General features: G+C 35.1%; 2 protein-coding genes across 10 annotated transcripts; both read left to right on the top strand.

Annotated features, from left to right (window-relative positions):
* Window positions 1–53972: 53972 nt before the first annotated feature.
* LOC149552211 (pleiotropic drug resistance protein 1-like) lies at window positions 53973–55148 on the top strand. The gene is made up of 4 exons (XM_089787732.1): window positions 53973–54332; window positions 54421–54541; window positions 54659–54747; window positions 54845–55148. The coding sequence occupies exons 1-4, from the start codon at window positions 54061–54063 to the stop codon at window positions 54936–54938; spliced, it is 576 nt and encodes a 191-aa protein (XP_089643858.1). The 5' UTR covers window positions 53973–54060; the 3' UTR covers window positions 54939–55148.
* On the top strand, window positions 54932–70634 carry LOC149552210 (ABC transporter G family member 35-like). 9 transcript variants are annotated; one of them, XM_089787729.1, is made up of 16 exons: window positions 55293–55426; window positions 55511–55587; window positions 55676–55729; window positions 55829–55919; window positions 56013–56314; window positions 56762–57043; window positions 57142–57458; window positions 59509–59669; window positions 59786–59889; window positions 60047–60206; window positions 60303–60428; window positions 61009–61184; window positions 69048–69275; window positions 69467–69638; window positions 69737–69991; window positions 70127–70634. In XM_089787729.1, exons 1-13 carry the CDS (start codon window positions 55366–55368, stop codon window positions 69051–69053), a joined length of 1917 nt encoding a protein of 638 aa, XP_089643855.1. In that variant the 5' UTR covers window positions 55293–55365; the 3' UTR covers window positions 69054–69275; window positions 69467–69638; window positions 69737–69991; window positions 70127–70634. The 9 variants fall into 9 exon arrangements, with proteins under 9 accessions (XP_089643850.1, XP_089643849.1, XP_089643855.1 ...); XM_089787726.1 differs by having other exon boundaries at window positions 57133–57458; XM_089787730.1 differs by lacking the exons at window positions 69048–69275; window positions 69467–69638; window positions 69737–69991; window positions 70127–70634 and adding an exon at window positions 61296–62287.
* Window positions 70635–72089: the final 1455 nt, after the last annotated feature.

The following is a 72089-nucleotide window of genomic DNA, read 5'->3' as shown; positions in this document are numbered from 1 at the left end:
ATGAAAGCTCTGATACCACTTGTAATGATCTGATTTTCTCAGCAACCTCTTTCATTGTTCTTTGTTCTATTTTTCATCACATTCCCTTATAATATCCCCATACTTTTCTTCTATGTTATATATCTTATATTTTGAAGAGTTACATCCTTTTGATTTTATTTATTTATTATTTTATTATTAATATTATTTCATATAAAACTAATATGTCTTATTTAATATTAAGATAGTAATTAATAATATGATTTATATTATAACTTGTTTTAATATGTTAAATTTATTAATAGTTATTTAATATGTATAGATGAATATTAGTTAGATATTAATATTTAATAATAATTTTATGAGACTCAATAGAGTGTATGTATCTAAATATTATTATTTATACTAAATAGGATAAAAAGGATATATCTATACATGGTGCCTCTCTAATTTTATGGATAATATTAAACAATGGTGGACAGAGGGTAATTACGAAGGATCTAAGATGTTTTGAGTTGTCTCCAAACTTGAATACCTAAAAGATTTTTTTTAGTGATGGAACAAAAATCATTGAAGTTAAGGATATGAAAGAGGATCAAGACCCCAGTAAATGCACAAGGGCTAATTCAAAGGCGACAGAGGTTATGGATGACAAAGAAATTGATGCATTGAAGGCCTCTGCTATGAACATGAATATCCTTGCAAATTAGGCTGATGATTTATTGAAGAACTTATAGTTTTCCTAGTGTTGTCTTTATGTTTTCCTTTTGTTGTCTTTTCCTACTTGATGTATTAAGGTTACTTGTAATAGATTGTATTATTTTTTGGTGCAAATCCATAGTTCCTCATGGGCTTTCTTAGATTTTCTATTTGATACTTTGTAAAAGGTTTTGAGTCCTTTAAAACCTATTTTTACAAGTAATCAAAACAAGAATCTTAAATTACACTTTTAAAGAAAAGTTGGATAATGAAGTGGAATATGAAACTCTATGAAGAAGCAATAAAAGATGGAATGATTAATGATAGATATATCAAATAAAAAGAACTATTAACAAAACAAGAAACATTACTAGAAAAATAAGAAATCTTTTGGAAATGAAAATTCTGAGAGAACTGGTTAACAACAAGAGATTGTAACACTAAATTTTTTCATAACACCACCATCAATAATAGAAACATAAACATAATAACAAAAATTAAAAGCAGTGTAGAAGACATGATCAAAGAACCAAGACAATAGCAAGAATATTTATTAACTACTACACAAATATCCTCAATAATTATGAAAGTTATGATCTAACAACCCAAAATATCATGAAAAGAACCATACCAAAATTAATTACTAAAGAGGATAACAAATAGTTAAACAAACCATTTTCTTTTGAAGAAATTGAAGCAACCCCTTTTTAGTATGAACCCAAAGAAATCACCAAGTCTAGATGATTTCCAATCATTCTTCTTTTAAAAATATTGGGGGGTAAAATCACAAACCTGTGTCACCCTTTTACAAAGGAAAAGGTTAACAAAAGTATAACTATTCACCTTCAATGACATTAATCTTGTATTATTATTTAGAATTTGAAAATGAAGTAAACTAATGAAATGTGTAGAAATGGATGAATTTTACAATTATAATTTTTTATAATTATTTAGAAAAAAAATGATATAATTTCCTATTTTTTAAAGACAATTTTTTAGTTGCTAAAAAATGCTAGAAATTAGGGATCTAGTTCCCACCACAAAACTCCATGGAAATAAACTTATTTCCCTTTGATCTTAGATTATGTTATAGATAATATATGCAACTAGAACAATCAAAAATAAAAATTCTCTTTAGACCTATATTTTCTCTTTTATAATGATTCAAATTTCAACTTATTCAAATCGATAATTTTCATCTCCCACCACATTTTTCAAAATAAATCTATTCCAACCAAAATAAAAATTATAGATTCTTCAAGAGGACTCTCTCCTCTAGAATGTGATATAATTTTTAAATTTTTCTGATATGATTTTTGGTAAACAAATTTGTTCTTTTTGATTTTAACTCTTCAATGCCCTAATTTGTGAACAACATCTAATTACAACAGTTGGAAAGTTTCTTCTGAGAAAACTTACTTCCCTCTGAATTGTTAGGTACAACTCCCTATTGTGAAATTTGCAATGAATTTTGTTTACTCCTAAATCTAAATAGGGTATGTTCTTAACTAGAGAATAGGAGAGGTAAACTAAGCCAAACCTATAAGGGATTCAACTCAAGCAAGAAATGTTATTTCAAGGGTTAGTTGAGTCCATGAACTTGCACATCTTATGAACTCATAGCTAACATGCACTAAGACTAATTGATCTATCTAGAAACTAAATTGCAGAGGGAGATTGCATTGAATGAAAATATCTAAAGGATCTCTTTAAAGCCTATAACAACAACACTTATCATATTCAGCTTGTTGTCTTGAAACAAGGGAATAAAACTCAGTTTGTCATTTGTTTCAATCCAAAATAAAGAGAAAAACAAACAATTAACAACTATTCAAAATGGAACAAAAGATAGTTGATACAAAAATACCATTCAATTGACTCTGCAACATGAAGTACTTCACACCAAAAATTTGTTGACCTTTTCTTAATCTTTCATTATCATACTTATAGGATTATGAGATGATCATTACAATAGAAGTTCAATTGGTTCATCTCCTCAAAAATGAAAAATGGCAAGGAGCCAATTCGTCTATTACAATGATTACATAACAAAAATAAAAAAGGTAGAAATGAATCACTTCGCCTTCTTTCCCTTTTCTGCCTTTGCCCTATAGGCTTTGGTAGCAACAATGATTGGAATTAACTCTTCATGTTTATGAGCATGAACATTGGTGTATCTCAAGAGCCATTTAGAAGCTCTCAGGCCAGATCCTTGACGGTGCTCAACTAGTCTTGTAATTCTTCCATGGCCACATGTACACATCCACCAAGCTTCTAAAACTCAAAAATTCTGTTTTGGTGACTAGAAGTCATTCCTGTCAGATCATCTATGAAATTGGAGAAGTTGGTATGCATGATAGTTACTCCAATTATTTCCTTTCCTTGTTCACTAGACTGCAAGTCCATATACAAACCTCTTAATAGTTCATAATCTCTATCCTACTCCTTTTTTGCTTTGACTTCAATTTCTTTAAGTGCCTCTTCTGCCACCATAATCATTTTAGATTTGAACTGCATACTCTAAAACCACTCAACTAAGGGCTCATCTCCTTTGGGTAAAATCTTTACTTCAATAGCCTCCTTTACTTTCATATGGGTGATCATCTTCAACAAAGAAACACAATCATCACTCTTGACCTTTTCTACAGCCAAAGTGGCCCTACTTGATGATATGTTATCTTTCTCTATTTCCAATCTTAATATGGCATTACCAATCTTCTCTATGATGGAGAGTCCTTCTTCCTTGATCTTCTCACTCTACTCTCTGTCGATTCATCCAAAATGCTTATCTTCTTGGAGCTGGGAGATAAGTGCTTAGATGTCTATAGTGGTGGGATCTCTAGTAATGGGCATCCTAGAAATTCTTTCCAAAGGTGTGACTAATTTCCTTATGAAACTATGCAATTACTATATTTCTTCTTTCATTTGAACCTTTGACAAGTTAAGGCTTTCTAGTTTTCCTTTGATCACCTTGTTTGTGGACTTCTACAAGCTGACTTTGCTATCACGTCTAGCTTCCCTAAGATCTACTGAATGCATGGTGAAATCATTCATTGTCATATCCTCAATCTTTCCTTCTTTAGTTGATTTGGCTATCTCCATTGTTAAATGCCATGTTTCAGGATCTTGCCCAAGGATAGACAAGGTCTTTTTGTTTCTTAACCTTAGTCAATGTAGATCCAAAATAAACTGCAAGGGATAAGGTATCCTTACTAGGAGCACCTTCATCTCTCCTATTTGTCTTCCCATCTAGAGTATCTTCCAACCATGAATCTATCCTTATTACCTTTGAGGCCATCTCAAGAGACTCTATGCTAAACATTTTCCTTTTGATCAGAGTGATTCCCTTCATAGTCAAAGAGAAGGGATTCTTTTGAGCTTGTGAGATGAGCTTTAAGGAATCTTGGCCTTTCTCTACTTCTATAGTCTTCTTAGTCACTTCATCCAATTCAATGGACTTGTTATCACTACTTCCTCTATCTCCTCAATCCATGACTTGCACATGAAGGTTGCTTGGGAGGAGAAGTGTAGGGCTTGTAGATGGAATTGGACTATTAGGAGGTAAGGGAATTGGAGTAATAGCACTATCCTTTGACTCATCCACCTTCTTCTCAACTTTTGGCTAGGCACCAATCACTAGGGAGGAGCTGCCCTGACAAGTCATAGCCAAAGGGATAATTTTGTCTAGAGGTTGGCCACCTCCACCTACTAGTTGAGCAAGTCCTTGAGTTATGGCCAAGGTTACATGTGATGTGCCACCTTGTGAGGAAGAAGTAGGAGCAGCTGCTGGAGAAGCTTGAGTGGGGGTTCTTTTGCTTTGACTTCTCCCTACTATAGTCCACTTGACCCACTTCGTGGTCCTTTTAATAATTTGGCCCATCATGGCATTTAAATCATCCCCAACATCTTGATAAGGCTCTAAGCTAATGGGAGTATTTCTTAGCTTTTTTAAATATGTATTGCTATACATATTCTACCCATTATCTTCTACTCCTTCCATGTTGATATCAACCTTATACACTTTCACTTGATCTATTGTGAGTCTGGCAAAAGCATGATCACTACTTTTGAATTCATCTTTGCAATCGGCCTAGTAATCTTCAATAGTGGTGATATATTTGATAACACTTCCAATCTGCAATACATCTCTTGCATATCCATTTGAATCAAACATAGGCCTCAAAACTTCATAAATCTACAGTTTATATTTCATTTTGAACATCTTGTTCTTTGCATCAAAATGGGACTCACAACTGAAAGCTCTCACCTTCATAGGGAACTCGTAACCTTTCTTCTTTAGACTCCTACTCAGCATGTTCACTTCAATGGCTTGTCTCATAATCTCAATCAACAAGATCATATTGCTTGGATATCTTGGCAACTTCAAGGGGAATTTGTCAAAAGCTACAAGATGCAAATATGAAAATTATGAGAACTAGATAAAATAACTCCTAAATTGAATAATGGCTGCCATAGCTTCTAGGCTAAATCTCCTCTTTGGGCATCCTTGGAGCTCCCTACAAATTCTAATGGTAAATGCATCATTGAATCTTATATACTTTGCATAACTATTTTCCAATTTTAAGCATAGATAGAACTCATAAGACTTCACATCATCAGGGAAATTTTCTACCCTTGGGAGGCCTAGCCATAATTGTAGAGAAGATAACATGTAAATTAAAAAGGAAGACATATAGAAGGTGTTGTAGAATTTCACTACATTGAGAGCATTGGATAGAATCTTGCTTACCTCATGAGCCCAATCAATACATTTGGTGTTAGAATAGATAAATTGTACCAAAAATAAATATTTCTCAATGAAGTTTAAAGCTTCTACCTTACTTTTCAATTTGTGCAAGAGAACCAAGATGTCAAAAATCTCAAGCTTGACATTAGTACCAAAAAGAGTCTTAGGGACCTTACTCTTGGCACTCCATAATTTTTGAAAATATGATTGCATAATCTCCTTTCTCCAAACCATTTTCTTCATGGAAAACTCAGAGATGGCTCAACCAATTGTCAAATCTAAAAACTCTTCTCGCTCCATAACTCGAATACAATTTACCACAATTTTTCATTAATGGAGATCAATATCATTTCATCTAGCAATACAATCTATCTAGTGTCCGAGTTATAATGATTTATACATTCATATATCAACTTTGGATCTTGGACTACAACTGGAATACCCATTGCTTCAACTAGTCCACATCCTCAGAGCTTCTCAATAATGGGATGACTAGTCTCTAACCCCACCCTCTTCTAGAAATCTTGCATGTCATAGAAATGGAGAGAAGTGTCTATGAAATTTTTTAGTGAAGACTTGATTCCATTCAATCCATCAAAGCTCATAAATCTAGTTTCTATTCTATTTGAAAATGAACTTTGAATCCAAAAAATGAAAGGAATAACAAATGTGCATTTACTAGCTTTTTGCAAAAGTATTACAATTTTAATAGAATAATAGTTCAAGAAAGAGTAGTAGTTTTGTAATTGTTCATATTTCCATCTATTTAGGGACTTCAATTCACTCATTGATCTTCAGAATTTGCACCACACAAATGAATTAAAGGAGAGATTCATTGGAATAGTAAATGCATAGTTTTAATGGATATTAAGGTGTCCTTTCACTATTCCATTGGTCTAACGGTGACTTTCTATCTCTCATATTTACTTTCCCATTTTCCACTAAGTTTTGGGAAGTTATAAATAGAGTACTCAGTAAAAAAATATTCACCAAAGCGAATTCTACTTGATAGGTCTTTCCCACAATGGTTAGATTATTTCCATTATCATCTTGAGAGATTTCACCCATGAAATGTGGGTTTAATTCACTCACCGATGTGATTTTCTTTGAAATCCAAAAAATTGTCCTCATGGGTTGAAAACCCATTGAGGAGAAGACAATTTTCATTTCTCCACCTAGACTTGCCTTTTAACTTGACCTTTTGATCATGGTTTCCTTTAGGTTTGGAGATGTCCAAAAGTAGTGCGATAAGTCATTAGGGACCTACCTTTGCTTCTTTTCCTTCAAAATTAGCATTTTCGAGAAACTAACTTCATGGGTTGAAAACCCACCAAGGAGAAGTTAGTTTCTAGTTTCCTACCCATAATGATTATGAGAATTGTGACAAATCTTGAATGTTCCCTGAGGTAGATAATTGTAAGGGGAACATTAATTTTTCATAGGGTACCTTGTTATCTTCTTATTTTAGCCTGTATGCATCATTTGCTACTTTTCGTGGAAAATCACCCTCATGGGTTGGAAACCTATCGAGGAGAAGATGAAGTTTAGATTTCTGCTAGCTTCTATTCTCACAAAGAAAACAATAGATCCCAAGTAGATATAACTCTTGTAAATTATCTTTGTATATTTCCATGAATCCCCATTGGATTAGGTACTAAGCTTCCCATAAAAATTCACAACACAAAAGGAAAACCACCTAGCTATGAAATGTGGAGAAGGGGAAAATGAAAAATCTAATGAAGACTTTTTTCACCTAAAGGGACATTGACTTAGACTTGAACACACCTAGGACCTTACTACAACACAAAATTTCCACTTCACAAATTGGTTAGAGAATGAAAAGTGGGGCAAAATGATATAATATTGTTGTCTTTCTCAAAATCGACATCTTCTCAAGTGTTAAAATATGTACTTGTAGATTTTTTTTTAATTACAATATACTATATATAATTAAAACACTATGAAACCTATATGAGAATATTCTTGACTTTGAGCTCTATAAAATGGTTTTTATATGTTACTAAAAATATATCATAAAAAATAGTAAGAGTTATTGAAACATCAATTTTCTAAAATAATTTTATTTCTTTAATACTTAGATACTAATTACTATAAAACATGCATTTAATAGACATTTCCAATTGGAAAAGTGTAAGACCGTATATAACTTGGCTAGAATAAATTTATCAAGGTCATATGTTTGAACAAATTTGATTTTTTAGATAAAAATACTCAAATTCAGTTGTTCTGATAAGTCAACCTGAAAGGTGATATAGCATTGTACTTTCACCTTGGGACATCTTAGAAAGGACCTTTGCAAAGTCATTGAAGTTACAAGGAATTCAAGTTCCCTATTAACTAAAATCAAGAATTCTTTTCTAGCACTGATTCTAAAAAAAGTGAATCATGAGACACTTGTAGACTTTATACCAATAGCACTATGTAATACAATCTATAAGATATTATATAAGGCACTAGCTAATAGGCACAAAATGGTCTTGCCAAAATTTATACCAGAAGGACAAATAGGTTTTGTCCTAGGAAGATCAATCCTCAATGGAATCATAATCATTCAGGAATTAATACATTTTGCATAAATTAACAAGAAAGCATGTATGATGATGAAATTAGACATAAAGAAAGCCTATGATAAAGTAGACTGGAGATTTTTATGTAAAACACTAGAAACATTTGGTTTATCTGGTCCCATTAGTGGATCAACCTAATCTTCAATTGTATACCTACCCCTAAAATCTCTCTCCAAATAAATGACTCACCTGAAGGCTTTTTCAAAATCTCTAGAGGAATTAGACAAGGAGACCCAAAATCACCCTTTCTTTTTATCATTGTGGTAGAATCTTTTGGTAGAACAGTTAAAATGACTAAAGGAGAAGGAGATATAAAGGGAATTATGGAAATAGAGGGAACATCTAATATTACACTCCAACAATTTGTAGATGGAATTATCCTTCTAGGAGAAAGTATATTGGAAGAAGCTTAAAAAATCAAACAAATAATTAACACTTACACAAAAACCTCACGACAAATGGTAAATGTGGAAAAATCTGGGATCTTCTTTCTAAACACAAACCATAATATGGAAATAACTTGTAACTATATGGGATACAAGGAAGGCTTACTTTCTTGTAAATACTTAGGAATACAACTAGAGAAAAACATAAAAGAAAATAAATCTTAGAACCCTATAATTGAGAAGATAGAATTAAAAAATAGAAAATTGGAAACAAAAATGGCTAAACAAAATAGATCATGTGACAAAAATAAAACCCATCCTATCATCCATCACAACTTATCAAATGCCCTACTTACTGCTCCCCAAAGGAATTAGGTAATAAACTTAGAATTTTTTTCTAGAATGAAACAAAAGATAAAAATGAATTAGTTTTGATCAAATGGGAGAATATTTATAGGCCTAAAGAATTAAGAAGGTTAGGGATCAAGAATCTAAAATGGTAGAACAAAGAACTAGCAGCTAAACTAGTATGGAGAATGTATCACAAACATTAAAGTAAATGGGAAAAAATCTTATATCCAAAATACTTGAATAGCTCAGATCCCTTTTCTAGAACCAAAAGCCCACCCAAAGGTTCCGAAACATGGGATTTTATGATGTAATGAAAACCTATAATCATGAATAATTGACATGGGATGTAGGCAAGGGGGAAAATGCTTTATTCTAAGAAGACTCGTGGGATCGGCTACTACATAGGGATAGATATATAACCTCCCCATAAACATTAAAAAATACACAAATTAATAGTTGGGGTAAATATGTTAGCAATTATAAACAAACTTCAAATGATGAACAAGTTGTAAAATGGAAATGGAAAACTGTAGAAGACAAAAACTTGTCGAACCATAGAAAATCATTACTCAAATAATTTATTAAACAAAGGAAAGTGAATTATAAAGAAAGGAAGGACAAACTAATTAGGGAAGCCTATAAAAATGGATATTATAGTGTAAAGAAGGGGTACAAACTAATAATTTTTATCTTAAAAAGGTGGGAAAGAATAGACATCTCTCTAAACCTGTGTTGGAATCAAGCATGCCTTCTCAATGAAGGTATATTTATATGGGATGCAATATAAAAAAAGGATCATGGCTGCAGATAGGTTTACCAACTTAGGATTTGAGGGTCCCTCGAGGTAACCACTATGTAAAAATAGTTTTGAAACAACTAAAAATATATTATACTATTGTTACAAAAGTTTGCACCCTCGTCTAAAGCTTGACCTAAAGGAAACCTTGTGAAACATGGAAACAATCTCCAAGTTGTAGGACTTAAACAATGAGATTGAGTCTTTGGAGAAGGTTAGCTTACTTACTATTAGGATGCACCTAACTACTTCTTGAGAGGAAAAGGGAGAAGGAAATGCATGAAATCAAACTACCTATTATAATCTAAAGGGGTGATACACCAAATAGTATGTTCAGTCTTATCTTTGCTTAGAACTACATAATTCATCAATATAATCCCAAAATTCACAAATTCAATCTTTTCTTTAACTCAACAATCATATCTAGATTAGAAACCAATAGAATGCTATAAGGAAGGAGCTTAACTCTATATCATTCAAGGGAAAAATGGATACATCATACAACTTGAAGAATGAAAGTAATACATTAATAGAAGGCAAGAAGGTTTTTCACATGTATTAATGGAAGAAACAGGTACAACAAAGAAATGTACAATACAGTTGCTACAGAATCAAAGAGAAGACCAACCCTTGAAATAATTACAAAATTTGCATTTATAGCTTAGGAATAACTAAGAAGACTTCAACTGAAACCCTAAAACTCAACCACTGTCTTCATGTTGCAAAAAATAACAACTTTTGATCCTAGAAATATTTGATTGGATGCACATCCATATGCAGAAAATTTGATCTTTACATGCAAATCTAGCCCTAATGAGACAAAAATAGTGTCCATAACTACTCTAACTAGTAGATGGATTACCATAGCAATGGTAGAATGAAATCTATATTTATCATGTATGGAGGAAACTCAAAAGGTGGTTGCAAGTAATTAAAGGATTGATAAGTAGGAGATAATTTCCACAACAAGTCAAATTATGATATTGCTATCAGGATTTAACTGTGTGATTTTTGAGTCAAACTCATTGACCCATGTTTCATGAGTAGTGATTCAACATGAATTCATCTCTCATGAGAATAAATGGAACACTTCTATGAGCATCACCTAGATCCAATGAGTGCTAAGTGTTCCATTTATTCTCATGAGAGATGGATTCATGTTGAATCACTACTCATGAAACATGGCTCAATGAGTTTGACTCAAAAATCACACAGTTAAATCTTGCTAGCAATATCATAATCAAAGGATTGTTTTCCATTAATGAGTTTCTTAATAGTGTAAACAAAAATGCTATGTTAGTTGTGTCATCATTCAACAATCAACCTAATAGAGGGTGCTCCTCTTAAAACCATAAACTCATAACAGAAACAAAGAAACAATAGCTAATGCAAGAAAAAAAATGGACTTCTTATTTGGGCCACAAATGCAAAATTATAGAATTCTCAAGTACAATATGCTAGCCCACATGGGTGCCTTCATTAGAATAATCTACATGACAAGCTATGAACTATCACCCAGAGCTATCGTAAACAATGTTTAGGCCTTTCTTAAATAGGCAATTTTATACAACTTGGGAACGTTCTAGACATTGAAACTTAATACGTATGGCTAATAGACCCTAACAATACATATAGAGTTGACCAAATACATCTTTGACAATTATTTTAGATATTTTAGGTAGCCCAACTTTGAAAGGCCATAACTCACGAACCGTTGCTCTGATTGGCTATTATAAACACTTTTTAGAAATGCCAACTTCTGATCTACAGGCTCAAAATTGTGCTAGCACCCTTTTATTGATTTTTCAGACCTCATCCTGGCAATCTAAGGCATCTAACAGTGAGCTTGAAGATTTTTCTGCAAATTTTCCCTATGAAAATCTATAATAACTTCTCTAATACTTATGCTTGAGCAATGAGATTTTTATGGTAGGCTTACAATGCTAAAATGAACCTTCTTGTAGAAAATGAGAATATTCTGAGCTCATATGACAAACTTACTAAAAATAGCAAGTTCTCATAAGGGGTAACCACCCTATCTGCTAGTTTTTATTAAAATAGAAAAGACTAAATACAAATATTTTTGGGGTGATGCAAGATTTCTCTTACACCTAGGATGCTCTTGCATCAAACACTTGGGGTAATTTGAGAAGTGACTCTATCATGTCTCAGGTGTTAAGAGGAAAACCAAGATGGTTAACCTCCTCCTTCGCTAGCCATGATGAATCCTCTCCTGGCCTTGCTTTTCATTTGACCAAGTATTCCTCATAAGTTCTATTCCTTGTACTTTTGCCAACATGATTGTCTAGTATCTCCTCAATCTCCTTTGTAGTCATGCTCGTTGTTGGAATACTCCACTAGGCTTCTACAACTTCATCTCCATCACCTCCTTCATTGTACTCTTTCAAATCAAAAATATTAAATACTAGTGAAATATTCAATTTTTCAGGAAACACCACTTCATAAGCATTTCCAGAATCATGCCTTTTCACTATCTTGCATGGGCCAAACATCTTCATCTTTAGCTTATTATATGTACCCACTGGAAAACACTCCTTCCTCAAATGAACCATGACTTCATCTCCAATCTTAAATTCCTTATACCTCCTTTTCACATTTGAATTAACCTTATGTTGTGTATTCATCTTTATGATGCGCTTCCTCACCTCCTCATGGATGTTCTTCAAATGTTTAGCCAAATTTTCTGCTTCAGCACTACTTATCTCTCCTTTATCCAACTACCTTAATTCAAAAGCATTTTTGGGACTACTCCCATATACAATCTAGAAAGGTGATTTACTAGTACTCCTATTGATAGAATTATTATATGCAAATTCTACCTGTGGTAAAATTAGATCCCATCTTTTTGGCTTGTCTCCAACCAAACATCTCAGCAAGTTTCCCAAACTGTGATTCACAACTTTTGTCTATCTATCAATCTGTGGATGATGTAATGAACTAAACTTCAAATCAGTCTTCAACTTCTTCCACAATGTATGCTAGAAATACCCAAAAAAATTGGTATCTCAATCTAAAATGATACTCTTTGGTAGGCCATGTAGTCACACCACTTCTTTGAAAAATAATTCTACTACATAAAAAACATCACTAATCTTCTTATAACGAATAAAACGTGCCATCTTCGAAAACCTATCAACCACCACAAAAAAAAAATCATTTCCATGTTGAGTCCTTAGTAATCCAAGAACAAAATCCATGCTGACATCCTCCCATGGCTTTTCTGGTTCAAGTAATGGCTAATACAATCCTATATTCTGCTTCACTCCTTTCACCATCTAACATACTCTATAACTCTATACAAACTTCTTCACATCTTGCTGTAACTATGACTAGTAATAATTCTCAGCAACCAAAGCTATGATTTTATCCCTACCAAAATGTCCAGCCAATCCTCCACTATGCTTCTCCTTGATGAGATTCTCTCTCATAGAACTTCTAGGATTGCACAATCAGCTTCCTTTGAACAACATACTATCCTGGATCATGAAATCTAACCAACTTGTCCTATCAAGTGTAACAAGTTTTGCACAAGCCTTCCATGCTTCACCAAAATCAAGATCATTTGGATACAAAGTACTGAGTTTCTTGAACCCAACCACCTCTATCTACATTTCTGTCAGAAAAAGTTGTCTTCTACTAAGAGCATTTGCAACTTTGTTAGACTTCCCACTCATGTGTTTTAAATTAAATGTATAGCTCTACAAAAAATCAATCCACTTTATATGCCTTTGGTTCAATTTTTCTTGACTATTCAAATATTGTAAAGCTTGATGACTAGTATACAAAACATTGAACTCCTTAGGAACAAGATAATGTCTCACTTCTTTAATTCTTGAACTATGGCATACAATTTCTAATCATAAAAAAAATATTTTCTTTTTGCATCATTCAACTTCTCACTAAAATAAGCAAGAGTTCTACCTTCTTGGCTCAAAACAACCCCTATTATAGTACCATTAGCATCACAGTCTACTTGAAACACCTTGTTAAAATTAGGAAGTGCTAAAATAGGCTACTCAATAACCTTCTATTTCAATAGATTAAAACTTTTATCTACTCCTATAGTCCACTTAAACTCTTTCCTATCTCCTCTCATTGTTTCAGTCAAGGGTCCACAAATACTATTAAAACTTCTTATGAACTTTCTAAAAAATCTAGCCAATCCATGAAAAGATCTTACCTCCATCACACTCTTTGGAGTAGGCCATTCAAGGATAACCTTCACTTTCTCTAGATCCATTTTTAAATCTTCTATTGAGACAACAAATCCCAAGTACACCAACTCCTTCTTTATAAAACTGCACTTTTTCAAGTTTATTAGCAACATTTCTTCCATCAACTTATCAAACACCTTGTGCATATGGATCAAATGCTCCTCCAATGTCTTACTAAAGATCAATATATCATCTAGGTAAACAACGACAAATTTACCCAAAATTTTCTTCAGTACCTCATTCATGAGCCTCATGAAAGTGCTTGGTGAATTGGTTAGCCCAAAAGGCATGACTAACCACTCATATAGTCCTTCCCTTGTCTTGAAAGTAGCCTTCCACTCATCATCTTCTTAGATACAAATATGATGGTATCCACTCTTTAGATCTATCTTCATGAAATACTCAACTCCACCCAAATAGTCCATAACATCATCCATCCTTGGCAATGGAAATCTATACTTGATTGTGATCTTGTTGATAGCACAAGAGTTTGTGTACATCCTCCATTCTCTATTTTTCTTTGGTGCTAATACTATTGGTACAACACATGGACTTAGACTCTCCCAAATCAACCCTTTCTACAACAACTCATAAACTTGTCCATTCAACTCTTCACTTTCTACTAGTGTGATTTTGTGTGCTACTTTGTTCAAGAAACTAGCTCCTGAAACCAAATACATCTAGTGACTGTCTTCCTCATTGGGGGAAATACATCAGATACATTATCTAATACAATATCAAAAAATTCTCCCAACATATCTACAACTTCTATAGGTACCTACTCTACTTCTTCTTTACTATCTTTTGGAATAATAGCAAAAGACACATGCTCACACTTCATACCTTTGAGAAAATATTTTCCATCAACAAAACATATTCTGGCAACACTACATAGCTTTTTTTCTTTATCCTTCAATGGTTTCAACTTATGTTTCACTCTATCCTTGGTTAGAGTGTAGGTATTTGCTCACCTATCATGTACAATATGTCTGTCAAACTGACATGGCCTACCCAACAACATATGACATATGTGCATAGGTATGATATCACATAGTACCTCATCTTGGTAGCTTCCAATCTTGAACTTCACTAAGCACTGCTCATCAACCATAACCTTGTGGTCATCTTACACCCAAGCAATATGATCTAGACGTGGTTTTTTTTGTCTCTTCAGCTTCAACTTGGCGACCATCATTTTTTACTCCAGATTGTTAGTACTTCCACCATCAATGATCACATCACAACACTTATCTTCACATTTGCATCTTGTGCAAAAAAAAACTCCTTTGATCAAGTTCATTCTCACCACTTAGAAGGACTTTTCTATTAACTAGGACTTCTCCTCTTTCAACATCTTCAAAATAATAGGATCTAGCATCTTCATCAACATGTGTAACTCTAGCTAGGCATTCATTTCTTTGATCTATCCTTCCTTGGCACCGGGTTCATTCAAATGCTCTATGCCCTTCTTATCTATAGTGAAAACATTTCCCATGGAAGCCTCCTCTTTTGGATTCTTGTCCTCTATCTCTTCCTCTTTGATATCTATTGTTCTGATCATGGAAATGATTGGAATTGTTTCCCCTTTGGTTCTAATTTTGACTTCCAACCTCATCTTTGTTCTTCTGATCATCATTATAGCCTCCATAAGATTGTTCGCTAGATCTTCCACCCTGACCTCTTCCACTATTCTCATTGTCAAACTTATTTCTTTATTTCTTCTCAACTCTTAGGGTAAACCAATATGCCTCCTCAATACTGTTGATTCGAACCAGACTCAGCTCATCCTGAATGCTTGGCCTTAACCCATTAAGATAATGGGTGAATTTTTCCATATTATCTTTTGCATGGCCAGTTCTAATGAGAACTTGGTAGAACTCTTCTGTATACTCTTGAACAGATTTTTCCACTTGCTTCATTCCTTGCATCTTCTTCAATAGATCAAGCTCATATCCATAGGAATAAATTGTCACTTCATTTTAGCTATCATCCGATCCCATCTAGTGATTTTGTCCTTTTGAAATGTCCCTTTTCTGATTTTTGTATGATATTTCCAACCTTTAATCAAATCTTTAAGATCAAACAACTAATATCACAAAGATCCTCCAAATTTCTCAAGAAACCCCAAATCGGGTATGCCAAAAATGGTGCCAAAAGCTTCACAGCTTCACCTATTATTAATAAATCTGAAAATGGAAATTTTTACAGAAATTTTAGTAGCATAACAGCCTAAAAAATGAAATTTCTAGATCTATATAGCCTTTACACAGCAGCTCACAAATGTAGGACAAAAACTATGCTCATCGGGCTCCCGAAATTAACACAAAAATGCCCGAAAACACCACAAAAACACTAATAAACTATCTCAGAAGTTTAATCACGTCTCAATACATATATTCAGCTCTATTTTAACAGCTTAAAGTCTGAAATACAGCAGCAACCAAAACTGTTATGAAATGCTCAACTGAAAACACCAAACTCATGCAAAAAACACACCCAAAAACCCACAAATCTACACTGTTCAGCGCAAAGGCAAACTCTGTATGAGCATGCACATGGAATGGATTCAAACTCTCATCCTTAGCCTTCCTGGAAACCTGCAAACTCCCATTCTTGGGTCTCCCTAGAAACCTGCAAACTCCCGTTCTTGGGTCTCCTCCTCCACAGGTTTGGCAGCCTCTGAAGAATAACAAAGAAATCCGCAAAATCAAGTTCTAGAATGAGCCCAAAATGCCTCCAAAACCCCTTAAAAGAGGGCATAACTGTAACTCACATCCAAGAGAGGTTAATGAAACATATTTTAATAATAATTTTCATTTATTAGTCCAACGGTTTCCAAAGATTAACCCCCTTTTTCTGAAACTTCACTTTCTTGGGCCTGCCTGCCTTAGCAAAGATTATTATTTTTTAATTATTTGAAAAGGGGACATGACAAGTCCTCCCCTCCCAAAAATTGCTTGTCCTCAAGCAATGGCTGAACAATAAACCAATCAATCCACCTGGATCCCAAATGTAGTCATGAACTATACTACTACCAATTAACACAGGCTCCTACAATATCCTCTGCAATATGACCAAGAGGAATCCATAATCAAACTGGCAATTATAGCTCAACCAAACTCCAACATTACAACTTCCACAGTCAGAAACCCATGAGACACAAACTCTTAGAACATCAAAATCCAAGTAAAGTGGACTACCAACACAGTAAATACCATCAATGCATTCCACTGGCCTATACGAAATGTACAATCCAACTCTGCAACAATGATGAATGCTCCCAAATGAAACTGTACCAAGTATGGAGAATCCACACACTATACAATGCCTGCAGTCAACACAACTCTGTAGATCACCAACCACTATCTCATAACCATAACTACCATGCACCCCTGATGGTGAAAAGCCATCACAAGATAAATAGCAAGAATTGGAACCCAAACCAAATTTTCCTGCCATCAACTCCTCAACACAAGGATCAAATGCTAACTGATGTACATACCTTGCAATATAAAGTTGATAAAAAAAACCAACCTTAGTCAACAGATCACCATGAACAAGTGATACAACCCATTGTGACTGATCACCAACTAAGTCAGGAGATGTCATAGCTAAAGGAGTAGAATCAATAACAACACCCGCTGAAGCATCACTCTGAAACTCCTGCTCTAAGTCATGTATTATCAAGCTATCAACCGTAGAACCTATCACCATGTCATGCCCATCACAACTCTCATCCTGAGATGTCAAACTATCCCATAACTGATGACAAGCACTAGGAACCAAAGTACATCTTTGTATCATCATCTCATCAACATGGTCATCAAAGGTAAATGGATGAGCGTACCTCATAGTGTAATGCCGATAGAATGCGCCAATCTCAGTTAGTGGCTAAGACTGTAATCTAGATGAAACTAACTACAATTGATCATTAACCATGTTGGAACTGACTACTACCTCTGAAGATATCACCAAGGGAGTAGTATTACTAGCAGGAACCATGCCAATTGCCAACTCACAAACATCACACATGATCTTTGATACATCTCTAGTCTTCGTGCCATCAGTACTAGAGGCCACCACCATGTTAGACATACAACAATCTGCTACAACACCCAACTCAACTGAACCTGACTCTAGTGGGAATGAACCTAATATGCCAATGTTAGTATCAAAGATGTATGCATCCCCATCTCCACTGTCTCTGACAATCTTGGCCATGGACATCCTCAGATCACCAAACACCACAACTTGTGACTGTATAGAATCAGGTAAAGACTGTAGTCGCTCTAACTCCATGGTCACCTTAGCCAAATGAAACTGTGACTCCTTGAAAGCCAACTGTGTACTCTCAAGAATCTCAGAAGTCACCTCAAGCTGTTCAGTAAGCTCACTCACCACATCTTCCTTGGCCAACAATGCATCATATGCTGTACTGCCCCACTCCATAAGATAATCTCTATCAGCTACCAACTGCATATAATTCTGTCTCAAAATCTGAATAGCCTCCCATAAAGAGTGGAACTCTATCAAGGAAAGATAACTGCCTCCCTGCTCATCACTAGTAGGAGAACACCATCCATAAACTGCTAACAACTGACGAGCAACATCGAAATGCTAGGAAGTGATAGCAATGTCTTGGTCACTAACTCTCAACTGATTAGACACATGATGGCACTGGCTTGACTGTCTTCTACAAACCTCCTCTGATGCACTGTCTAAAGGAGTATCCTCAAAGTTACTAATCTCTAGAGTATTACCATCCATATCCTGTGAATCAAATCTAAAGCTCATATCAACATACGAAGTATCAAAAACATTAGCATTGCTGTCCAAATCCTCTATACCCAAGGAAACTAAGTCTTCAAAACTACCCGCTACATCCTCCTGGATGTCATCAATGCCAATATGATCCTGGGACTCATCTATACACACTGCCAAATATGAAATATCATCAACACATTCCAGCAAGTATGGTCGACTGGATATATGAACAAAGCCCAACATTGGTGTATAAAAACTAATACCAACATCAAACAAGATACTGGCACAAGAAAAGACAACACCGTGTAATCTACTAATCAAATCCATGATAGCACCCAAACAAACACTGCTACCAAAAAGTGTTAAAGATCTCCAGTCAACTGAATCCCAAATGCCAATATAACAATCTCGAGTCCATATCCGTAAACTAGAATCAACTGGTAACTCAAGAAAACTCCTCACTTGAGTAATATGACCAATACCAACTAACTCCACATACCTGTCATGATGAGATAATGAAGTCACAATACTATCTTTGTTCACCTTCAGCTGGCTGGACAAATCATGTGAAGTACTACCAGCCTCAACCTCATGTGATGAAGCATCTAACTGTACCTGGTACTCTTTCTCAGCAAAGTCACGAATGCTCAATGTCTGCTCATCTCTACCAGGTATCTCACCATCCTGCACAACAAAATCCTCATAATCATCATCTGAACCCACTACACTATAGTCACTGCCTGTTGTAACTATACCATCCTGAATACCTGTGGCATCACCCTTTGACGACCTGTAAACAATTGTCTCAATTTGAGTATCAAGTTGATCGTTACTATCAATCTGTGTAATATCCTTTCCCACCACCTCTTGTGGCAGAGTAGAATCTAAGACCTCTACTTGGCTATCAGCTAGTTTCTCAAACTCCTCATGCAAGTTCTTGGGAATTGTGTCATCTGTCCTGTGAGAAAATATGCCAAATAGAAATCCAGTCAACTTATCCACCTTAGCTGGGTCGGACAACATGTCATTCATTATACGGTGGTGCTCAACCAACTGTTTAGACATGTCATGGCTTATTTTCATAAGTTTATCTCGAATGTCTAAATAACCATCCTTTCTACTATTTTGACTCTGGCTATCAATTGTCCAAGATCGTTTCCTCTGAGACTCTATACTATACCTGTCCATTCTGGATAAAGTAGAGTGTAACCCCAATAGGATATAACTTCTTCAAACACCAAGAACTAACATGAAAATGATTAGAAGTAGCATGAAACCATAGATTTGTACATGCAACTGATTAGAAGCAACATGCAACCACCAAATTATGACATGCAAGATCTGGGTAGTTGTCAAAACTGACATGCAAGATCTGGGTAGTTGTCAAAACTGACATGCCAACTTCTACAACCACCAAATTCACCAAGAACTAACATGAAAATGATTAGAAGTAGCATGCAACCATAGATTTTGACATGCAACTGATTAGAAGCAACATGCAACCACCAATTTATGACATGCAAGATCTGGGTAGTTGTCAAAACTGACATGCAAGATCTGGGTACTTGTCAAAACTGAAATGCAAACTTCTACAACCACCAAATTCACCAAGAACTAATCATGCAAATGATTAGAAGTAGCATGCAACCATAAATTTTGACATGCAACTAATTAGAAGCAACATGCAACCATAAATTATGACATGCAAGATTTGGGTAGTTCTAAAAACTGAAATGCAAGATCTGGGTAGTTGTCAAAACTGACCTGCAAACTTCTACAAACCCTCAAGCTGGCAAGATCATGGCTCTGATACCACTGAAATGTCCCTTTTCTGATTTTTGTATGATATTTCCAACCTTTAATCAGATCTTTAAGATCAAACAACTAATATCACAATGATACTCCAAATTTCTCAAGAAACCCCAAATCGGGTATGCCAGAAATGGTGTCAAAAGCTTCACAGCTTCACCTATTATTAATAAATCTGAAAATGGACATTTTTACAGAAATTTCAGCAGCATAACATCCTACAAAATGAAATTTCTAGATCTATATAGCCTTTACACAGCAGCTCACAAATGTAGGACAAAAACTATGCTCATCGGGCTCCCGAAATTAACACAAAAATGCCCGGAAACACCACAAAAACACTAATAAACTATCTCAGAAGTTTAATCATGTCCCAATACATATATTCAGCTCTATTTTAACAGCTTAAAGTCTGAAATACAGCAGCAACCAAAACTGATATGAAATGCTCAACTGAAAACACCAAACTCATGCAAAAAACACACCCAAAAACCCACAAATCTACACTGTTCAGCACAAAGGCAAAATCTGTATGAGCATGCACATGGAATGGTTTCAAACTCCCATCCTTAGCCTTCCTGGAAACCTACAAACTCTCGTTCTTGGGTCTCCCTGGAAACCTGCAAACTCTCGTTCTTGGGTCTCCTCCTCCACAGGTTTGGCAGCCTCTGAAGAATAACAAAGAAATCCGCAAAATCAAGTTCTGGAATGAGCCCAAAATGCCTCCAAAACCCCTTAAAAGAGGGCATAACTGTAACTCACATCCAAGAGAGGTTAATGAAACATATTTTAATAATAATTTTCATTTATTAGTCCAACGGTTTCCAAAGATTAACCCCCTTTTTCTGAAACTTCACTTTCTTGGGCCTGCCTGCCTTAGCAAAGATTATTATTTTTTAATTATTTTAAAAGGGGACATGACACCTTTCCTTTACTATTTTTCTCCAATTGAACCTCTTGCCACTAGATCTTTGCATGTCCCTTCAGTTTTGTCTTCACAAACTTGACCCTATTCAGATCCTCAATATCTTCATACTCAAAGTACTCCTCCAATTCATTGATCAAATTGATTAGCTCTTCTAGGTTAAGATTTCCTAAAAATGTGGGAACCTCAAACTTAGGTCTTTTTCCAATCTTGGAGATGGCCCTAAAAAGCCTCTCTTCATCTGGGTTTAAAATTGCCTCTACTCCAACATTTTCTTCTACTTCATCCTCATCCGCGCTTTCATCTCTCACAAGAAGATTTATTCCTCTTTACATTTGTTCTTCTAATGCTTGCATTTTCCTTTGGAGGGCTCTGAAACCCTCAATTATAATACTTACAGCTCTTCCATCATGCTCTCTCCATGGAGGCATTTTTCATGCTTCCACTAAAACTCTAGTGCAAACTACCTCACAATCGGTGATCTATCTACACACTCAACTCAAACCACCATCCTGGTATGAACTACCTCACAATTGGTAATCTATTCACACATTCAAGAACTCTAGCTTTGATACCACTTAATAAAGGGTGCTCCTCTAAAAACCATAAACTCATAATAGAAACAAAGAAATAACAGCCAATGTGAGAACAAAATATGGACTTCCTATTTGCACCACAAATGTAGAATTATAGAATTCTCAAGTACAATATGTTAACCCACATGGGCACCTTCATTACAATAATCTGGAAGAAAACCTGCGAACTATCACCTAGAGTTATCCTAGAAAATGTACGGGCCTTTCTTAAATAGGCAATTTTATACCAGTTGAGAAGGTTCTAGAAATTGAAACTTAATACCTATGGCCTGATAGACCCTAACAATACATATAGAGTCAGCCAAATACATCTTTGACAATTATTTTAGATATTTCGGGTAGCTAATCTTTGAAAGGCCACAATTCACAAACCATTGCTCTAATTGACTATTATAACCACTTTTCAGAAATGCCAACTCTTGATCTACAAGCTTGGAACCACACTAGTACCCTTCCATCAAGTTTTCAGACCTCATCTAGGCACTCTAAGGCCTCCAACTGTGAGCCTAAAGATTTTTTTGCAAATTTTCCCACCAAAAATTTGCAATAACTTCTCTAATACTTATGCTTGAGAAATGATATTTTTATGGTAAGCTTACAACTCTATAATGACCCTTCTTGTAGAAAATGAGAACATTCTGAGCTCATATGACAAACTTACTAAAAATATTAAGTTCCCATAAATAGTAACCACCCTATCTACTAGTCCTTATTAAAATAGAATAGACTTAAATACAAATATTTTTGGGGTGATGCAAGACTGCTCTTAAACCTAGGATGCTCTTGCATCACAACCTCACCACATTGCCTCATATCTTTGCAATGTTTTGCCACCTTACTTGCTTTTCTAACTACCATGTTGACTTGTGACGATGTGCTTTCCTCATGTTCGCTACTTCACAACTCATTTTATTCATTGTCTACATGGCCATGGAAAACAACAACCTCTTCATTCTATACTTTATCACTACGTCGTAGCTATTTATCATTCAATTCACTAACTGCTGCAACCCAATGATGACCATCAAATTGATTGCTCGTACATTTGCAACAATTGATGACTTAACATCTCTTTTACCTACAATGTTGCAATGCCTTTATCTACCTTGTCACCTCTTTGCAACTACCAAACATAAATCTTGCTTTAACCATGCAATGTTGTGACTGCTACCTTGGATACTACTATCATTATTTTACGGCTTCACAACCAGAAAAAAATTTGATTCTTTATAGTCAGTGACATTATGATGACCTCTTGAAGATAATTGTTTCATGTCATCGCAACCTTGCAAATGCATTTCTTCATTGACCATGTTGACCTATGAAGATGTGAAGACATCCTTCAACTATTGATTGCTCTGGCATGGCTACATACTAATTTCTATCTTTTAACCCAGTGATATTTTGAAAGCCTCTTGTAGTTAACATTTTCTTTGAATCACAACTTCATGGCCTAAGATCTCAACTCATCCTTTAACCCTACAAAGCTACAACTGCAAGTTTTTGCTACTTCATAGCCTTAACTTTGGATTAACCTTGATTGTGTGCAAAGATGCAAAAACCATTAAACTTGACTACTGCTCTACATCACAACTTCACAATGTAGAAATTGAAGTTTACTCGACTGCTTGCAATCATGTTTCGACTCAGAAATAGAGTATATGGAAAATAGGAAATGTGTCATCTCGTCTCTTTCTTGCTTTGGCTAATATTCATGCATCTTTGAAAAGTAGGAAAGTGGCAAACATTGATCTTCCAAGATTTGATAGTTGTGATTGATCGTGAGCCCTTGAAGCTTTTCTTCTTTTGATCCATCAAGACCCTCCAAAATGTTGACACTTGTCCAATGTTGGCCACTTGCAATCATGTGATTTCCATTGAATTGTTCCTTCATGACCTAAACTTAACAATTTTCTCTAACAACTGCGAAGCCACGATGACTGTTATCTTGATTATTTTGCATACTCACATCCCCTATAACAATTAGATCCCAAACTTGAACAAAAAGGTGATAGAAAGGATTTTGCACCATCGCAACTTGAAATACTCATAAGATATTGACATACAATATGAAGAATATAAAGACTTAGGGATATAAAAGAAATGAACATATCCTTTTTATGCTTGCATGGCATTTACGAATAATTCATCATAACATGGCATGTGACTATCACCCTAGGGTTGCTCATGAGGATGGCAATATTGGAACAAAAAATGGGTGGGCTAAAATGGCTAATATTTTTGGTGACTCATAGGGGATGCTTACCTACTAACCATGGTCCAGTGGTATTAAGCAATCCATTGGGCTATAGAGTCAAAAAAATGAGACCTATTCTGCAACAAAAATAGTAACCTCTACAACCAACAAAAATTTAAACCTATTATTTCATAGATAAATAGCTTGTGCTTCCACACTTATTGAAAACTAAGAAACTACTCTATTATGTACAAAAACCCTTAACCTTCTCTAGAAGAAAGGTTAAGGTAAATTATATTGACTAGAATTGGAAAAATATCACCATCAAGCCTGAATAACTAAAAAGTATTGGCCTCTTTATAGCTGGTGATAACATATGGGCCACTCTACATAGCATCAAAGTTGGAGTGTCTACCTATTTTAGCTCTATTTGCATCCCACTTGAGAACAAAGTCCCCCTCCTTAAAAGCCCTAGATTTAACCTTCCTATCAAAACTCCTTTTGACCTATTGCTGATGTGTCTCAAGTGTTTGCATAGCTTGTTGTCTTTTTTCTTCTAGTTCAATCAATTCCACCATCCCAATTGTCATGGCATTATCTTGAATTAGCTCTAATTGATGAGCTAATTCAAGAGAGGGAAACTCTAGTGAAATACAAAGCCTTCCTTCCCTTCCATACACTAGAATGAAGGGTGAGTTCCCAATTGCTCTCTTAGGTGTAATCCTATTAGCCCAAAGAGTTGTTCTTAAATTTAAATGAAAACACCTCTAATTGTCCTCAATTGTCCTTTTGATAACCTTGATTAGACTCTTTTTGGAGGATTCAGCCAAGCCATTTTCCTAGAGATCGTAATTTGAGGAAGTGCTCAAACAGATACCATGGTCAACTTCCCAAGAGAAAATGGGAGTCCCAATAAAGGACTTGGAATTATATAATATAATTATTGAAGAGACACCAAACTTGGTAACAATTCCATCAAGGAGTTCCACTACTAAAGTCTTTGTGGCATCCTTCAAAGCTATTGCTCCCACCCACCTTGTAAAGTAGTCTATTGCAGCTCAGATCCACTTGTGACCAAAGCTAGAAGGTGGATTGATTAGAACAATAAAATCCAACCCCCATTGGAAAAATGGTTATAGGATGAAGGGGAAGAGTTTCTAACCTTTGTTTACCTAAAAAGAAGGCACACTTCTCACATTTCCTCACATGTTCATGACAATCATTGAAAAAAGTTGGCCAATAATAACTAACTCTTATTACTTTTATGGTTGTTTTTATAGTTGAGAAGTGGCCACCATCAGGGCCATCATGAAACTCTTTGATTAGGGACAATGCATCTTAATAGAACTCCATTGAGATCTCTCCTAAAAAGAATCCCATCCACTAGGGCAAAAGAAATAGACTACAATTTGAACTATCTTCTTTTAGCTCTATCTAATCCTAGTGGATATCCTCCTCCCAATTAGAAGGTTGTCATATCATGTATCCAACTATTCAAATTTTCATCCTCTATTGGTTGTTCATCTTCTAAAACTAGTGCAACCTCTTCAGTCATTTCCTAGGATGAAATCATTTGCTCACACAATCCTTTACCTCTCACAAGCTTTGTGATCTTGATGTCAATGTCATATTTGTTAGGGTAAATAAATAATTATTATTACACTTTACTTAAGTTTACTTAGGTTAATGCATTATTTTATTATTTATTAGTTAGGCACCTAGGAGTATGCATACTCATATGAGTTGTCTTGTTGACAACACATGAGTTAGCAACTCTAATTTAGCACATGGTGTCTACAACATCTTTTTATGTGACACACCTATGTAAGCTTATCCTCTCATCATCACACTAACTTCTGTACTTAATGGACGATAATCCACTCTTGGTGGACATGTACTTAGTTGTGAGGCTTATCATTTTGCTAACTTCTAGTCATTCTAGAGGCCTTTATTTATAGGCACTCCTAGTGTGTATGTATATCAATTCAATTTCATATTGTTATTCTAATCATACTTTATTGGTTCATATTGTGCTAGTGCTTGAGCTTCTTGATCTTGGGTGATTTTTTGCTAAGAAAAATTCTTATATTGTATCAGAGCTATGCCAAATTCTTACATGTTATCAGAGCTGAGGTAGCTTCTCTTCACATAGCCATTGGAGACCATTTTTGCTTCACCTCTCAGAGGACCCTAATTCAGAACTAAAGTATTTGTAGTCATTGGGAGCATCTAGAGCCAAATATAACCTCACCATTACATCTAGAGCATTGATTTGGTGAATTTTGACTATAAAGTTGCCTACCCTAGGCCATAGTCAAATCTGAGGCAAAATTATTTTTGCAAAACAGAACTCAAAGGCTTGATTTGTAGAATTGGTATGATCTTTAGATCTATGCAATTAATTTTTAGATCTACATTTTTCATTTGCTTCTCCTTTTGGATTTGCACTTTCTTTTTGGATTTGTAGTTTGTTTTTGAAATTCTACGAAAAAAGTAGGAGAGATTTTTTATGTAGGACAAAATTGAAGCTTGTTGGTGCAAATTAGATATTGGCATCATATTCAAAAGGTCAAAAAACCCCCAAATCAACTTTTTTTTCATCAAAATTGAACATCTAAGGTGAAATCTAGAGTTAATTAATTTTTGGAGGTGTGATGATGGTGATTCAGGAAAAATAATTGCAAAGGCGATTTTCAAATAGCGATATATCCCTCATATGGACTCCTTTTTCCAAGAATTTTTTTTTTCTTTGGGGTAGAATTTTGTGATCTACACATTGGTGTAGGATGTTTGAGATCTCTGTTCCTAAATTTTTCTGGAAATTGCAATCCCAATTTTTACAACTTCAAAGGCTTAGTTCAAGCTCATCTCGACACATTTTTAGGTTCCATTTTTTTTTAAAGTGCTTAATTTTTCATCTACTTTCTAGATCTGTAATCAGATTGTAGGCTTTTGTGAAGAAAAATATCACTTTCAAAAATAGGTCCTTTTTTGCATTGTATTGCCTTGATAAAACTTCAAAATTGTTGTACATCTAAGCTACATCGCTAAGTACCAGATTTGAACTCCAAAAGGAGGTTGTAAACAAAAAAATTAGAAACCCACTTTTGTCCATTTTAACAAGTGGCCTATAGTAAATGCACTACATATAAAGTACCAAAAGCATCTTTTTTGGGGGGGTTCTTTGATTGAGTGAATAGGGGAGTGTGTCTTGTGTTCATGTGTCCCTCTTTCTCTCTTGTGCTTTTTGAATTTTTTGCAACATAGGTTCACCTAAAACTCCATTTTTAACATCACACAATTATACTACATGGAAAGATATTGTATGGAGTAGACTATTGGAAAAAGGTTTAAATCTATTTGTTGATGGTACAATTGTAAAACCTATTGATGTGGCTGCACAAGTTCATTGACAAGTTTAAGACAACCAAGCTTTAGGAATTATTAGGAGTTGTGTTCATAGAGATCTCTTCTTCCATATTTCTAGCTTCAAGGATGGCAAGGGTTCTTGCGAGAAACTTAAAGGTTTGTATGGTAAGGTGGATGAGGAAAAGGGATTCCAAATTGAGGATGATCTACTAATTCTATTGGATCCTAAGAATTTTGACACAATTGAAGACTATGTCAACAAAGCCAATGAATTGAGAGCACTACTTAAGTATTGTGTTAATCCCATGAAGGATGATAGATTTATTCATCACATCTTGAAGAGGATACCTTTAGAGTATGCATCTTTTGTTTTGAGTTACATCATTCACAGGTTGACCATGGGAAGTGCTTTCACTAAGCCTACATTTGTTGTGTTTGTAGAAATGTTGATGTTGGAACAATCCAAATTGATAGATATGGGAATTCTCAAATCATCCAAGTCTATAGCATTGGTGGCTAGTAATGAGAACCAAACAAATCAAGGTGGAAAAAGTTTTACCAACAGCAAGAAAAAGTAGTGGAAGCCAAAATCACAATCAGAGACACAACAAGGCAATTCTTCTTACAACAAGAAGGATAAATGTTCTGTGCATATTGCAAGAAACCAAATCATGATGAGAATCATTACAAGACTAAGAGAATAGATGAGTTGGAAAACTTAGGAAGAACAAAATCAATGTGCCAAATGCTTCCAAAAATTTAAATCCATCCACTTCACAAGGAAAAGGGCAAGCATTCATGGAAAGTTCAAGTTCTTTAGGGATTCTTGACTTAGGTGCCTCATATCATATGGGTTCTTCAAAGGGGCACTTTTCTTCATTAAAGAAGTCTAAGGTACCTCACATCTTTCTAGGGAACTTGAAGGGAAAGGACAAGTTGAGATGGAAAATGGAGAGTTTAAATACATTTTGTATGTTCCTAACCTTAGCACAAATCTCCTTTCAATTTACCAAATCACTTACTATGGAGGTGGAAATAAATTTGAGTTCCTTTTCGATTCAGTAATAGTGTGAAATCTTAAAGATAATTCATTGGTTGCAGTAGGTAAAGTCAATCATGACACATGGCTTTATTTTTTTCCCCACTTTGTGCCTAAGTCTCCTTCGCATGCCTTATTGACACATTCACAATCACAAAGTAAGTTATGGCATGAGTGGTATTGACATCTTGCCTTCCACTATCTTCATCAACTTAGCTCAAAAAATATGGTCAAAGGTCTAACTACAATCAACTTTTCTACGGGTGAATGTTCAACTTGTTCAAAGGATATGCATCTAGAAGAAAAGTATGAAAAGGAAAGTCTTGGAGAGAATCAATTGTTCTTGAGTTGGTTCACATAGTTCTAGTAGGCCATTTTTAAGTGACATTAGTTAGTAACAGTTGATATGTTCTCACTTTCATTGATGACTTTTCACACTACACATGGGTCTACTTTCTTAATCACAAGAATAAAGTGTTTAATAAGTTTCTAGCCTTTGAGATTCATGTTGAGAAGCAATCAAGGAAAGCCATCAAGGTTCTTCATATTAACAATAAAAGTAGATATGTGAACTCAAGACTTAGAGACTTTTGTGAACTTAAGGGTATTGATCTTTATAATTTAGTAGCATTTAGTCCACAAAAGACAAGTGTTGCAACAATGAGGATTAGAACTTTTAAGTCAATGGAAAGTTGTATGATTCAAGCTGAGTCTCTTGATCCATCACTTGAAGTAAAAGCTATAAGTAGTGCCAATCACATCCTTAATAGGTCTCCTCATAATGTCTTAGATGGAATGACTCTTTTTTAGGCATGGTGCAGAAAAAAACTAGTTGTGAAATACTTCAGAGCTTCAAGGGAATGCAAGGCACTGCCACCAAGGCCTTATACTTTCATTGGATATGATGAAAGTGTTAAGGCTATAGACTTATGGATCCTGAGAATCATGAGATATTCATAGAGAGGAATGTTCACTTTGAGGAAAGTTCACCTAGCTTATCCTCTAATCCTCTCCATACTTTATACATTGTGGAAACTAATAGTGACAATAGTGACAGTGATTCAAATGGCTCACTTGCAGGGGATCCTTCCAACAAACAAAGAAAAAGGTGACAACATCAGAAAATTCCACATGCATACATTGCTATAGTGATAGGTCCATGTAATTCAATATAGTTGGGTACACCTTACCTTCTAGTTCCAACATAAGGGGGTGACTACTTGACAAAAATTATAGGTTTGTTTGTGGAGTCCTATATAGTAGATTTGGGAGACATTATTGATGATATAAATCTTCTCTTTGATGAAGAAGATCCTTCTTTAGTTGTTGTGAGGGAACACTTTGACCCTTTTGTCCATTCTCTACATGATCAGTCTTACAAGGTTGATATGATTGTGTATCCTTATGTACAGTAGTTGTAGGAGGTCTCTTTATCATTTGAGGAGACAATTGATTCTTTGGAATATGTTCTACATCAATTCTTGCTAGATCTGAACTTGTTCTTCTCAGTAGTGTTGGAAGGGGTGACTATCAGTATCAACACAAGGATAGTTGAGTGGTTTTCAGAGACACCATTCATCTTTAGGATTCTTTCTACAAATTAGGGAAGCATCTCATATGTACCTATGACATTGTTTCTTCCTAAAGGGAGGAACATTATTCAATAGTCATGGATCTACTTCGACATTCATCTTGGACCAGCTATCACTAATTGACATTCTAAATTTGGGGGGGATTACCTTGTCTCCTTTCTTCTCCTTCTCATCTCTTATGGGGTGACTTTTTCCTCTTATGGGGTTTTGTCCTTCTCATACTTCTCTATTGTATATACATGATGTATGTTGTAATGGGGGGTCTTAATTACTCCATCCATCCATGCATCTTATTTCTTCATCTCTTTTTGGGGGAGGGTTTTTCCCATGAGGTTTTCCCTCTTTCTCTATTTTTCGAAGAGATTGCATTGCATTTGTACATGGGTACTTAACATGGCCTAGTAACTAGGACCCATCATGCATTTTCATTATAGCTTTCATGAGCTTAAGTGTGTTCCCCTAAATTGCACTTAAGGGGGGGGGTGTTAGTGTAAATAATTAATTATTATTACTCTTTACTTAAGTTTACTTAGGATAATGCATTAATTTATTATTTATTAGTTAGACATCTAGGAGTATGCATACTCATATGAGTTGTCTTGTTGACAACATAGGAGTTAGCAACTCTAATTTAGCACATGGTGTCTACAACATAGGGGTTTGTATATTTATTTGAGTTGTCATGTAGAAAACATAGTTGTTTGCACTCTGATAAAGCACATGGTGTCTACAACGTCTTTTTACATGACACGCCTATGTAATCTTATCCTCTCATCACCGCACTAACTTTTGTGCTCAATGGAGGATAATCCACTCTTGGTGTACATGTGCATAGTTGTGAGGCTTATCATTTCACTGACTTCTAGTCATTCTAGAGGCCTTTATATACAGACACTCCTAGTGTCAATGTACATCAATTCAATTTCATATTGTTATTCTGACCATACTTTATTGTTCCATATTCTGCTAGTGCTTGAGCTTCTTGATCTTGGGTGATTTTTCCCTAAGGCAAATTCTTACTTGGTATCAGAGCTATACCAAATTCTTACAATATTCCATGACTTTGGTGATCCATCCAGCTCTATTCTCACTAATATCTTTTTTCAAGAGGAACTCCTTGTAATGCCCCACCTGGAGATCCTTGGAAACAAGGATGAAATACAAGCCAAGAAATTTTTTTTACAAGTATGAATGCACATGACAACATCATATAGGGATCACAAAGATTACAACAAAAGATTTCACCACAATCCCAGCAACCAACGAATCTCCAAATGCCACTACCAAACTGACACACCCAAACAAAGCCAACAACGACAACGCACATGATGAGAGCACAAGAAACAACCACTCATCAAAAAAACACCAAGCTGGGGTAAAATGTAGAAACTTGAATTTGGCTAAGCCTGAAATCTTGAAGCCCTGAAAATTGGCTAAGTCTGGATTTCTGAAGCCCTGAAATTCCCTAGAATCCATAACTTATCTCCAAGAGTTCTGAAACCTATCTCAAAAGATTCGTCGCATATATTAAAATATATCTTAAGTATAAGAAATTAAATATACGTCAACTTATACTTCACTTCCTTATGCAAAGACTCCATAAAATCAGCAAATTCTTCCCCTGCAGCACTTCCCTTTTCTTCACTAGCAACATCTCTCAAATTTGATATACCTCTAGGATGCATTCCAATAACAATATCAAAAGGTGTTTTTCCTATACTCCTATTCACAAAAATTTTATATGCAAACTCATCTTATGCCAACACTACTTCCCAATTACTTGGCTTATCTCCAACTAAACATTTTAGCAAATTACCCAAGCTTCTATTCACAACCTCTGTCTCTCCATCTGTCTATGGATGGAATATAGAACTAAACTTCAACTTAATACCCATCTTCTTCCATAAAGTCTTCCAAAAACAACCAATAAACTTAATGTCTCTGTCAAAAATAATACTTCTTGGTAATCCATGCAATTTCACAATCTCTTTAATAAAAAGTTCAACAGCATTCTCAACATCTAATGTCTTCTTACATGCTATGAAATGAGTCATCTTAGAAAATCTATCCACCACAACAAATATAAAATCATACCCCTTCACTATCTTAGGTAATCCAAGAACAAAATCCATATTGATATCACTCCAAGGTTTCTTAGGAACAGTAATAGGTGTATACAAACTAGTATTTTGACTTACTCCATTTTCAATTTGATAAACTCCACAACTCTTTACAAATTATTGAACATCCTTATACATTTGTGGCCAATAATATTTCTCTTTCAGCAAACTCAATGTCTTATCAATTCCAAAATGTCTAGCCAATCCACCACTATATTTTTCCTTAATTAGATTCAAACTCATAGAACTTCTAAATTAGATTCAAACTCATAGAACTTCTAAGAATACATAACTGAATACCTTTCAACAACATACCTTCTTGAATAAAATATTCATCATACCTACTAATGTGATCTATCAGATTTGGTGCTTTGCACTCTCTCCATGCCTTAGAAAAATTAGGATCAACATCATACAACTCTTTTATTTCATCAAAACCAAGAACTTCAACCTTCATTTCAGTCAACAATGAATGTCTTCTACTCAATGCATCACTAACTCTATTAGCAACTCCACTCTTATGCTTAATAAAAAATGTGAAACTCTGCAAGTACTCAACCCACTTCATATTTCTTTGATTCAATTTATGCTAACTTCCCAAATACTATAAAGTTTTATGATCAGTATACAACACAAACTCTGTAGGAATCAAATAATGTCTCCACTTCTTCAATGCTTGAACAATAACATAAAACTCTTAATCGGACACGGAATATTTCCTTTTAGCATCATTTAACTTTTCACTAAAAACAATAGGCAAGTTTACCTTCTTGAGTTAATAGCTCTTATTGCACTACCACTTGCATCACATTCAACTTGAAATACCTTATTAAAATCAAGCAAAGTCAATACAGGTAACTTAGCAACCCTTTGTTTCAAAGTCTCAAACTCTTATTAGCTCCATATGTGCACTTAAATTCCTTTTTATCTGCTCTCATTCTCTCAGTCATAGCATTGCAAATAGAACTAAAATTTCTTATGAACTTTTTGTAGTAACTAACCAAACCATGAAATGATCTTACCTCACCCTCATTCTCAAGTGTAGGTCATTCTAAAATTGTTTTTATCTTCTCAAGATCCATATTCAAACTATTAGCTAAAATAAAAAAATCCAAATACATAATCTCTTCTTGCATAAAAGAACACTTTTTAAGATTAATTATCAACTTCTCCTCTTTCAGTCTCTACAAAACTTTTCTAGCATGCTCAAGATGTTCTTCCTTAGTCTTACTCAATATCATAATGTCATCCAAATAAAAAATCACAAACTTACCCAAGAATCTTTTCAAAACTTCATTCATCAACCTCATGAAAGTACTAGGTGCATTAGTCAAACCAAAAGGTATAACCAACCAATCATACAAACCATTTTTTTTCCTTGAAAGCAGTCCTCCATTCATCACCTTCTCTTATTCTGATCTAATGATAACCACTCTTCAAAACAATCTTTGTAAAATACTTTGCTCCACTCAAACAATCTATTATTTCATCTATCTTCAGCATAGGAAACATATATTTCACTATGATCTTGTTAATAGCTTTGGAATCAGTCAGTACACATTCTCCATTCTCCATTCTTTTTAGGTGCTAATACAGTAGGTAAAATGCATGGACTCAAGTTTTCTCTAGTCAAACCTTTCCGCAACAACTCATGCACTTGTCTATTAAGTTCTCATTCTTTGTAGGTGTTAATCTACATGGTACTTTGTTCAAAAAACTAGCTCTAGGAATTAGATCCATACAATGGCTTATACTTCTCACTGGCAGTAAACTATCAAGTATATCCTCTGCAACACTTCTCCTTAAAATAAGTTCCTCATCACTACCCTTATTACATAAGGTTCTTTTCACCATTCAATTTTCTCTAGCCTCAATTCCACTTGGTGAACCCTCATCATCTTCTTGAATCACAACATTTTTGTTACCTTACCCACCTTTAGAGGATCTACATTGAAAAGATCTATGTCCCTCTTTACCACATCTGAAACAGTTACCATGAAAACCACCTCTAGAATAAAAATTACCTCTTCCTTAGTATGAATTACCACTTTTCCATTCAATCTTTCCTGTGTCATCATTCTTCCACTTAGATTTTCCTTTATCCTATACAAAGTCATCAAATCTAAAACCTTCACCATAAGATCTATCTCTGCCTCTCTGGAATCTACGACCTCTACCTATTTGTCTTTGTTCATGCATATTTATCAAGATCTCCTTAGCTTTCAAGTCATATTGATATGCTTCTTCTAATCTTTCCAACTTCAAAAAACATATTTCATCTTGAATTCTAGATCTCAATCCATTTATGCACCTTGCAATTTTCTCAACATCATCATCCACATGTCCAGATTTGATGTCTAACCTATAGAATTCCTCAGTATACTCCTTACACTTATGTCTCTTGCCTCAAATTTTGCATCTTTCTCAACAAGATAACTTGGTAATTAGAAAGAAGGAATTTTTTCTTTACTTTTTTTACCATCTTTGGCTAGGTTCTAATCTTTTCCTTTCCTCTCCTTCGTCTATCAACTTGTGTAAGAATTTTCCTTAGGGAAAAATCACCCAAGACCAAGAAGCTCAACAACTATCACAAAATAGACCAATAGCGTGTGATTAGAATAACAATATGAAATTGAAATTGATGTACACATACACTAGGAGTGCCTAAATATAAAGGCCTCTAGAATTACTAGGAGTTAGAAATATGATAAGTATAAGAAATTAAATATACGTCAACTTATACTTAAACGATATATTTTAAACCCCAAGAGACTAAAACAGAAACATGAATACTAGATTTCAAGAGAAACTGAAAAAATTCAAAATGCAACAACATAGGGTCGAAGAATGCCCAAAATGGTATCCAAAACAACTCTCAAAATGTTCGGATCATGAAGAAAAGTGCCTGCTGACAGCACGCACAGGTTTTTACAAAAATCGTGTGACACTTTTTACTAAGGGAGGGCGACACTTCTCCTGAAGGTGTATGACACTCTCCCAATGTCGTGCGACATATCTCAAGAAGGTATGCGACACATTTCAGCATCGTACAAAATTTCTCAACAAGGTGTGCGATACTCTTCCAGTATCGTACGACATTTCTCAAAAAGGCGTGCGATACTTTATAGTGTCGTACGACATAGTTTGCATAGGCGTGCGATACTTTTTAAAGTGTCACACCATGCTGAACAAATGTCACCCATAGAAAACAAAGACACTCCCAAAACTTAGAAAGGTGAAGAATAGACCAAAGAACCTCCACACCAGGGAGTACTGAATCCACAAAGGCTCGAGGAATGAACACTCGAGTGCAAGAACAACACAAAATGAAGAACATCTATTCATCTGAACTACAACAGCAAAAAAAATATAGAAAGCAACAACTGAACAACCAAACTAAGTGCGCAGTTCCTCCCAACCATCAATAGCATCATAAGACCATCGTGGGTCCTAGCCATCCCCCATGCGTAACATCCCAAGTCACTGACCAAATCATTAGTACTGTTGTAATACAGATGGAACTACTAAAACATGCAACACTATAAGCATAAGGAAATCTAACATGCTAGTAGAAAAGCATAAGATAATCCTATAGTAGATAACATCACCTATCACATGCTAAACAACAATAAGCAATAGATATACTACTAAATCAAATAACATCATCTAATCATATGCTAAACATCATGATAAGGGAATGCGTCAAGCAAACTAACATCATCTAAACATGATATACAAGTATCCCAATGAAAGCATAAATCACAAGAAAGCATACTTTGGAACCCGAAGTACCAAGTGAAGACATCCAACAATGGTCGTACTAGGACAAAAGATCGTCTCTGTACACCGGTCCCTAGCAGTGGTGAAGGTAGCTACGCCTCCCAACCACATGGCACCTGTAGGTCCACACCCACCATGCTGATGGACATAATGATCCAACCACAAACACACATAAAGCACAACATCCAAGGCTAACACTCACACCAGACAGTATGATGGTTGCAACCAAGAACCTAAGATAATGCAAGGAGTACAGGTCCTGGTTAGACACTCAAAAGGCTGCTAAGTAGGGGCTGACATCCTGGAGAGTCGCTTGGCATTGAAAAGCCCAAGCTTGGATCATGTGTCCTCAAACTTAAATGGGTGCTCACACATTGTGTCCTCAAACTTAATCGGGTGCTCACACATTTTACTTATCTTAAGTTTTATTAACAATCATACATTTTATTTAGTTATCACTTGCTTAAAACTTCTTATCCTCCATCAACCTCTAGCGCCATGAATGCCAAGTTGCAAGATAGAAGCCCCCTCCAAATGCTACCCTACCCTACCCATGCTCATCCTATAACAAGTGCCTGTGGACATGCATACTCCCATCCCAACCCCAATGATCATAACTTCTGGCAAATCCACGGAAGATCGGGCCTTACAAGTCACCCAACAAATGTATGTACACGTACTTGTGTGTGGTGCACCACCATCATGAAGATCATAACACAAGGACAGGAATGAGAACACAATGCAAAGAAAACACCCAACTGAAAGCAACACAGTAAGGATGGATTCTACACAAATCCCAAAGCCAATAAAACCATACATCATAAAATCACTCAACCAGCCTCAATCCGAGAGTATGGATTCTACACAAATCCCAATGATGCGACAAGACCAAACATCATGAACTTACTCAACCGGCCTCAATCCAAGAGTATGGATTCTACACGAATCCTAGCGTTCACGAAACAAAAGCAAAGGTCTAAAAGAAATAATAACGCCAGGTATAAAATCACTCAACTGAACACAACGTCGGGAGTACAGATGCAACACGCATCCTAATGCAACATAAAAGTGCAAAAGTGGTCTAACTGATATCCAAATAGATCATCCAAGTCCACGACCCACATTATGCCAAGAAAACTTGAGAAAATAGGGCGGCACGCAAAATGACGTAAAAACTCCAAATTTTGAAAAAATTTCAAAATTAAAACCCATTTGGCCTTTGGGTTCAAAAACTCCAAAAATACAAAAATAAATGGAATCAGACACTGTATGCAAAAAAGGCTAGCATAATGGCGTAAAATCCCAAACCCTCATCCCGAAAAATAGGGAAATGTTCATACCCGCCCAACCGAGTAGAACTAGCATACAAAAATGGAGGGGAACACTAGTTCTCAGCCTCCAAACAAATAGCTACCAAAAATAGAAGTAGAAATGGAGTAGAAAGAATAAAACAGGAAAGCCCTACCTCACAGCCAAAAGGGCAAAACGAAAATTTGAACCATAAAATAAATATCTCGCAAAAGTAGCTAAAAATCACGGCGATCCAAGGTTTCCCCAAGCTAGACCCAACGAGCCCAACCTCGCGACAATCCCATGCCCATAGCTCCCACAACGAACAAAACAGTAAATCCTCATGAAGAGGATTTTGGATTTTACTCTCCAACTTTCCAATTCAAAAGTGACAAGTGAGGAATTAAATTCCTCTTTGGATATTTATTCACTTTTCGAGTGAATAATCGATTAGGGCAAATAACTAGCTAACCTAGTTAAACCCCTAATCGACCCAAACGAAAATAGGCTATTCCTATAAATAGGAATTCATCTATGGCAATGCTGCCAGAAATTAAAATAAATCAATTAAAAGGCTCGAAAACCCAAAAACACATAAATCTCCTTAATAACTTTCCCGACAATGCGAACCTCTAAATGCACAGACATGCTTACTGGTCTAATCACATAATGCAAATGAGTTCGGATTTAATAATCATCGAAAGGTTTAATTTAAACATTTAATAAAGGATACCTCGACCATATAAGGACGACATTGGTAAAATATGAATGGCTAAATCACTAACTCCATGTGCCACTGCCAAGGATATATATCATGCACACTAAACAACACGATCAAGTGCAATTGCATATAATAACATAGCCGAAGCAATAATGCGTTAAATCACCTAATTTAACCATTTATTTAATTAGATTAAAATAATCTATTTACATCACTCACGTTCACATAAAGCATAACAATGCAGGAATGAAGTAAATAACCATAGCATTAAATTCATCACATAACATAATCAGAGATATGTCCAAATACCAAGTAACCAGATATCAGCATAAAACACACTGTCATCTCAAAATGGCATCATCATGCAATATGATTAACTAAACAGCATAGTAGTCTAAAATCCATGATACTGGAATCAAAGTGTAATATCTGACCTTTAGGTCCTCTCAAATGTAAACATAACATGAGTAACAAATATCTCTCTAATCAGAAATATAACAAGGTAAATGTCCGTAGCACATAACCAAATAATCCCACATGAACAATCCATTTCTAATCATTAATGCATTTAATAAAGATTGATTACTCTACATTAAAAAGGCATTTAAAACACATAAACAACCATAGTCATAAACATGACTAACCACTGCTACAAGAACCTAGTCTAGTGTAGCATGGTAATAGAACATAGTGCAATCTGTACACACATCTCAAGGTAATCACGAAACAACCTCATGATACCACATCGATCCTAGTAACCACTGGCACAAACCTTAGTAAACCAAAAATCACATCATAATCTCATCGATCAGACAAAAGCATAATCAAAGCAACTGATACAGAAACATAAATTTGAACACCTTGACAGTGTAGATCACTTAGGGTCACAATCATGATCCCATCACAACAAAAGATCAGCAAGGTTGCATCCATCAGGATGACTTACAAAAGTCAAACGGGAGAGGCACTACACTCCATCACACTTGCATGTGGAACTAGGAGTTGGATCTTCTTATGTGATAAGACATGTCTAAATTTCTTTAAAGCTCTTATGATAGCAAGAACCTATTTTTCCACATAACTGTATTTTTCTTCATAAGTCTTTAGCGCTTTACTAAAAAAGGCTATAGGTTACGTTCATCTACATCATTCAATTGTGTTAAGACAACTACTATTGGAACTTTTCGCTCGATAAAATATTCTTATAAAATTAAGCTAATAGGCTTCACTCCTTGAGAAACTTTGATTAGTTTGTTTGGACTTTACGGTAGTCAAATGTCAGGAAAGAAGGAATGACATTCAAAAACATTGTGTGAATCATCTCTTATGTGGAACCAGCTTAACAATGATTATACCATAAACAATTCATTTGGTAGCACTCTTACCACATCAGATGGTGATTTGAAAAACATGTCTATTTGACCACTATAAGGAGGTATTTATTAATTGAGGGGGCATTTGGATTGGATGATAATGTCGTGTGTGTGTGTGTGTGTGTGTGTGTGTGTGTATGATACATACTATTTCTTCTTTATAGTTCTCAATTTAGTCGATTGAATTAGGATATATAATACTTAATTGATGAAATGGATGGTTAGCTTTTTTAAAAGCCTTGTTTTAAAATTCATGCTCAAATATATGGTAGATTGATTTAGTATCATTAACATCAAATGGTAAATTGTAAGAATTTTAGTTTATCTTGTTCATTTGAGTTAATTAATTTAAATTTCTATAGGTGGCCTAATTAGTTTAGAATGAAATTAAATTTTTCCCACCTCTATTTTTGATTTGAAATTCACCTGAGTGCAAATGGGAGAACAGAGTTTGGTAGTCAACATAATTGAAACACAATTGAAGCACAATTTAACAGTGGACAATTGCATCAATTAGAACTAAAGAAATACTCTTCATGTGAAATTATAATACAAATGCCAATTATAAGGCACCCACTAATATTCCTTTCAAGCTTCTGATCTCAAAATAAGGCCCGATCTTGAGAAAGAATACAGTCTTCTGTAGAAGGATTCCTTTCAAGCTTCTATTCATCTTTTCTATAAAGATTTCTATAGGTTGTTTTTATTGGCTTGAAGTCAATTGATAATAATTTGGTCTTCTATATTAATCAAAAACATAATTCTATCTTTTGTGGTGTTTAGAAAATTAGAGGATAAAAAATTTCTTAAATTTGATTTCTATAATGTCAGTTTCTAACATTATTGTTACTAACATTCTCAACAAATTTAATCCAAAAACTTTTTAATTTTTTCAAACTATGCAAATATAGTTTAAGAATAACAAGGGAATCCTCAAATCATATAATGATATCAAATATAATACATTTCATATATTTTCAATTGATTTACTTATTTTTAATGTCTAATAATAATTTAAAAATAGACAATAGCCTACAACCTAACAATAAATTGTGAACCTCTCATTGGAGAAGTCTTGGGTCTAAATCTACTTGAGATCAAAAGTACACATATGCACATCTCATACAGGCACGTAGCTAACCATATATGTATCTAAATGTTTAAACTGATAATGTTCTTGCTCTTAAAATAGGAATTGGTTGTATCACTCTTGTGTAACATATAATAAAGTTGGTCATTTGTGCAAGAATATGAGGATATTTTAAAATAAAGTTTAATAGTTCAAATAAAGCTTTGATGAGTTACTCGTAGGTTAAAATAATGTAAATCATTTCAATTCAAATTTTATATAGAAATTGTACAAATGATGAGTGTGGCCAATAAAGATGGAGCTTTAGATAACAGATTATGTGACATTTCCATTTGTTCTTGGGTTTTAGGTTCTAATGTTTGTTGGTTTCAATTGCAATGCAAGATTTTTATTTATAGATGTTTTTAGAATTTTTAAGAATTTAATTATTCTTTCTAGAATAATTTAGAAGGAATTATATTCTAAGGTTACAATTAAAATATTCCTTTAAATATTTAATAGATTTTTTTATTGTTGATTTCAAAATGATAAGAAGGGCTTTTATTTGAAGGATGTTTTTGTAATTTAAATTGAGTGATATTGGGATATTAGGTGACATTAATTTTTTAGAGTCTATTAGATTGAGATGTAATAATCTTGGTAAATCTTAAATGACATGTGTTGGTTATTGGTTACCTAGCATTCTAATCAATGGAATAATGTTAAAAAACCATCTTATGGGAATCATATTTTAAACAACAAAAGTTCATATTTAAGGTTTAGATATTGTTGTTTAGATTTTGAAATATTTCATTAGTTTAATAATATGAATTCAATAAAATTTTATTTAAGAGTATGAGCCTCAACTTGAGTTCTTCCATAACTCGAGGTAATTTTTTTGTCTATCTATTCAATGACTTCAAATTATCTTATACATACTATGTATGATTACCTTTGAAACACTTTTGGAATTCATCTTCTTCATATTTATACTTTATGCCAAAATTGAGATCATTGTAGAATAGTTGAACATAATATTATTCTCTTTTGAAATGAAATTCTTATAATTTATATGTAGGTTTGAATAAAATGAAACCATAGATTTTTTTTTTTTAAACATCAACTAAACCCAATCTTAATGAAAATTAATTATACTCATGGAAATAGTTCTATTTTTTCTATCATAGGGATTCCCTATAGATAGACAATGATTCAAGCATAGCTCTTTGAAAATTTAGATTTCATTGTGCTTAAGTACATTATTGTCTTAATCTCTCCATGAATTACATAGCCCATTATCTATTTGAATTATATTTTAGAGAAGTCTTTTATCATAACTATGAAATAAATATACAAATGAGAACTTTAGGTATTGCATGAGATAGTAGAAGGTGAGATCAAAATTCACTAGCCTTTTTAAAGATATGATTACAAATTTAAAAAACCATGAGATCTCTTTCCCAACTCTAAATTTCCATCAAGGAAGAAGTTAAATAAAATCAATTAAATTTGATGCTGGATGGAGAAGAAAATGAAGAACAAAGTCACCCATAATTTGATGCTTAGAGGAATGGATTGTAGATGAGAATAATGCAAATACTACCAAATGGAAACTATTTCTTTAGATCCCTAGAAGATCAGCTTGAAGGTGACCAAGACCAACACTCAAAGTATTGTGGCATGGTGGTGGACTACATTATGAAGCATCATTTTGACTTCAATCCTTTCATTTTTTTCAACTGATGAAATAATTTTTGAAGAATACTATAAAAAAAGGGAGAAGATGGAACATGACTAGACCTAATGGATACAATTGATTAATTGTGTATTTTCTTTGATCTTACACAAATGCCATATCATTATCAGTTAGTGTATGTCAAGTTCACTTGGGAAGTGAAGACAGTTTTCAATGTCTACTGAGTGTTCCAGAGTTTGCCTAGTTTAGAAGGCACTGTCTACTGAGTTCACTCGGGTGTCAAAGGAAAGTATATTGAAGATGAGTGTTAGTCAAGCTCCTCGACTATTGAATGAAAATTTGGATGGAACCAGTCTTAACCAAGTTCACTCAGTTATCAAAGGACTTTTGCAAGTATGCAGTGTTGACTAAGCTTCACTTGGTTAATGTAGGAAAATCATTTCTGAGTTAGTGTCTATCGAGTAAGGTTAGCTAACAAAGGATTTTCTTGTTTTGGAATATTAAGTTTAATTGATTTATCTATTGGTTCTAGCCTATTGAGAAGATGCATATTAGTTATTATAAGTTGTATTCTAGCTAACTTGACAATGTGAAAGATATAAGTATAAGGTCAAATTGTGGGTTGGAATATGTGAGAGAATGGAAGATTTGATGATGCTAAGAAGTGAATCAAAAGGACAAGCAGAATATCCTTGTGGAGCAAAAAATATATATTCAATCAGGAAGGATCAAGAGTATAAGCTAGAATAGAGATCTGTAATCAGCAATTCAATTGCATTAGAAATTAGATCATCTCATTGTTACTCTCTATCCATTGTAGCAGTGATCTAAATCTCTCAACAAAGTTTTCTTAATAGCTATTTGTAAATTCTCTAACAAGGTGGTAGCTATGTTGAATTGTCTAAAGACCTACAACAAGGCCACTCCTAATAGGGTGATTAAATCCTCTAACAAGGTCCCACCTAATAGTGTGTTTTGTAACCTTTAATAGGGTTGGCTCCTAATAGGGCTCACATTAGAAGAATGAAAATAGTATTGAGTTTCCATATTAAATCCTGGTATCAAATGTGTTCATGTTATTTTCTTTTATATGTTTGCAATTAAGTTAAAGTAATGGTAATCATAGATAACATCTAAAGTTTTCATATTCAATACTTACCATGTTACAACATTTTATATGTGTTTATTGAGCATCAACAGTATTCAATTTTCAGAGTTTATTTTGTACTAGCATCTAAGGGATCTAGGATTTAGTTTTGTAGTAATTGATTCAGCCCTCCCCTCTTAGTTACTCCTCTTATATTTCTAACCTAGACCATCATGAGATTATGCACCCTCCATGGTGACTTGCACCAATATTCATGCGTACCACCTAAAGGGAAAAATATCCTAGAGATCTACAATTTTGATAGTGCAAATACTCACATAATTGGTCTCTCATATATGATAGCCACTATAATAGTTTATGATTCATTAATGACAATGAAAATATTATGGGTGAGTGTAATGCCAAATATCATAATGAAAGTAATAAAAATAGACATGCTATTTAATTTTTTAATATTTCATTTTATATTCAACCCCTATTCTCATGCTCTTCAAATCATTACAAAAAATTTAAGAATTGGAGAGAGAGAGAGAGAGAGAGAGAGAGAGAGAGAGAGAGATGCATATATGTCTCAAAAAATGAACATGGGGAGAGAAAGAGGGGAAGATAGGTGACAAAGTAGAGCCAATTTTGAATTATTAATTTTTAAAATTCTAGGTTGTTAGCTTCATATAGAGAATGATAGCTAGAGGAATAAGGATAAGTAGGGAGAGAGGGAGATAGTTAGTGAAATGAATAAGGAAAAGATAGAAGGGAGATAAATATGTAGAATATTGATAAAGAGATAAAAATGAGGAGTGCAAAAGAGAGTTTGTAGCTAAATGGCTTAGAATTAGACATTTAAGTGGCGAAGACGAGAGAGGATGGGGTGATGAAGAGATAGAATGATAAAAAGATAAAAAAAGGGAAAGATGGATAGGAAGAGATAAATAGTTAAAATGATATAGTAAGATGGAGAGAAAAAGTTAGAGGTGATGAAGTGGAGCCAATTTTTAATTATTGATTTTTAAAATAAATAAGAGAAAGATATAAGGGAGATATACATGTGAAAATATTGATAGAGATAAAAATGGGGAGGCTCTATGTGTGTATGTAAGAAAGATGTAAAGGTAGGGATAGGGATGCATATAGAGAAATAATGAGTCAAGGAGAGAAACTTGGATATAGAAATAGAGAGGGATATAGATCCATTGACATGCCTCAATATAATCATTGATAAATAGATTTCACTATTAGCGTAACCCTTGCACCCTTCAAAAGTGCAAATGCTAGTTTAGCTGATAGGCTATTACATGTGGATATTTTAGCCAAAACCTATTCGTTCATACATACCATATACAAGATACCATTAGTGGGTTGAAAAAATCTCAATGATCAATCAATGAAAATCGCGTATCAATCTTCATTACCGACCATATGGGGATTTCACCCCAAACTTGTCAAAGGCATAAAACTACATACCATTCACCATTGTAACTACATTTCCATCAATGATTTGTTGCAATGAGTTGTGATATCCAAATCTAATCTAATTTAATCTGATATGTGGATCTAATCAAATCTCTCATCAAATAAAAATTAAACTAGGAATCAAATCAAAATTAAATAATGACTATAGGGCATGTCATCCGTAGCTCACCTGATCTACAAGTAGGCCTTAACCATATTCATTTACGCAGTCATTGCTCACTGATTTTGGTCATGAGATGGCTGGCTCAACATAATCAATCTACTGGGCAGAATATTTGATGAACATGTCACTTTGAATTACTATATCTCTCCATAAATGTAGCATAGTCTAGAATCAATTGATCCATTATTTTTGATACCATAGCTTCTCTCTCAAGCCAACATCAAGCACAACCCATCCAACATGCCTTTTTTTCACCTTCTCCATCACCAATTAAAATCCTTTAATCTCTCTTGCCATGTCTCATCTTTGGGGGCTTTGATCGAAGGCCCATGAATTGGACAAACCAGCTACATTGTGCTGGCACATTTTTGCTTTGATTTAGATGGTACAAATTCAATCATGGGCCATTCATCGCCATTCTTGTGCCCTATATTGTAGGAAATTTTGAGAGGAAATAGAGTGCAATTTAGCATAGTAAGATTACAATAATTCTCAATAGTTGTTCTATGGCATTAACAAATATTTAAATTATGTCCTTTCTTATTTTACTGATGCTTAGCTCTAGAAGACACACCACATTTTGTACACATTTATTTTAGTAGTAGTTATATTTCACTCCCTCATGAACCCTGTCTTTAAAATCTATGATTATCCTCAAAATGAATGAAGATATTGCTTGGAGAGGGAGACAAATTGACATGGAAGGTTGTTGGTGTTACCATCACATGTCACCCAAGACCACATTGTAATTTGCTTTCCCTATCTTCTCTAGCAAAACACATATAACTTGTGATGAAACAAAGCATTATACTTTTGTGAAGTAGTATAAAGTGAAGAATAGAAGTGATGGAAGGGGTGGACAAAAAAGGATCAAGCAATGCAAAGGATTCTACACAAGGAAGGGATTTCTGAAGGACCCAGTCAAACTCAAGGTATTGGCACCGACCTACTTTTGAAGTTTGGTGTTAATAGAGATAAAAGTGGTCCAAGAAAGCCAATTTTATCTTATTTGCATGCTCTCTCAAACACATTTAAGTGTTTTACAAGTTATGGCAATAGATGTCAAGGTTTTGTTTTCGAATTTGATTGTATAATATTTTTTTGGGTACCAATCTTCAGATCAAATTAAGATTCTAATTTGACTATGTAATTTTTTTTAGTACTAATAGTTTTGCATCAAACTAGATCAAATTCTACTATTCTTGTTTAAAAATTAAATGCACAGTCTTGATATCATTATGATTGGATCATAGGATTACATGGTTGAGTTTAATACAAAAGATTGGATCATATAATGATATAAATATAAGTAATTAAATGAACTATGAAAATATCATAAATTCATGATTAATTGCATAATATTAACATCATTATGAAAATATCACAAATTCATGGCAATTTAATTGTGTTTTGTTGTTTGTTTGTCTGTTCATGTTTGATAGGCCATGCAAAGCAAGTTCAACCATTTTATAAAAAACTAGAGGAAATGATTAAAGGCCTAGTTGAAACAAATCCATCCAAAGTGGATTAATTATATCATGGCCTCTTTTATCTTTTTTATATATCTTCTTCTTTTGCATCATAAGAAATTGTGTAGCTTACAATAGTTATGTGTATATATGGATAGATTGTTTTGGAGGTTCTCCATACTATAGTTTATTTGGTTAGATTCTAGGAAGTTATTTTCTATGATTAATTTAATTTATAAAAATATTTCACTCATTAAAAATAATAAAGAAAATTAGATGAAAATGGTTGAAAGTGTGATTGTTTGTTTGTTAGAACTTACTTAAAATTATTATATTTTTAAATAATTTCAATATTTATGTTCTATATGTCTAACTAAAATAAATAACAACATTTATATAAACATGAAAGGTTAAAGGTGACACGGTTAATATTAAGTTTAATTAATAAATCTATATAAAAAATGATCATATAATCCACCATAATCAAATTGTTTACCTTTTGGTAATTGTTTTGTTATCTTTCTAAAATATTATTTATTAGCTACTATTTTAGTTAAATTTTCTTATTTAAAAAAATTATAATATATTAATTTAAATATTTTTATTAAAAACTTATACAACAAAAATAAGTTGTTCTATTTATTCAATTTAGGAAAATTTATCTACTTTCTTAATTTTAATATAAATACATAACAAGTATTATTGTTAAAATTATTTATTTATATATTTTATAATTATACTTATAATTTATTAATTATAAATTCTCTAATTTACTTTTCATAATTAAGTTATCAAGAATATTATTCTTTTATATGAATATTTGAATTATATTAAATTAAATTTATTTAAAAGTATTTAAAAGTAATAATTCGTATTCAATAATATGAATAAAAATATAATTAATTATTATGACAAGTACATGTTGCTACATGGCACATGTTTTCTCTAGGTGATTGTGGAAGCTAAAATTGTTGCTTTGTAAAATGTTTTTGAAATATAAAGCGACCAAAACAAGGGGGTTGGCCCTTACAAACAAAACGTTGGCAACTAGCACACTACCAGCAAAAAAAAAAGGAGACATCACTATTGCTTTGTAAAATGTTAAAAGAAACTTTTACCCAATATTTTCATCTTATAAAGGTAATGATCATCATCTATCTATGTATGTTTTATTGGAACAAGTTGTTATTTACAATCATAAATTAAGCATTTACAATTTTTTCAACTTAATTGTATTTTCATTGGTATGAACCATTGTACCAAAACCTTGAGGTGATAGTGAAGGTTTCCCACCAGGATCATAACATCCCACCATGCTCTGTAGTCCAGACTTTGGGCTAGATGTGCACCCATATGGTGGGCCCTCCCTTAGTTGTATGAGCCCCAAACGAACATAGCAATATCGACATTGTCACCCACTCTGAGACTCGAACCTAGGTGGACGCTTTGATACCACATGGTATGAACCATTGCACCAAAACCTTGAGGTGCTAGTGAAGACCACCCACCAAGATCATAACATTTTTTGTCTATAAGAAATGACTTTTTAAATTATATCTCTAAAATTGATAGTATATTATGAAGAAAAAGCATAACCAAAGAGGCAAGAGAAATACTAAGGAAAGTAAGAAGAATGTAAAGATATAGAGAAGAAGAAGAAAAAGATCCAATTGTGGGATATTTAGGGGCCACAATACATATAGTAGAAAATACCTAAGAAATTTTGTAATGGTGATTGTCATGTTTGAGGTACGTCAAGCATGCTCAACATCATGTGTTTGAGCCACTTGCAACTGTTGAAATAAATTAATAAAGAAAGAGTCATAGTTTTAGTTCTAATAGGAGTCTATAAAGAACTGATGATCTATTTATAGTTCTAGTTTGCTGCCAACAATTCTAGTTTGTTGTCAATAAGGCTTAGTTTGTTGTCAATTAGTCATAGCCAGATGTAGAGCTAGTTTCCAGTTTTTATAGGAGAGTAGTTTTTTGTAGTTTGTGTATAAATATGCATTGCTTATGTTGTTTTCAATAGAAAAAAATAGTGAGCTCTTCATTTACTTTTTTTTATGCTTAGTATTCTTGTTCTATTTTCTAATTTGGTATTAGAGCCTATGTGATTCTTGGGCAATGTTATTTTTCTCTGTGTAATCTTTTGCTATAGATTTCTACAAGACTTCTTGAATGGAATGGAGTTATGTAAGAGCATCAACCCTAATGAAATAGTTGCTTATGGTGTTGTTGTCCATGTTGAAATTTTAAGTGGAGAAGGAAATGAGAAAGAACAAGATATATTGTTGCTTGATGTTACCCCAGTGTTTGTAGTGTTATAAACAAAAAGATGTGTTATGAGTGTTCTAATTCCTATAATACAACTATATCCACCAAGAATGATAATTCTTTGAATGAGACAGGTGTATTAACAACTTAATTACATGAAGGTATTGAGCAACTCTACAATGAGATAAGCAGATCAATGACTATGTCATCGAGAGAAACTAGTTTGAAAAATGTTTTCTTTCATGAAAACTATTGGTTGTAAGTTTTTTTCTTAATAGATAAGGGTTGTAGGCTAGGATAAATGAGCTTTGATAAGTTAGTGAGGAGATAATAATTAGACTTTAATTCTATTCATTTACAAAGCATATAGGCTTGGTTTGGTTTATAAATAAATAGTGTATGCTTACTGCACAAATTGTGGATTATGGTGGGGTGATCAGTTCCAAAGAATAAGCTAAAAGTCATGTAGATCAAATTAGTGATGCTTGTAGAAAGAGGTGCATTATTGGTTGTGCCCAACACCTCAAAAGTTTTTACGTATTGATGAACCATGTATCTGAAAAATATTCCTAGAGAACTAGTGAGCACAGTGGCTAGATACCCATGTGACTCAATAGATGGATTATTTTTCATATGGACTCAATATTAGTGTGCATGAGACAAGTTTATAGCTTATTTCCCCATCATTGGAATGATATTTTTGCAAAGTTCTTGAAGGGTTTGTGGTAAGCCAAAACCACTTGTTTGGGTGCAATACCTAAAAGTTTTGAAGGGTTTTTGGTAAGCCAAAATGACTTGTTTAGGTGAAAAACCCAAGAAGCCTCTTGAAGGATTTTTGGTAAGCCAAAATCACTTATTTAGGTGAAAATACCTAAAAATATATCAAAAGGTTTGTGGTAAGCCAAAACCACTTGTTTGGGTGAAAAATCCCAAAGCATTTCTCGAAGAGTTTGTGGTAAGCTAAAACCACTTGTTTAGGTGAGAAACCCAAAAGAAAATCAATTGCATTAGCTTGGGGAAATCCCAAATGGTTATGGACCAATGGTTAAAAATTCACACCATAATGACACAAGGAACAAACTTATAGCTAGAAGGGGAACTTAATATTTTTTATGTTGTAAATGGGTGCCTAACAAGGCTCAATGTCAAGACCTATTCTGTTTGAATTTCTTATTGTAATTTCTTCCACATAAAGAGTCTTTAGTGGTAGAAATTAAGGGAGGGTGTTGGAATAGATCAAGTCCACATCTTTCTCCTATTACAACTAAAACTGCAGTTAACTCCACCACGTGTTTGCATGATTGAATATGTCTCCAAACACATGGCAATGTTGTTAAGTGTTAGTGCTATCACATTACACCATCCACATGTATGCTCTAAACTCTTCATTCATAGTTGGAAGTCCTCTATTTATAGAGTTTATCTAATCTGTATTATAGTCTTGAACAAAATGAAAATGGTGTAGCTACAAGGAAAAATAGAACAATTGTTGAATGTGCTAGAAGTATTCTAAAATAAAAAAAATCTCCCTAATAATGTGTGGGTTGAAGCAATTAATAGAGCTATGTATTTACTAAATGTAAGACATGCCAAGTATCTTGCAAACAAAACTCCTTATGAATCTTTCTTAGAATTAAGCCAATTGTTAGTCATTTGAGAATTTTTAGAAGTAATGCATATTGTCATATTCCAAAATAGAATAGAAGGAAACTTGATGCAAAGTCATTCAAATGTATATTTGTTGGTTATTGTATTGATCTCAAGGCCTATAGGATGTATAATCCTACTACTCATAAGGTATTTGCTAGTAGAGATGTTATATTTCATGAACTTTTCGATGATGTTCAAGATGAAGAAAATGTGGCAAAACCATTTCATTAAAGCTACTTGAAGCAAAAAATGAAAGTTCAGATATTATAGATCAACAAACTCATGATCAAAGTGGGCATGAGACAAGTCAAGTTGAGGCTACTCCATCCAATAATGAAGCAGTAAGAATATCTACAAGGAAAATCAAGGCACCAATTAGATATAATAATTATGGCTTAATGACTCAAATAATGAGTGTAGATGAACGTCAAAACTTTGAAGAAGCTAAGAATCACAAAGAATGGATGAATGCAATGCATGAAGAATATGTTTCAATTCTAAATAATGAAACTTGGGAACTAACTAAACTAGCAGTAAATAAAATTCCTATTGGTTGTAAATGGTTGTTCAAAACAAAGTTTAATGTTGATGGCACTATTGATAAATTCTAAGCTAGATTAGTTGCAAAAGGGTACTCACAAAAGGAAGGAATTGATTATGAAGATACGTTTGCACTAGTAGCTAAAATGAATATGATTAGACTAATGGTTTCACTTGCTACTAGATTTGATTGGGTTCTTCATCAAATTGATGTTAAATGAACATTTATAAATGGTGATTTAAGAGAGGAAATTTATCTTGTTCAACTTGAAGGTTTTGTAAAATAGGGAAAAGAGCATTTGGTATGCAAGTTAGAAAAGGCATTATATGGTCTCAAACAAGCACCAAGGTCACGATATGAGAAAATTGATAAATTCTTCTTTCAACAAGGGTATATCAAGAGTAAAAATGACCCAAATTTGTACATAAAGAATGATGAACATGGGAATGTTGTTTTGATTTCTTTGTATGTGGATGGCTTAATCATAATAGGAAGTTCTATAGAGTTGATTGATGCAATCAAGGCAACTTTTTCACAGACATTTGAGATGAAGGATCTTGGAGAAATGCATTATTGCTTAGGAATTGAGGTGTGGAAACAAAATGGTAAGACTTTGATTGCTCAAAGTAAGTAAGCAAAGAAGTTAATCCAAAAGTTTAATATGCAAGATTGTAAAGCAACATGTACTCCATTGGAACAAAATTTCAAGTTCTCTTGTGGCAGTGACATTTTAGAAGTCAATGGGAAATTGTATAGGCAAATGGTGTGAAGTCTCAACTACTTGACCACTACAAGACCTAATTCATATTATGTCAACATACTTAGCCAATTCATGTCTAATCCTCTCAAGGTCCATTGGAATGCAACAAAAAGAGTTCTTTGATACCAAGGCACCATATATTTTGGCATTGAATATACTAACCATTTGAATGTTGAGTTGACAGGTTACTCTAATTCTAATTGGGCGGGAGATCCAGATGATAATAAATCAACAACTAGTTATACATTCAACATAGGAGTGGGTGTTGTTTCTTGGACCAGCAAGAAGCAACCAATTATTTCTCTTTCATCTACTAAAGTTGAGTACAAAGCATTGTGTAGTGCTACCTATGAAGCAATTTGGCTAAGGAGAATTCTTGAAGATATTGGACAAAAGAAAGATGGACCTACTCCAATCAAATGTGACAATCAAAGTACAATCATGCTGGCCAATAATCCATTTTATCATGCAAGATCAAAGCGCATTGAAACTCAACATCATTTTGTAAGAGAGAAAGTTCACTCTCAAGAAATAGAGCTGCAATACTGCAACACAAATGATAATATGGCTAATGTATTCACTAAGTCATTGGAAAAAATAAAGTTTGTAAAATGTAGAGATATGTTAGGAGTGCATCTTAATTCCCTTATTGATTAAGGGGGAGTGTTGGAATAAATCAACAAAGAGAGAGTCATCAATATTGGTCATCCATTATATTTGCACAAATCCCATCAATCTAGGTATGATCTACTCTCATTTTGGATTGTAGTGTGGTCTTAAATCAAACTTTGTAAATCCACTTATACCAAGGGTATAGACAAAACAAAATAATATAGTAAAAAAATTGGCATTACATAGAGGCACTAGAAAGATTGATGCTCTTGACTCTTCAATAAAAAAACAACTAATAGTTACCCAACAAACTTCAACCATCAAACACACACAAAATAGAGACACATCGCATGTCTCTTTCATTGAGTGTCAAGTTCTACATCATGTAGGCCCATTTTGTTTTTAAAATAAATAAAACTAATAGAAATCAAATAAAAAGTCCTTTATGATCACCAATCAAATAATTCTCTATATGTTTTTATAAAACTTAGACACCATTTGTTTGTTCTCCAAGGGAATATACAATAGTAGGGTACTGAGTGTTCTTGTGTGCCAGCATGGACTCTTACAAATACATGTTTTTAATTGGATAATTTTGTCTAAAGTCACTTGACATTTCACATTCTAATGCAAAAATGAACAATAAAGGAAAATATATGGTAAATTATTTTACAACATTCATAATTATTTTATAATTAATTTTATAAAATGTCCACTCCTAATAAATAAGACTTTACTAGCTTAGATGGTGAATATAAAACTAGCAACTAATATCATTTTAATCAACATACATCAACAATAAATTCCCATATTCCCTCATGAATACAAAGATTATTTGGAACCCCCAACAATGAAAACAACAAATTCCAATACCCATCCAATTTTATCAATTTTTATAAAAATTTTATATGAATTTAAGTATCTTGGATTTAATGATTGGTTATTGTAAATTAACAATGTTTAGTTTGTTTTACATTGTTTATATTTCTTTTATGTTGTATTAAATAACAAAAATATATGGGAGCAACTATCTTCTATAGACTTCTACCTTTTGCCACTATAGGCATACCCCTTACTCCCTCTGATGCAAGTGCTAGTAAATAAGATGATGTAATCAGAAAAGGTTGGACAAACAAGCTAACCTCCCTAGATATTGACATAAACTTTTCAGAAAGCAAAAGAGATAAAGCCAACCGTTCCTCCACGAAACCTTTAGTTAGATGTCTGCATTTGAGCAAGATTTTTAACCAACTTGCTTTGCACACACCTAACATTCCATGAAAATACAGTAATTTTTGAAGCAAAAGAAAGCGTGAAACAATAATGTTAGGAGAAGTGGAATTTCTGTAGTCCAGACTTGATTGACATGTTTTCTTGTCCACTCGCCTTTTTATCTACATTTTCTTCTTCTTAGAGACTCTTTAGTAAGAAATCCGACATGATAAGATTTTTCATTTTTCCCACTAACACCATCGTTAATGCCAACATCATGAACAGCAGCTCTGTAATGTTCACTCTGCTGCTGACACGACGCGCACATTAGATCGCCTGCCCCACAAAACTCTTTTCAATCACCCGAAAAAGTCTAATAACTTGTTCACGCATCTACACTTGATTCATTTCCACAAAATGTCTGAATTGTTTGAAGCAATGCGGATTAATTAATCAACTTATTACATTTATTACGTATGATTCAATGATGGCTTACGTACTTCCATACTACGTCATAGCTGACCATCTCCCAGATGGACCCTGCTTTAAATATCTGTTAAGAAATTTTAAATTATTGTTCTGCTTTAAATATGTGTTCAAGAATTTTAACTATGATTCAGTGATGGCTATGATTCTGCTTTAAATTTGTTTTAAGAAATTTGAACTCTGCCTGAAAGATGGAGAGATCGTTGAGCATCAGCGGAAGCAGCGGCGTGGAGAATGACGAAGAGGCTCTCAAATGGGCCGCTCTTGAAAAGCTCCCCACTTATGATCGTCTCAGGAAGTCTGTTCTTAGTGAAGTTGCAGAAACTGGAAGCTTCAAATACGAGCATGTTGATGTCACAAAAATCTCTGCTGAAACGCGGAGGAAGTTCATTCAGAGAGTTCTGCAGGACGCTGAAGTCGACAACGAGCACTTTCTTTCCAAATTCAGAGAAAGAATTGAAAGGTAAATAAAAACTCAAAACTTTTTCCCTAATGGTGCTGTTGAGTAAAACAGAGTAGGGTAGTGGTAATGATAATGGATGTAATTGCAGAGTGGGGATTGAGATGCCAACTATAGAAGTTCGGTTCGATCACTTGACTGTAGATGCTGATGTGTATGTTGGGAGCAGAGCTCTTCCTACTCTCATCAATTTTACTAAAAACTTGTTTGAGGTAAAGTCAGAGCCCAAATCTGATTGCAGCTTGCTTAGTTATAGGGTTCTGTTTACAGCATTTTGCAGTGGGATGAGAATGTGAGGAGATTCCAATTTAACAAATGTTGTTGTGCAGGGGTTTCTCAGCTCCCTCCACATATTGCCGTCAAAGAGGACAACTCTTACCATCCTTCATGACATAAGTGGCATCATCAAGCCTTCACGGTAAGCTTATTCCACCATATCTGAAAATACTCAAATGGAGGACTACAGGCTTCTTTTGTCTTGTAAATAAGCTTTCATTGATGTATTTACTATTCAGGATGATGCTTCTTCTTGGTCCGCCTGGAGCTGGGAAGACTACATTGTTAACAGCTTTGGCTGGAAGACCTGATCGCGATCTCAGGGGAACTTAAAGTTATACTTATTTTATATACCCACAGTATTTGTTGTTTAGAACTTTAGAGAAGCTGAGCTGATTCAAGTCTGTTAAATGAAACAAACGAGTTTTGTTTTTCATTATGATCCTTCATCAGAAGTGAGAGATGAGAACAGAAATATGAAATGTCAAAGAAATGAAGTAACGCTATCGAAGTCGAAAGCTATAAAACCATACATTTCTGATACATTTGTTGCCTTTATTAGGTCTCACAACCCTGAGTCGATCTTGTTGATTACAGTAAATTATTTCTTCTTCTTTTTTTCAAAGAGAAAACACTAATGTGATCACAGGTGTTTTCACAGATAACCAGCAATGTGACCTACAACGGACACTCGTTAAATGAATTTGTGCCACAAAGAACATCCGCTTACATTAGCCAGCAGGATGTGCATATTGCGGAAATGGCTGTAAGGGAAACACTGGATTTCTCTGGCCAATGTCAAGGCGTCGGGTCAAGATATAGTGAGTATTTTGTGCATGTATCGCTTTCAACTACACTGTTTTCTCGATTTTGTGACCATAAGTTGATATTTGTGCTGCTTACAGACCTGCTGCAAGAACTTATGAGACGTGAGAAGGAAGAGGGCATCAAACCAGATCCAGATGTTGATGTCTTTATGAAGGTTGGTACTTCTCCCAGAGATTTGGATTTTACTAAAAGTTTCTCGATGAATTCTCTGCTTTATGGTTTCTACCACTTAATGGCCACAGGAAAAGGCAATTGAGGGCCAGAAGACTAGCCTTATGACAGACTATGTGTTGAAGGTTTGTTTTCAAAAAAATTATATGAAGCGGTACAAATTCTTCATAGATTTTGAATATAAACATTATTCGTCTGGTTAACTGTGCCCTTATGCATTCTAGCTTCTGGGACTGGAAATTTGTGCTGACACACTAATAGGAAATCAAATGATTCGTGGAGTCTCTGGAGGTCAAAAGAAAAGAGTCACTACAGGTTGGATATCCAATGAAAGTTTCTTGATGGCAAAGCTAAATCAATTAAATGTGAATTTGCATTTTTGTCATTGTCATGGAACATTTATTGCAGGAGAAATGCTAGTTGGCCGTCCAAAAGCTCTTTTTATGGATGAAATATCCACAGGATTGGACAGTTCTACAACTTTTCAGATCATCAAATGTCTGCGACAAATAGTCCATGTCCTAAATGGCACAATGTTGATAGCTCTTTTGCAGCCTGCTCCTGAAACATACGAACAGTTTGATGACATTCTCTTATTATCTGAAGGAGAGATTGTGTATCAAGGACCTCGGGAATATGTGCTTGATTTTTTTGAGTCCATGGGTTTCAAATGCCCAGATAGAAAAGGGGCTGCCGATTTCTTGCAGGAAGTATGCTATTTGATCCATTATGTAGGACTTGATGATATTTAGGTGGCAACTTCAAAACATGAAGATTCAGTTCATTTGCACACACTTTGGTTGATTCACAAGTTCAAATTTACTACTGACCTAGGTCTTGAGGTCTCAGTTCAAGAGCACGAAATTTAGAACATGATATAGAAAAAATTCTCCTTGTGGAATTCTGAAGAGGGGCTTCTTATATCAAACTCATGTCTTGCTTGCTGGTGACCTTAAATACTAACCTTGCCATTATTCTAGCTAGAGTGTACCTTATACTTGATTCTCTTCATGAAGTCAAGCATAACACTATCCCTTTCTAACATATGTGCATTTGTCAAAGTGATCAAATACTATAGCTCGTTCATTTTTAGGTGATTTTCTATTGTATCTCTTTTATTAAATGTGCTTTTGTGCTGAGCTGCTTGAATCTTACAGGTGACCTCAATAAAGGACCAAGAACAATATTGGGTGGCTAGAAATCAGCCATATCGCTACATACCTGTCAAGGAATTTGCAGAGGCTTTCCGCTTATTTCATGTTGGCAAGCGTCTCACAGAAGAGTTATCACATTCATATGATACAACAAAGAGTCATCCTGCTGCTCTTACATCTACCAGCTATGGTGTAAATAGAATGAACATGCTTAAAGCGTGCTTCTCTCGCGAAGTGTTACTTATGAAGAGAAACTCTTTTGTCTATATATTTAAAACTGTACAGGTGAGTCACTTGGATCCCATATTTAGAGAGCTCAAGCATTCCTTGTTATATCAATCTTATGAGAGAGGGGAATGAATCCTGACAAACAGATAATACAGATCACAGTTATTGGGACAATCACTATGACACTTTTTTTCCGAATGGAAATGCACCATCGCAACATTACAGATGGAAATCTCTACATGGGAGCTTTGTTCTTTCGTCTAGTCCATATGATGTTTAATGGATTTCCAGAAATGTCAATGATGGTTGTCCGCCTTCCAGTTTTCTACAAGCAAAGAGACCTCCTATTCTATCCGGCTTGGGCTTATGCATTACCAACATGGATAGTGAAGATCCCAATATCTTTTCTGGAAGCGTTTATTTGGGTTTCTGTTACATACTATGTTACTGGCTTTGCACCAGAAGCTGAGAGGTAACTCTTTTAATTCTGCATTTTTGCTTCATAGGCAATCGTGGATGCATGGAATCTAACCAAACCATTTAAAAGAGGTTTGATAGTTCCCTGTGAAATAAGACAGGTTTATAGATATGGCAAGAAGAATAAGAAAGATATTAGATAATGATTTAAATTATAAGGATTACTTTATGAATTTCTCGCCACTTCGATAGTACTTTATTGAAGTGATTCTTTTCACCACTAACATTCCATCTATAGTTAAGAGACGTAGACAGAATCATTAGATTTCTGAACAACCTAAGCTTATCCTAACAGACCACTATCTATCTTCATGATAATTTCAAGAATTGTATAGAACAAAAAGAGGCCTGAGAGGCCTGAGACTGGCAGATAATTTGCAAGCATGCAATCTATTTTTTTTGCAGCCTAATTCTATCCATGCATCTAGCTACTTTTGATGAATTAGATGAGCATGTGACCCCTGCTCTTATTTGTTGGAAGTTGAGTTATACAATGAATAAAATAGATCATGTTATCCCCCTGTGCAGCTATTATTTATGATACTTTGTAGTTTACTTTGTACTTCATGATAGAAAACGTTTTTCTCTGTCATCTGTTATCTAATCAAATTTATATAGCCTACAATGGGTGATGCTTGGATTTTGCAATTCATTCATATTGATCGCCCTTGAGTTACATGATTAATAACATGCGAGATGAACAAAGTGACCTATAAAAATTCAACTCAATCTTTTATATTGATGCCAACATAGCTTAATTTGTCAGGTAGAGCGGTGGAATCAGTCTTGAACCTTAATAGATTCTTCTTGCAAATTATCATCTGCTACATATTATCAAAATGTATCAGAGACTTGAGTGTCCTAGTATATCCAACTATAATCTTAATGCAAACTGATTTCACTCGTAATTGTCAATAAGCATTTCCATGTTCTCTGAGAAACAACTTTTCTATGTTTCCCTAACATGTCATACAGGAGAAGTGAATTAACTTGTAGAAACATGTCAACTAAAAAGATCTTTGTTCTACAATCGAGAAAACAAGATGAGTGGTGATTTTAATCAATAACAAAACCCTTAACAAATTGCTGAAAGAATTAAATATTTCCTCCTCCAAATTGACCATCTCCTTGAACTACAATGAGCCAAATACTTCACAAAGATTGTTTATCTTGAAATGCCATCAAGTTTGCACAAGGCTTGGTGACGTATGATAAACATCTTACAAAACTAACCATGTTAGTGGTATTTAATTTCTAGCGCTGGTTGAGAAGATTGTATAACAGACACAAGAGATCCTTAAATATCTTCGATGATGTCTTCGGGACAGTTTTTTCTTTAGACAAAATTCTGTTAAGTTTTAGGATTCATGATTGAATCTTGAAGGATCCATGTGGATACGATAAAAGTTAGGGCCCTAAAAAATTGACCTCACAACAATAATGGCTAAAATCTTCTCGGATAATATGCGAGTCCTTGAAAATTTTGTCCATCGCTATTCTGCTATAGCTCACCCCTCTAATTAAGTCTTCAAAACAACAAAGCATTTAAAAGGGGTCCTATTTCAGACTAAATTTTCAATTGCACATAAAATTGTTATTTTCAGTGCTTGTGCTTATTTGACGTAAAATATCCAATTGAACAGGGACATTTATATAGGGTTTGAAAACCCTCTCCAAACCACACATGCAAATCACTATTAATTTGACTAAAAAGGGGTATTCCCCTAACCTATAAAACAAAATGCATCTTAAATATGCAAGTAAATGCAAAACATTTAGCAACCACTCCTCATTAATATTATCCAAGTGTTCAAGAAATGAACAGATTGTATAGTAAAAGTCTTAATGTCTGTATGCTTGATGTCTAGCTTAGTGGGCTATTAATGAAAATAAAAGAATGAAAGCACCACTTACAAACATTCCTCCCATCTAAATAAGCTCTATGGAACAAAATTTACCAGGACTTCCATCAAAACTTAATAACAGTCACGGTGACATTCAAATAGTGAGAGGTTGCTCTTAAAGATCCCTTCTTTTGTCTGCAGGTTTTTTAGGCAATTACTTCTCCTCTTTATGCTCCATCAAATGGCATTGGGGCTCTTCAAGTTCATAGCATCATTGGGTCGGAATATGACCATCTCACAAACATTTGGATCATTTGCTTTATTTGTTGTGTTGATCCTGGGAGGGTTTGTGATTTCTCGAGGTATAATCTACATTTTACAGCATTACACAATACAACTATTTAAATTGAAGCAAATGACTTTTCCCAGTCTTCAACTTTTTGAAGAAATGTTTGATGTTATGATGTTTGTTCAACAGAGAATGTACCCGGCTGGTGGATTTGGGCATATTGGTGCTCCCCATTGTCTTACACACAAAATGCCCTTGCCGTAAATGAATTTTTGGCTCCGAGATGGAATAAAGTGAGTGAGGGAGGTCCTGGATCAATCATTAATGCTAGCAAGATTGCCAAACATTGGCAGCCAACTTAATTCATTTAAATATTTCAATTACATGCAGTCAAGTAGTACTACTCATATTATGTACATTATTTATTCTAAGTATTTCGCTTTTACACAGCCTAGTAGTTCTACCTCAAACAAGACATTGGGGCATGCAATAATAGAAGCTCGTGGTCTACTTGCTGAAGCTAGATTTTATTGGATCGGTATTGGAGCACTGATAGGATTCTGTGTAATTTTTAATATACTGTTTACCTTGGCTTTAGCTTTCCTAAACCGTAAGTCCATGATGCTATTAAAAGGTTAAATGTATTAGCGTTTTCTCACTTTTTTTATTGAGATGGAAGATCTAATAGAACCCTTTCCATTTACAGCTTATAGGAAGTCACAGGGCGTACTATCTGAAGATGTAATTGAAGAGAAACGTGTAAACAGAACTGGGGAAAGCAGCCTTGGAGAGAAACTTGGGCCTGTAGATTCATTTGGAAAGCACTCCAAAAGTAATTCACGAGCTTTCCTGAAATCCTTTCAGTGTTTGTAAATATCTGAATCTACTCCTCAGTCCTAAACACTGAATTTCTTTGTTTAGATAAGGACAAAAACGTATATGAATTTTTGAAAGTTAAGCAACCATACATCTGGAGAGTTCTTGAAATACTTTGTATAAACAAAGGATTTCAAGAAATCTCACTTCAAAGAGTCAATGCGTATAGATAAAATGCTATGTCTCGGATGGGGACTAAAACATGTTTCAATCTGAGATGGTACTTTTTACTATCTATTGTATATATTGCAATGGAATATTTCTCATGTCGAATGTAAATAAAAGATTTCCCTGTAACTTGAGTAGGATAACACTATAATGAAAAATGTAGAGTCAGAACTTAGAAAGTGTTTTGAACTGTACCTGGAACTATTCTATTGCTCACAAAGAAAAAGAAAAAATAAATTGAAAAATAGTCATAGAGAATAGTTTCTAACATGCTCAAATGAAAAGCTCATGAGCCATATCAATTGAACAGTTCCAAAACCATCTTAAAGCTAACACTGTTCATACTCATATTGTAATATTCTTGTCAGGCCATGCATACTTGCTAGAGGGAAGAGAAAGTTCGAACTCTGAGTTCCATTCTACCCATGATAAAGAACTCTCTGATCTCCACTCCTCAGCACCTCGGAAGAAAGGAATGGTCCTTCCTTTCCAGCCACTATCAATGTCTTTTGAAAACATCAACTACTATGTTGACATGCCAAAGGTTGGTGATGCTAGATTTTGTTTGATTTAAGTTTATTTATTGGGCAGTTGTTTAACATGCCTTGCTTCTTACCAATAGAAAATCTGAAGCTAACGGAGATTTCTTTTCAAGAAATGAAAAACAAAGGTATGGATCAACAGAGGTTGCAACTCCTTTCCAACATAAGTGGATCCTTCAAACTAGGGGTGCTTACAGCCTTGGTTGGAGTTAGTGGAGCAGGAAAAACTACATTGATGGATGTCTTGGCTGGGAGAAAAACAGGAGGCTACATAGAAGGAAGCATAAGCATCTCTGGATACCCTAAGAAACAAGAAACATTTGCTCGTATCTCGGGTTACTGTGAACAAAATGACATCCACTCCCTGAACGTGTCAGTCTATGAATCACTTCTGTACTCTGCATGGCTTCGCTTGCCACGAGATGTTGATGAGAGAACAAGGATGGTGGGATCTTAAGTTCCTCTCCTTACATGCAGTGGTTTGCATAGACAGTCTTTCCTTTTAATGAAAAAAACAGCAGGTATTTTTGGTGATCTTTGTTGTAATGACTACAAATGTTTGTGCAAGAAGTGATGGAACTTGTGGAGCTAACTCCTCTGAGGGATGCTCTGGATGGGATTCCTGGGTTGACAGGCCTTTCTACGGAGCAGAGGAAAAGGCTTACAATTGCAGTAGAACTTGTTGCTAACCCTTCTATAATTTTCATGGATTAGCCAACTTCAGGATTAGATGCTCGTGCTGCAGCTATAGTAATGCGTACTGTGCGAAACACAGTGGATACTGGTCGTACTGTTGTCTGTACGATCCATCAACCTAGCATTGATATCCTTGAATCTTTTGATGAGGTAAGCACGAGTACTTTCATGATCTATCTACACTCACAGACACCACAAATAGCAATATTTCATATTGGATTCAATAAACTTCATAGCTTTTCGTCCCTAAGGAGAATTGGAGTGCAAATATCTGAAGTAAGGCAGGTCTATTCTAAATTCTAATGAATTGTAGAAATTCATTTCTGCATCTTGCTGAACTGCAGCTCTTACTTATGAAAAGAGGCGGCCAAGTGATATATGCAGGACCATTGGGTCGGCATTCTCATAAGCTTATTGAATATTTTGAGGTACATTTGGCATTTTTATTCATTTTATGGTTTCTGATGGGGACACAACCCAAGCACAGAATGGACACAACAAAAAAGGGGAAATTATATTAACTGAGAAAATAAGCTAGTACAACAGTACAGGGAAAATAAACTTCAAAACATGCCCTAAGGGCTTACAATAGCATAAATGTGGAGATAATTTCTCCTTTCAGTACCTCCTCTCAAACTCCACTCCGAACTGTCTTTTACAATGCCAGGAATCTCCTTAAATAGACCCTGGAGGGTTAAGGACTAGGAATACATTCTAGAAAGTGCTAGTAGGCATCCACCGACCAAATAGAAGGCTCCAGAAGCTGCATTAGAAGTCGGCGCAAATCTAGAAGAATCCAGAAATGGTAACCAAACTTCTGGAAGGCATAACTTTTGAACCGTAGCTCCGATTGACGAATCGTTTACATTTCTTGAAAGCTCTCGAAGCGCTCTATAGCCCTATGGACCAGCTTCACTCGTCCCCCATTTTTTGGCCCTTTTCGATGTCATTTAATGCCCCTAACCTGACTTTGAAGCATTCTTAGGAGGTCTCCAAAACTTGAAAAACTGCGATAACTTTCAAACCGTGGGGCCTTTTGACCTGATTCTTTTTCTGGAATGCTCTAAATTACAATTACATTCATCTAGCCAATTTACACCTCTTAGTTCACCAAAATGATGGCTCAATTACATACTCCTATTTTTTTGGGATTTACACGAACACTGATAGTGGAACTGTGAGAGTTGGAACCTTTATTTGACCCAAATGGGTCTCCAAAAATGAAAACACATGAAACAGAAACTAAGTCTAAGTACATTTTTTTTGGGTGACATAGGATTGCCCTTATACCTCTGGATGCTCCTGCATCAGACACCTAGGGTAGATTGAAAAGTGACCCTGTCACTTTATGAATGGTAGAGGAAATCCCAAATGGAAAACCTCAGCTGCTGAAATCCAAGTTGAGTCCTTGATTGGTCGTCCTTTCCATTTGACCAAATACTCTTCATACTGCTTGTTTCTGGTACTCCTACCCACACGATGATCTAGAATGTCTTCTATCTCATCCTTCTTAGAAGCAGGAATTGGACATGGCTCTAACACTAGCTCCTCATCTGCACCATAATCATGATACTCTGTTAAATCTGCAATGTTGAAAATGGGAGAAATGTGAATACCATTTGGTAGCTCCACCTCATATGCATTTCTTGAGTCATGTTTCTTCAAAACTTTGCAGGGGCCAAATTTCTTCATTTTCAACTTGTTGTAAGTACCGGCTGGAAACCTTTCTTTTCGTAAGTGCACCATGACTAGATCCCCTACTTGGAATTCCTTATGTCTTCTCCTTTGATCAGCCCTAGCTTTATACTCTTGATTCATCTTGGTAATGTGTGCCTGAACCTCCTCATGTAGACGCTTGATATGTTCAGCAAATTTTTCTGCTTCAGCACTTGTCCTCTCCCCTTGCTCTATCTTCCTCAATTCTGGTGCAGTCCTTGGGCTATTCCCATATACAATTTGGAATGGTGATTTTCTAGTACTCCTATTTATAGAGTTATTGTAAGCAAACTCTACTTGTGGTAGAATCAAATCTCATCCCTTGGGCTTATCCCCAACTAAACATCTTAGCAAATTGCCCAGACTTCTGTTTACCACTTCTGTTTGGCCGTCAGTTTGTGGGTGATGCGTGGAACTGAATTTCAAGTCTGTTCTCAACTTTTTCCACAATGTCGTCCAGAAATACCCCACAAATTTAGTATCTCTATCAGAAACTATACTCCTTGGGAGACCATGTAGTCTCACCACCTCTCTGAAGAACAAGTCTGCAATATGGACAACATCATGAGTTTTGTGGCATGGAATGAAATGTGCCATTTTGGAGAACCTATCAACCACCACGAATACTGAGTCATTACCCCTTTGTGTCCTTGGCAATCCAAGAACAAAATCCATACTTATGTCCTCCCATGGCCTTGATGGAACAGGCAATGGCTGATATAGACCAGTATTGTGACTAAACCCCTTGGCAACTTGACAAACCTGGCAACTCTGTACAAACTTCTTCACATCCTGTGAAATTTGAGGCCAAAAATAATGTTCTCTAAGAATGGCAATGGTCTTATCTCGACCAAAATGTCCTGCCATCCCTCCACTGTGTTTCTCCTTAATCAGATTTTCCCTCATGGAACTCCTTGGAATGCACAATTGACTACCCTTGAACAACATGCCATCCTGAATCAAATAGTCTAACCACTTGGTTCTATCTACAGCAACGGGCTCTTTACAAGCTTTCCATGCTTCAGCAAAATCAAGATCCTCAGGGTACAAATTCTTAAGTTCATCAAACCCAATTACTTCAACCTGCATTACTGTAAGCAACAACTGTCTCCTACTTAGTGCATCTGCAACCCTGTTAGATTTTCCACTTCTATGCTTCAACACAAATGTATAACTCTGCAAGAACTCTACCCACTTCATATGCCTCTGATTCAATTTACCTTGGCTATTTAGGTACTGTAATGCCTGATGATCAGTATACAAAACAAATTCCTTTGGCAATAAATAATGCCTCCATTTGTTTAAGGCCTGAACTATTGCATAGAACTCTTGATCATAAATAGAATACTTCTTCTTTGCATCATTAAATTTTTCACTAAAATATGCAATAGGCTTACCTTCTTGGCTTAATACAGCCCCAATAGCGCTGCCACTAGCATCACAATTCACCTGGAACACTTTTCTAAAATCTGGAAGTGCCAACACAGGCTGTTCTGTCACCTTCTTCTTCAGAAATTCAAAACTTCTCGCAGCTACTGCAGTCCATTTGAACTCTTTTCTATCCCCTCTTATTGTATCAGTTAGGGGTGCACATATGCCACTAAAATTCTTAATAAACTTCCTATAAAAGCTAACCAGACCATGAAATGATCTTACCTCAGTAGCAGACCTTGGAGTAGGCCATTCCAAGATGGCTTTTACCTTCTCCGGATCCATTTTGAGACCTTCAGGTGATATAACAAACCCCAAATAGACTAACTCCCTTTTTGCAAAGATAAACTTCTTCAGATTAATTAATAGTTTCTCTTCCCTTAGCCTTTCAAGGACACTACGAATATGCAATAAATGTTCTCCCAAAGTCTTGCTGAAAATTAAAATATCATCCAAATAAACAATAACAAATTTTTCCAAGAACTTCTTAAGTACCTCATTCATGAGCCGCATGAAGGTGCTTGGGGCGTTCGTCAATCCAAAGGGCATGACTAACCATTCATAAAGACCCTCCTTGGTCTTGAAGGCTGTTTTCGACTCATCTCCTTCTCGAATCCGTATCTGGTGATAACCACTCTTCAGATCTATCTTTGTGAAGTACTGAGCTCCACTCAAGCAGTCCATAAGATCATCCATCCTTGGCAAAGGAATCCGATACTTGATGGTTATCCTATTTATAGCTCGAGAATCTTTACACATCCTCCACTCTCCATCCTTCTTTGGTGCGAGTACTGCAGGTACTGCACATGGACTCAGGCTCTCTCGAATCAAGCCCTTCCTCAACAGCTCTTGAACCTGTCTATTTAGCTCCTCTGTTTCAGTAGGAGTCATCCTGTGAGCAGCCTTGTTAGGCAAACTAGCTCCTGGAATCAGATCTATCTGATGACTGATTTGCCTTACTGGTGGCAATCCATCTGGCACATTATCAGAGATAATATCTCCAAACTCCCCTAGTAAATCTGAAACTTCAAGTGGTATTTCACTACTACCTTCTTTATCTTTCCTAAGAATCAAAGCATAGCACATATGCTGATATTTCATGCCATCTAAAAACTTCCTTCCATCAACAAGACCAATCCTAGCACTGCTACATACCTTTTCACCTTCCTTTTTCATGGGCTTCAATTTGTGATGAACTCCATCCTTTGTCAGAGAGTATGTGTTTGCATGTCCATCATGTACTGCATGTCTATCAAACTGCCATGGTCTACCCAACAATAGATGGCAAACATCCATCGGAATAACATCACAGAGAACTTCATCATGGTAACTCCCAATTTTGAATTTCACTAAACATTGTTCACTTACCAGGAACTTATGATCATCTTTTACCCAAGCAATCCGATAGGGTTGGGGATGTTTCTCCCTCTTGAGCTTTAGCTTAGAGACCATCTCTTCTGATACCAAGTTATCAGTGCTACCACCACCAATGATCACGTCACAACATTTATCCTCACACTTGCATCTGGTATGGAACAAACTCCTCCGTTTTCCTGGTTCAATCTCACCACTTAGTAGGACTCTTTCATTTACCAAAGTCTCTCCTCTTTCTGCATCCTCTAAATGTGATGATTGTACATCCTCATCCACATGAGCAACCCTAGCTTGGCCCTCAGCTCTCCTATCTATCCTTCCTTGTTGTTGGGGGCATTCAAAGGCACGATGACCTTCTTCATTGCAATGGAAACAGGTACCACGGAAGCCTCCTCTTCCTTGTCCACGTCCTCTACCTCTTCCTCTCTGATTTCCAAAGTCTTGGTCATAGGAGCGGTTGAAACCCTCATTCCTCTGGTTCCTGCTAGTACCCTCATCTTCATTTTTCTTTTGGGTTTCATTGCAGCCTCCAGATGACCTACCGCTTCCCCTTCCTCCTTGACCGTGCCCTCTTTGCCTTCCTTCAAACTTTTTATTCAACTTCTCTTCAACTCGTAGGGCAAACTGGTATGCCTCTTCAACGCTGGTCATTCTTACCAGACTTAATTCCTCCTGGATGCTAGGTCGCAACCCATTGATATAACGAGCAACCTTCTCCTTATTTGCTTCTGCATGCCCCGCTCTAATCAAGAGTCGGTAAAACTCCTCTGTATATTTTTGGATTGATCTTCCTGCTTGCTTTAACCTGTGCATCTTCTTAAACAAATCAAGCTCGTAGTCCATAGGAATGAATTGCTTCTTCAATTTGTCCACCATGCGATCCCACCTTGTGATCTTCTCCTTTCCTCTTCTGTTTCTTTCCAATTGGACCTCTTGCCACCAGATTTTGGCATGGCCTTTCAGTTTGGCCTTTGCAAACTTAACCCTATCTGGGTCCTTGATATCCTCATACTCAAAGTATTCTTCCACTTCATTGATCCAATCGATCAACTCATCTGGTTTCAGATTTCCTGAAAATACACCCACTTCAATTGTAGGTCTTTTCCCAAACTTAGTAATGGCCCTAAAAAGCCTTTCCTCTGCATGATTTAGAACTTCCCCGTCAAATTTCCCTTCTGGTCCAATTTCGTCTTCTTCGTTGTCATCTTCACTTTCATCACCTGCGGCCACAATTGTTCCTCTACGAAGCTCCTCCTGCAATGCTTGTACCTGCCTTTGGAGGGCTCTAACCTCCTCAAGATTAATAGCTCTAGCCCTTCCGCCATGCTCTCTTCGTGGAGGCATCTTCTTAACTCAAACCCACAACCACACAGTCTTGGTGCAAACTGCCTCACAGTCGGCACTCTATCTACACACTCAGGCAAACCAGCTCTGATACCACTTGATGGGGACACAACCCAAGCACAGAATGGACACAACAGAAAAGGGGAAATTATATTAACTGAGAAAATAAGCTAGTACAACAGTACAGGGAAAATAAACTTCAAAACATGCCCTAAGGGCTTACAATAGCATAAATGTGGAGATAATTTCTCCTTTCAGTACCTCCTCTCAAACTCCACTCCGAATTGCCTTTTACAATGCCAGGAATCTCCTTAAATAGACCTCGGAGGGTTAAGGACTAGGAATACATTCTAGAAAGTGCTAGTAGGCATCCACCGACCAAATAGAAGGCTCCAGAAGCTGCATTAGAAGTCGGCACAAATCTAGAAGAATCCAGAAACGGTAACCGAACTTCCGAGAGGCATAACTTTTGAACCGTAGCTCCGATTGACAAATCGTTTACATTTTCGGAAAGCTTTTGAAGCGCTTTATAGCCCTATGGACCACCTTCGCTTGTCTCCCATTTTTCGACCCTTTTCGAGGTCATTTAATGCCCCTAACCTGACTTTGAAGCATTCTTAGGAGGTCTCCAGAACTCGAAAAACTGTGATAACTTTCAAACCGTGGGGCCTTTTGACCTGATTCTTTTTTTGGAATGCTCTAAATTACAATTACATTCATCTAGCCAATTTACACCTCCTAGTTCACCAAAATGATGGCTCAATTACATACTCCTATTTTTTCGGGATTTACATGAACATTGATAGTGGAACTGTGAGAGTTGGAACCTTTATTTGACCCAAATGGGTGTCCAAAAATGAAAACACATGAAACAGAAACTAAGTCTAAGTACATTTTTTTTGGGTGACACAGGATTGCCCTTATACCTCTGGATGCTCCTACATCAGTTTCTTTGGACATATACTGATCAATACGTGGTTGATGCCATTGTCCAGTTTTCTATTTAGCAGAAAGGAATAATGTCGTTTATTTTTGTGTCATTAATTAGTTTGTGGAAGGTATTCCACAAATTAAAGAAGGATACAATCCAGCGACATGGGTGCTGGAAGTCACCACCATGCCTTTTGAGGAAAGTCTTAGCATAGACTTTGCTGATATCTACAGAAAATCTTCACTTTATGAGTATGCACTTAATGATTGAACTTTTCTTGAGAAAAAAGTGTAGCCATCCTCATTTCATTTAGAGGACTATTTAAGAATGAAAAACTGCCATGCCTTTTCTTAAAGCATTTTCTTTTTGTCAGATGTAATCAACAACTTATTAAAGAGCTAAGCACCCCTGCTCCGGGATCAGAGGATCTAAATTTTCCAACACAGTATGCACATTCCTTCGGAGTTCAGCGCATGGCATGCCTTTGGAAGCAATACTGGTCATATTGGCGTAATCCACACTATGTTGTTGTGCGGTTTTTCTACACCACAATGGTTGCCCTGCTCTTTGGGAGCATCTACTGGGACCTTGGGACAAGGAGGTTAGATACTCTTCTCGCTGGGACAACACTCTAGATTTTCCAATATGCACTTGCAGCCACCAGATTTGTGTTTTGCACCATTGCAGTGATTTATAAAAGTTTATCTCCAAGATTAAAACATTGTTCAATTCAGCTGCCACCTGTAATACTGCCAAATTATTGCTTGAACATTCTACAATTTGCTTTTGTAGAGGCAATCAACAAGATTTATTCAATATTTTGGGAGTGATGTACTCCTCAGTAATTTTTCTTGGAGTAAGCAATGCATCCAATGTACAACCTGTGATCAATGTGGAAAGGACTGTCTTCTACAGAAAAAGAGCTGCTGGAATGTACTCGGCATTCCCTTATGCCTTTGGACAGGTACTCTAAATTCTGTCGCTGCCATCTTCTCAATTGATGTTCAACCATGCAACCTCAGATTAATTAAATGGCCCTCTTGTTATTATTTATTTGTGCAGGTGGCAATTGAGTGTCCTTATGTTCTCGTTCAGTCTGTAGCTTATGCCCTTTTGGTCTACTCCATGATCGCATTTGAGTGGACAGCAGTCAAATTTTTCTGGTTCCTCTTTTTCATGTATTTCACTTTTCTATACTTCACCTTCTTTGGAATGTTGACAGTTGCCATTACTCCAAACTTCCATGTTGCAGCAATCACTGCGTCTGCATTTTATTCTACATGGAACTTCTTCTGTGGCTTCATCATTCCTCGACCTGTAAGGCCACGTTAAAGCTTTTTTGTTGAGGCAAAATGTGTATGTTGCAGTTTAAAATAAACTTAAATTATGTAGCAGCAAATTATTATGTTTAGTGAGTCAGTGACACAATCAACTATGTTTTCTTTAAACCAGAGAATGCCAGTGTGGTGGAGATGGTACACCTGGGTGACACCTGTTTCCTGGACATTCTATGGTTTGGTTGCATCACAGCTTGCTGATGTGGATACAGAGATGGAGACAGCTGATGGGAAAGTGGTGGTGTCTGAATTCATAAAGAATTATTTTGGGATCAGACGTGACTTTGTGGGAATTGTAGCATTGGTGATTGTTTGCATTCCTATTGGCTTTGCTTCCTTGTTTGGTCTGGCCATTAAAAAGCTCAATTTCCAGAGAAGATAGGCATTCCATACAACCATTTTATTCTCTCTTTGGTCTGACCATTAAAAACTCACTTTCCAAAGAAGTTAAGCAATTCCATACGATCAGCTAATAGCATATTCATCCAATATATAGAGTATCTTCTTCTAAGAAGAGTATAGATCATGCACTTCAGTCGAAGTCATAAACATTAAAAGCATGTCCTGTAATTTATCTTCAACATTTCGGTATTGAATTCCTATTGCAACCGTATTCTTCTAAACTTAAGTAACAACCACCTTTTTGGAATAGCTTCCTAATTATTCTCATTGCTTTCATAAATGCTTTCGATATTAATGGTTTCCACGGAAAGCTTCGAAGCACTAGGATTGAAGGTAGATATTGTTTTATGACCTCCTCTTTCTTTTGCTAAAAATAGGATTCAGAGGCATTATGTCGAGGACAACCTCTGTTGCTACCAGTAAAATAACCCTGTTCTGTTGCTGCCGATTAAATAATGATATTGCAGGTACAGAAACGAACACAACATTATAGAAGTGGAAAACAAAGACAAGTTGAAACTCACCATTGACAAAGGTTCAATCGTAGCATATAGAAGAAGAATATATCAGCAATGCAAGTTGCCAGAACAATATTCCTCAAAACTAATGGAAAGCACAGAAAATCTCTTTTGTTTTTGAAACGAAGTTTATATCTCGAATAATTCAAACAAATCTTCTCCTACATATGATCCAGTCCAAATAAATTTTATCGTAATGCTATGGTCGCCTGCTATTTCTGTTTAAATTCGAGGAGTACTGTTGATAATCAGATATGATCCTTTACGATCTCTTCCTACTATAGTGGAGCAGTTATATTTTAGAAATTAAATTTATATTACGAAAAGGGTTTTCAAGTTATGCCATTTATATAATGACAAAAAAGGGAATGTATATATTTCTTTTTAAATTATTATTCTAGAAAAAAGTTTCTTTAGACATTATAATATCTGTGTTTAGATTTTCTCATGTGATTTAAGAGTTTAAGCTTTTGTCTTAACTTTTTGATAGAAAAAGGAAAAGAAAGGAAAGGGGGTTTTATAGTCCACTACACTATATCATAGTTTTTGGGTTTACGTATGGTGACAGTGATATGGGACTACCTTGTACTTTTTTTCAACAGGTGCTTGGCGTTACAAACAAGGCAATCAATGTAAGTTATTTGTTATTAAAAAAATTCTGAAAAGGTTAAAAAAGGTCATTTAGAATAATTTTCGATATTTACTTATAGTTGTTTAATATAGCTTTGCACTACAATTACTTGAGAAATTTGCATAACAAATTCAATACATGTTCCTTTACTAAATAATACAAATTTCCACCAAAAAATACTAAAGTTAGAGTCATTGCAGAAGAAATGGAAGGATTCAATGGATTCAAGATAACATAAGAAATAAGTATGTAGACAGATTAAGGAATACAAGCTAGCATAAGAGACTGTTTAGAACATTTTCAAGGAAGAAGGAAAGGACTATCGGGTTTAGTTGTTCATATACCAAGTTTGACCTTTGGAGTAACTAGGAGAAGGAGAGAGTATGGAGAATTCCACCTTATTAGAGAGTTATGTAAAGATCAATAGTAACTTCTACTAGGAGTAGGGATTCAAAGTATATCCATTGTAATAGGGATTCAAGATTCCTCTCATATGGATTTGAAGGAAATATCCTTAGGGTAATTAA

Source organism: Cupressus sempervirens, chromosome 6 (genome assembly GCF_028749045.1).
Source record: "Cupressus sempervirens isolate cs-2001-9-10 chromosome 6, ASM2874904v1, whole genome shotgun sequence".
Lineage (NCBI taxonomy): Eukaryota > Viridiplantae > Streptophyta > Pinopsida > Cupressales > Cupressaceae > Cupressus > Cupressus sempervirens.
This window is presented reverse-complemented; position numbering and strand designations above follow the sequence as displayed.

What these genes read in the sequence shown, in the direction of transcription:
- LOC149552211 (XM_089787732.1), top strand. Translation starts at nt 54,061, where the DNA reads ATGGAGAGATCGTTGAGCATCAGCGGAAGCAGCGGCGTGGAGAATGAC. An exon ending in TTCAGAGAAAGAATTGAAAG is followed by an intron (nt 54,333 to 54,420) that starts GTAAATAAAAAC and finishes ATGTAATTGCAG; the next exon opens with AGTGGGGATTGAGATGCCAA. An exon ending in TTACTAAAAACTTGTTTGAG is followed by an intron (nt 54,542 to 54,658) that starts GTAAAGTCAGAG and finishes GTTGTTGTGCAG; the next exon opens with GGGTTTCTCAGCTCCCTCCA.
- LOC149552210 (XM_089787723.1), top strand. Translation starts at nt 55,366, where the DNA reads ATGGCTGTAAGGGAAACACTGGATTTCTCTGGCCAATGTCAAGGCGTC. An exon ending in ATATATTTAAAACTGTACAG is followed by an intron (nt 57,044 to 57,132) that starts GTGAGTCACTTG and finishes CCTGACAAACAG; the next exon opens with ATAATACAGATCACAGTTAT. An exon ending in GCTTCATCATTCCTCGACCT is followed by an intron (nt 69,992 to 70,126) that starts GTAAGGCCACGT and finishes TCTTTAAACCAG; the next exon opens with AGAATGCCAGTGTGGTGGAG.